The 72,089-nt window shown below is 42.9% G+C and overlaps 1 protein-coding gene across 3 annotated transcripts; it reads left to right on the forward strand.

Moving 5' to 3' along the window:
- The first annotated feature begins 10,100 nt into the window (after window positions 1-10,100).
- Window positions 10,101-54,521, forward strand: GNB1 (G protein subunit beta 1). Of its 3 annotated transcripts, none has more exons than XM_072155997.1 (11): window positions 10,101-10,557; window positions 36,378-36,478; window positions 40,629-40,667; window positions 40,796-40,902; window positions 42,358-42,421; window positions 47,216-47,378; window positions 47,691-47,757; window positions 47,963-48,164; window positions 49,106-49,322; window positions 50,490-50,601; window positions 51,842-54,521. In XM_072155997.1, the coding sequence occupies exons 2-10, from the start codon at window positions 36,422-36,424 to the stop codon at window positions 50,594-50,596; spliced, it is 1,023 nt and encodes a 340-aa protein (XP_072012098.1). In that variant the 5' UTR covers window positions 10,101-10,557; window positions 36,378-36,421; the 3' UTR covers window positions 50,597-50,601; window positions 51,842-54,521. The 3 variants fall into 3 exon arrangements, with proteins under 3 accessions (XP_072012098.1, XP_072012100.1, XP_072012099.1); XM_072155999.1 differs by lacking the exon at window positions 10,101-10,557 and adding an exon at window positions 35,117-35,237; XM_072155998.1 differs by lacking the exon at window positions 10,101-10,557 and adding an exon at window positions 35,813-35,943.
- The last annotated feature ends 17,568 nt before the right edge of the window (window positions 54,522-72,089 follow it).

Genomic DNA, 72,089 nt, shown 5'->3' on the forward strand with positions numbered 1-72,089 from the left:
ACAGTATATTACTAAGCTGGGGGCTGTATATGGGATACAGTATATCACTAAGCTGGGGGGCTGTATATAGGATACAGTATATAACTAAGCTGGGGTGCTGTATATCGTGTACAGTATATTACTTAGCTGCAGGGGCTGTATATGGGATACCGTATATTACTATATGTGTATATGTGGGGCAAGATTTTATTTAAGCTGTAGGGGATCTGTATATCGGAGCTGTATATAATTTAATTGGGGGTTGAATAACGAGGCCTTTAAATATATGAGAGCAGGGCTATATAAAAATAAATATATATATATATTCATTAGGGGGTGCTATATATTTGATCAGGGTTGCACTGTATGTAAAATCATGTAACATAATAACAGGGTAGGATATATTAGTTATAGGATACAATAGATTACTTTGCATCATGTAAACCAAATGTTGGGGGGGGGGTCTGTATTAATAAATTGGGGGTGTTGTATATTGATTGGTGATTAGCATGCTATAATTCCAGTAGAATATATATATATATATATATATATATATATATATATATATATATATATATATATATATATAATGAAGGGATGTTTTGTATGTGGGGAGAGTGTGGTCAGTTGTGTTGTGAGGGGTATATATTATTTAGGAGCACAGTGTTGTTATCCAGGAGACTTCATACTGTAAGTGACTGTGGTATTTTTAGGGACGCCGGGTGGAGATGCTGCACGGAGCTGAAGATATCTGGCCGTGAGTCCAGCAGTGATACCTCATGGATTGGAGAACCCGGAATAAAGTCCTCCTGATGGAAGAGATTGTCATCTATAAGGTACTAGATGCCACTAATGCCTCTCAGATCCTGTAGTCAGTCACACAGTGTCAGTGCGCTGTCTGTAGGGTTGTTAATTGTTAGTAAAGTTTAAGGATTTACTTAACAGGGAGCGTACAGGAGTGGGGGGGGGCAGAATTTTAATATTCGCCTCAGTCAGCAAATATGCTAGAATCGGCCCTGCATATATATATATATATATATATATATATATATATATATATATATATATATATACAGTTATATAGATGTTTGTACCTGCAAATCCAAACATTGGACTCCATCGAGGGCAGTGGTGCAACTTGAGGGGTGGTAGAACGTGTGGTCTCTCCTGGGCCTGGGAAGCTTAGGGGGCCCATAAGATATCACTTTAGTATAAGAAGAAACCTATAGAATAATTGATATATTAAAGTTGGGGATTCCACTACAGATTTCATATTAGAGCCCAGAAACTACAAGTTATGCCTCTGACCAAGGGGCATAGCAAGAGGGGTAAATAAGGTGCATTTGAATCAATTGGGAACAGGGGAGCACTTATTACATAATTTGCGCTAATTAGATTGCAATCTCTACTGGTGAGAGCACTCTGATCGGCACATTTAGGTCATTGACTTTGAAACGCAATTCAAAGGGTGCGGCCACAAGTACCAATTTGACTCAGTTTAGAAATGGAATCAAATCGCCAAATTGCTGAAACTAATGGGTTCGGTAACCAGTACGCGGTGTCTTGTATTTAAACAATACAAGAGACCCAATGATGGTTAATAATTACATGCGTTTACATATGCGATCCAGCCATGGCACACCCCTGTGCGCTTTGATTGTGTTTCTAAATGGGTTTAAAACGTGTCACCACACCCAAAGGCAGCAGGAAGGGCTTTGGCAACCAGACCATGACCCTCTCGCAGGTAATTAAAACGCTGTGTGTGAATGCGGCCTTAGAATATCTGTACAGTGCTATGGAATGTGTTGGTGCTATACAACGGAAGAAATAAATAATAGATTAATAGGTGATTATTCCCTCACTGAGATATCAGTCGATGCACTGAGACCCAACCCAAAATCCATAACAAGGCCCCTACCTGCTATGTGCCTATTTTAATATCAGTGTACGGGTTCATGACACCAGATGTGTGACTGCTGCCTCTGGACCCATGCGACCACACAGGAGATACAGTCCACAGCGTGATAACACATGGCTTACGTGATACGCGCTAGAATCCGGCAGGGTGATGCGTGGCGTTCACACTGACCACCTATTTGGCAAGCAATTCATGTAATGCAACTGATGTGAGGCTAATAATCAGATTCTGCATGGCAGAGTAACAAACCATATGGACCATTTACAGAATTTATAGCAAGCTGGCATAGATATAAAGCAATCCGATCTAAATCTAATTGGATTTTCATCAGATTTTCATGTTTGGCCAAAGAGGCCTGATCCTGACCTCTGGTAATCCACCATTTTGGCAACGAGAGTCGCTGAATAATTCACTCCTCTGTCTAATAAACAGTTGTTAGCTAATACAGTAATAATTACACCCTTACACATCTATGTCACTTACCTTACTCTTTGTTGTGGAAATAATAATAATAATAATCTTTATTTATATAGCGCCATCAAATTCCGTAGCGCTTTACAAATCATAGGGGACATATACAACTATATTACATTACAAAGAACAAACAGTCATATGGAACAATAGGAGTGAGGGCCCTGCTCACAAGAGCTTACAGTCTATGAGGATGAGGGGGTGACACAAGAGGTTGTATAATGGTCCAGCCATTCTTCATAAGGGACAAATATAAAATAATTTAATAAATAATTTACTAAACAACGATGTTGCTGCTTGAACCAGCCATCATCCGCCATCTTATTTACAGGGTCCTAGGTGAAAAAGACCGTAAAGAAGCCTGGAGCTTGGTATATATCAGCTGTTTGCCAGATAACAGATGGGAGATAGGACATAGGATGGATTAGTAAAGGGAGAGTTGACATTTCAAGCAGTTAGCGAGTGTGATAGGCTTGCCTAAAGAGATGGGTTTTAAGAGCACGTTTGAAGCTTTGGAGGGTGGGTATTAGTCTCAGAGTCTGGGGAAGGGCATTCCAGAGAATTGGAGTGACTCGGGAGAAGTCCTGGATACGTGCATGGGAGGTTCGAATTAAGGTAGAGATTAATCTAATGTCACTGGCAGATCGAAGAGCACGGGAAGGGCGATAGACTGAGATGAGAGAAGAGAGATAGGGAGGTGCAGCATTATTCAGAGCTTTGTGGATGAGGGTTATTATTTTAAAGTGAATACGGAAGGAGACGGGCAGCCAGTGCAGTGATTGGCACAAACTGGAGGCATCCGTGTAGCGTTTGGCCTGAAAGACGAACCTGGTTGCTGCATTAAGAATAGATTGAAGAGGAGAGAGTTTAGAGAGTGGAAGACCGATTAGTAGGGAGTTACAGTAGTCTAGTCGAGAGTGAATAAGTGCAACAATTAGCATTTTAGAAGTTTCAAATGTCAGAAGCGGCCGGATTCTGGAGATGTTTCTGAGATGCATACGGCAAGAGCGAGCAAGAGATTGAATATATGGTGAAAAGGAAAGGTCAGAGTCCAGCACAACCCCCAGACAGCGGGCCTGCTGCCTCGGTGCTATAGTGATCCCACAGACCGAGATGGAGAGGTCGGGGGTGGTTTGGTTAGTAGATGGTGGAAAGACAAGAAGTTCAGTCTTAGAAAGATTAAGTTTCAAGAAGAGAGAGGACATGATGTTAGAGACAGCAGAGAGACATTCACTAGTGTTCTGGATTAAGGCAGGGGTGATGTTACGTGCAGAAGTATATAGCTGGGTGTCATCAGCATAAAGATGATACTGGAAACCAAATCTGCTGATGGTTTGTCCAATGGGGGCAGTGTAGAGAGAGAAGAGAAGAGGACCTAGGACTGATCCCTGAGGAACCCCGACACTGAGAGGAAGATGAGAAGAGAAAGATCCAGAAAAGGAGACACTGAAAGTGCGGTCAGAGAGATAGGAAGAAAACCAAGAGAGTGCAGTGTCCTTTAGGCCAATGGAGTGAAGCATCCTAAGGAGGAGCTGGTGGTCCACAGTATCAAACGTTGCCGATAGATCCAGGAGAATGAGGAGAGAATAGTCACCAACGGAAGTGAGGAGAAGTTAACTCGGTTGCTTCTGTGTTACCATGTTAACCCTTGCAGTGCCGGAATAATGGACGTTTTGTTAGGGCTCTTTCATACTAGCATTTTTTATATCCATATTCTGTTGGATACTATGTTGCACACTGCATTCTATATGGCTTTTCACTCTCTAATTATATTGTTGTTACATTTGTGCCTACGTCTCCGAACGGAGGGGACTGCTGAGGATGTGCTCATAGTGTCAGTTTGTTTCATTTTGTCTCTCCTAGTCTGAGAACTGGTGTATTCATTTTCCTAACTGTCTTCATTGATTTGCACCACACCCGTCTATCTGCTGTAAACTCTACTCTGGTTTACTAATAGTTAACCTGCTGTAATTGACAGGATCTCTCCCCATTCTGTCTGATGTCAGAGAATTGATCCAATCCCCCTCCACACCATAGCTACGTTTCTCATATGTAGTTTTGTGGATCAGCATTTATCTCTGACTAACTGTTTGCCGTGTTATTTTGTACTGTATTGTCCTCTTAGTTTTAACATGTATTTGGCAAATATGCCTCCATGTTTGCACGTTGCAGGTGGGGAATATTGACTAAAACCTAGGACAGGTCTGGAAATTAGGCAGGGACAGTATCAGGGCCCTGGGAAGGGAGTCTAGTCTCAGGGCCCCTTGTCTTTGTGTCATGAGTCTGTACCGTGACCCTGCCCAACATCCTTGCAAAATAAATTTCAGCATGCACAATTTTTTCCTAGCATGCAAACCACAGACTTTCATAGGTGAAAAACTGCCCATTATAGCCAAGCACGGTGCAGCATTTATTTTTCCTGAGCAGTTTATGAAATCAAAGCTGAATGGTGATTGGTTGATACTTACGACAAGACATTATCTTTGGACAAATTGTGATAAATAAGGCCCAACAGTAGAGATTTAGAGCACATCACCAGAAAGTTGTGTTTTTAAAAGAATTACATTACATTTTTATGCCTGTGTGGATTCCGACAAATTTATTTCTATTCGGTCATACACACGGCAATGGTTATAATGGTCCTGTGTGTGAGCTGACTGCCCAAGCCTTAAATCTCATAGCCGGTCCTATTCCTGCCCTTGTTTGCGGCCCTGTCAGTCTTTTCTGATGTCTCGCCAATGACACACGGGCTGCAAGTAACAGACTATGGATCTGTTGTTTGTGACCCGTGGAAATGCAAATGTTTGTAAGCAAATAGCCGCTAAGACAGAGCAAATTAACCTGTGATGTGGCTTTCACAGCTGAACCATGACCTTTCAGGTTACAGATATTTACTGTAGCCGTCACCCTTTGTCATGAAAAGAGACAAGACACTAGATCCTAATAATAATTAATAATAATAATTCTTTATTTATATAGTGCACATAGATTACGCAGCGCTGCACAGGGCTCGACAATGGGGCTCACAATCTACTCAACCCACTAGTATACAGCAATAACGTTAAAAAATGTTGCAACAAAATTATCCAGAATATTACTGCTGTGAAATCTGGGAAAACCAACTGCTGATTTTCTGCAATGGAAAGAAAACAGTGAACATGTCCCCTAATGCCCCTACATTGTGTTATGTAAACACAATGTTAACAGACTGTAAATACAGCCAGGATTGCGCCAGAATCGGCAATTGAAACCATTCCGCTATGTGTGCAGATACCCTTTAAGTCAGAAACTGGTAAAATGGATAAAGAAGCAACATAAATGTAAAACAAACCACTCATGCATCCCAAGTGGTAAAAGTTCACACTAGGACTAATATGGACATTCTTGTGTGATCGCTATAGCAACCAATATAGAATAAGATTTAAAATAAGATGATAGGAAAAGGGGCTCTATAAGGAGCCACAAAAATGATACAATGATAAAAATGATAATTACTCCACCACCAACATTCCCCACCGCTGAGTAAGTCACCACCTCAAACGGTTGTCGTAGCTCATCTATAGCCATTATTGTACCTTTGCACTACAAAACCTGACAAATTGACCCCAACACCCTATTCTTCTTCTGCGTTTTTTTTAACTTCCAAAAGCTGTAAAGTTTGTACATTACTATTTATGGAACCATATGAGAGTCACAGTTGCACCATTTTCTTACTGGTTGGTTTCACTTTTCAAGTCATTCACTTTGCACTTAAAATGACAAATCCCCATTATTCTTTGGTTGGTATGATCACAGAGATAATAACTTATAAAAAAATCTCCCTATTTTTTTTTTCTTCACTGTATCCTGACACCCATTACTGTGTTATGTTTGGTGTACAGAGTAGGGTGTAATTTTTTATGGGACCCGTTTTCATTGATGCCATTTTGTGAACCGTACAATAAGCAGCGGATTATAATGTAGAAAGTTTGGCATCCCCCATTCCAGAAGAAGCTGGAATTCTAATACCATATGTAGGAAGTGACTCCAGACTTGTAGGGGCTATAATATTCATACATCCCAGGGCCCATGGCAGTCTTCATCCGCCCCTGTATACAATCTCATGGTCACATTTTGTTAAAATTTTAGTAGATTGTAAAATAGTAGTGGTTTGGACATTTTTTCCTTTGTGCTGTCGCTGTATGGGATATCACTTGTATATGTTGATCAGATACTTGGCGAAACAGGAATGCATGTTTATGATTTTGTTTATTTTATTTGTGTTTTATATACAGTATATGATGTACGCAGTCCTGTCCTCAGCACTGTGGTTGGTCCGTGAAATCCATCCAGCCTGCCCTAGATATAGAGCTAGAAGTTCCTTTGTATAGAGTCTTTCTGGTTGTCACTATTACAGTATTCTGGACTGTGGATTCTATGTGGCTCCTGTAAATTGTAGTGTGAAAATTTTTTCCCAAAATGGCAAAATAAAGCACAAAATAGGTTTTCCTGATAAAAATTCTATGTGTGAAAGTAACCAAGATAGACTCTGTCTGTATCTGCCTGTGTACCAAGAACTGGTTACAGCTGTGTTTGTCAGCTAAAGAAAGCACATTTGTTTAAATTTGCATACTCTTCAAAATGAAAATCTTGGATGCAGCTTGTTACAGTACAATGTAAATTCAGCTATGGAAATGAATCTTATGCTTTTTTTGTTTAAGAAGCTGTATGTATAGTTCCAGGGAAATACTGTGGTGTGCCTGCTGAAAAACAACTATTGCCATGGTATATAATATAGCGGAAGCCACACTCACTAGCTGGGTTTTTTTTTCCCAAATGGTGCGACTAAGATGGCAATTGAACCTGAGCCCTGACACTTCACCAAATTCAGTCTTCCACAAAGATCTACAGAAATATTTAAGGAAATCAACCACTGAAAAAAACAAAAAGCCCTATAAATAATCCCTCCGCTCCTCTTAATTTTGAACCCGGTGGTGTTCTCTGCTTGACATGCCGGGATCATCTAGAAAACAAACTTATAATTAGCAGCTCACAGTGTGGGGAGAAGGTGTCCGGTGCTCCAGGCTGCTAATTATCCACGCCTCAGAAAAGGCGTGACATCACAGAAAAGGCATGAATTCCCGCCTCTTGCGTCACATAATCTCTGGAGAGGGCGTGCATAATTAGAAGCCCGGAGCGCCGGACATCGTTTACCAGCTCTTCTAATTATAAGTTTGTTTTCTATGGGACTAGCGACGAACAGCTCCAGGATCAAGATGAAGAGGAGCGGAGGTGAGTATTTGTAGCCGTTTTTTTTTCAGTGGTTGATTTCCTTTAAAGAGGCGGTGTTTAAGTGATGGTGGCCACATTTCACAACTCACTGCTCCGGTGATGGGAGTCCAAGCATCATAGTTACAGCATATCTGTGGGACAACTACTCAGTATAGTGATATGCAACCAGCACATGGTCCGTGCTCCACAAACCAAACACTTTTGTGTGAATAAATCATAACTTTGCTGTTAAGGTTATGCTGGGTTCACAAGTTGTAGACTGCTCTAATTGGCCTTTGTAGAAATCCATTCTTCTGCCACACCAGGACACCAAAAACATTATTGTGCGCTGAAGCCTTTTATATAGATTCACACGTGGTATTTTGATTGAATTTTTAAATGTAATTGAAATGATCCCCCATCACATATTAAGTTAACATTGTGTTTCCTATGCGTTTCATAAATGTACAGGAAACCAAACTTTAACTCGGTGTCATGAAGGAAGATTTCTCTTTATGGAGATATTGCCAATAAGGGCTGCCTTATAGCCATTGATGGGGGATTCTGGGAAATATGCAAATATGTTTTCCAAGGAGGGAAATTAAAACAATGACTATTTTTGCTACCTTGAAAGGCAGTCCTTACTTCCTGATCCTACTCACAAGCCTCTCACTCAGCCAAACCAGTTCCCTACGCTGTACTGAAGACCCAATCAGGTCAAAACAGCGCTGTCTACAATTGGGAGTCTGTTCTTTGGAAAACATATTTGCATATTTAACTCAATGTGATTTGGGGATCCTTTCCATTGTGTTTCAAAACTCAACTGAAACACAACGTGTGAACACAGGCTTACGATTGGGAATGAGCAACACTCATCTTTGCATACCTCCCAACCATCCTGGATCCAGCGGGACAGTAATAGGTTTTGGGCTCTGTCCTGCGGGACATTACAGTGATACTGCAGAGTCAGCAGCTCCCTGCATTATCCTCTGCCTCTGCTGCATGGAGCGGTGCCGGCAGGCATGATGTCATCTCCCTGTCGGCTTCACTGCTACGTACAGTAGAGGCAGAGGAGCTGCTGCTGCGGGGGATGGTGAAAGGTAAGTGTGTTTATTATCTTACTGTGAAGGCACAATAAGAGGGGATCTGCTGGAGGGGGGGGGGGGGGCACAATAAGTGACTTTAAAAAAAAAACCCATTGGAGCTGCTTAAAAAAAATAGACATTTACTTACCTCAGTGGTCCCTGCCGGCGTTCCACAGTGCCATGTCTCAGGTCCGTGTCCCTTATGAACAAACAGGGGCATCAAAGCCGCGCTGTGCTCAGTTTTGGGCTGCCCAAGGAGGACGGCCATGCCCACCCGTCCTGAATATACAGTGCTAGGAATAGGGATGGGTGGGCATGGCCGGCCCAAAGCTGAGCACATCGCGGCTTACGTCCCCCTGTTTGTTTACAGCGCGGCCCCCAAGGTTTTTTTTATATAGTCTCTGACAACCTTTTTCATCTAAATGGGAGATAGAAATTATACTGAGGTTGGGTGGCAGAAGAGCAGGAGCAAAAGTCAAGGCTTAGGGCAAAAAAATTTCAAAACAGGGTAAAAAATAGGTATTGCTTGTTGCCAAATTGCAAGCTTTTAGGCAAGGGGCGTAACTAGGAGAGGCAGGGCCCCTTAGCAGACCTCTGAATGGGGCCCACTTAAACATTTATATAATACACTCGTATTTACATACCTATATGCATAAACATACAGTTCTCCACTCATACACACACATTTATACACTCACACACAAAACACCATATATACATACAGAATATACATATTACAGATAGACGCACATATACACATTACATATATGTTATATACATTTTATACTGTACAATGTGCAGGATAATATGTATATAATGTGTACATCCTCCATTCTTTAGTGTGGCAGGTCAGATGTCAGGGCCCCCTGATACTGCGGGCCCCATAGAGGCTGCTACCACTGTAGTCACACCCCTGCTTTTAGGTCTAAATGCATCTGTGATCAGGACAAGCTCCATCCCAATGGGAGTGACTTGTGTTTCAAAACGCAGCAAGTGAACACGTCAGAACTGTGTGCATTCACAAGTTGCGATGCATTGTGTACATTGACAACACCAGGCGCTCGTTACAGATCTCATGGGATGCTGCCAAGCCTTGTTTACTTGCATTGGCATTCTGTTTCTAAGCACAATGCAAACGCAACGTGTGAACACAGCTTGAGGAAGTTTTATCCCATTGTCCATGATGTGACAAGCTGTTGCTGTACACACTGTACATGTAACATATGATAGTGTCTGTGTGTCCCCTGAGCTCCCTTCCCTTTGCCATTGCCCTCATCTCCCAGTCGCTCCATGCAGCAGCGCGCTCCGGCCAGAGTGCAACGTCATGACGTCGCCGCCATAGCCCCGCCCCCATTTCTCCTTAGCCCCTCCTGCCCGTGCGTGGGGTTTCCCGGCGCTGTCCGCAGGGTTACCGCGCCCATCTCTTGCTCGATGGCTGAAGGGATCTGAGGGGGACGGCGGTTTTGTGCGCGTTGTTTTTTTTTCCGCTTCTAGTCTTCGGCGGCAGTGCGGGCTGTCAGGCGCTGACACTCCACATCCAGTCAGGAGGGGGATATATCACCGGCCAGGAACCTGAGAGAGAGAAAGGAGAAGCCGCCACCCGCCCGTCCGTCCTCCCTCCCGTCACCGCCCAGCACGTCTCCTGCTCCCCTCATCCTCCCCGTCCCCCCCTCCGGCCGCCCTTCACCTCCCAGACGCCCTCCTATAGTCTCGGAACACGCTGTGGGCCTCCGGGGGAAGGAAGGAAAGGAAGGAGGACTCGCTGATAGCGGATCGCAGCCCTTGGGGCACGGAGAGAGGCCGAGGAGGTGCGAGCACACAGCCGTGGATGGTCACACATTGGCTGGAGAGCAGGTAACACCCGTTCGATCATCGCCCGATAGGATTCGATGCAGATCGGCGACGCTTTTATGCCCTGAGCTTGATCAGCTGTGCCATTGTGCCCCCCACCAGGTGCCCCTCACGCTCCCGGGTGGGCTAGTGATCGGTGCAGACATTTCCTCTATTCCCCCCTCCCCCTCCTTTATTATATTAAAGATTTAAGATTTCTCCCACCCCCACCTCCCTTCCCCCTACAAGAGAGGAAGCCAGCTGTTTAAGGGGGGAGGAGTGGAGGAAGAATTTATTTTTATATATATATATTTAGTTTGTCTTTCCCTAGCACTGAGTAATATTGTCTAATACATTGTGATCTGTTACATTGTATCCCCCCCAGATGGCTCTGGACAGGTGGATACATTGTATCGATCGCCCCATAGATCATATCAACAACCCCTTACTAGGAATTGGGGGGTGATCCGTAAGATTTTGGGGGGCGGATGGAAGCCTAATGGAGGATTGTGGGTGCATAATTTAGTAATCCTTCTAGGTGGGGGTGTATTAGAGGGCACAAGCCTGAGAGGTGGGAGGAGGCGGTGGAGGAGGAGGAGGGTTCAGTGGAGACATTTTGTTAGAATCTGCTGTGTTCCTTATTTACATGGCTGTGGGATTCTGCTTAGGGCCAGGGTCTTATGGGTTTTTTGCTGTCAATTAGCTTGGCAATCTGTGTAATCCAGCCAGTTATTGTGAGTGTGTGATTGTGCAGAAGGGAGGGTGGGCGTGCATGGGTGCTGGGTGTCGTGCTGCATAATGCATCGGGGGACGATGGGTGCATAATGATGGTGGATTATCTTTTCTTTTACCCTTGAAAGGGTGCAAGGCAGGGATGTCAGTGTATACATGTATACAGTATATATGCTGCTGGGTGCTGCACTGTCCAGTAATGTGTTAGTGTAGCACCCTGGTAGAGGTGATCAGGGTAGGCCTATAGGATGTATAGCCTTTTGGGATGCAGCCTGTTAACCCCTTACCATCCTCCCCCCATTATATCCAGCTCCCTGTTATCTTCCCCTTTGCTCTATTTCTATTTGACAGGAAATGGTAAAATGGGGAAGCTGACAAGTAACGGTTAAGTCCTACCCCCCTGTCATTACATGGCCCAGCTGATAACCACTGCAACAAACAGCTGGATAATCCTTATCAAGATGTTACCCTCCTGGCACCAGAGGCGGAAAGAAGGGGCACCTATGATTTTTTTTTTTTTTTTCCATTTCTCCCGTGAGCATCTGGCGGCCCGGAGAAATGTAAGGAGGAATACTAGATGGTGTCTGAATGAATGGGAAGTGTCAGATCCTAGGCCCAGTTACTGCAACAAGATGGCGTCTGTGCCTTTCGTTTTGCATGTTGTGTGACAAGGCAGCCTCGCTTCCTGTCTTGGCCTTACATCTCCCTTAGTTACCATGTTCCTAGCGGCAGGTTTCGGCACACAGCAGGCTGGATTTCTTTTTTTTTTTTTTTTCCTTCTTCTCCTTAGTGTGTGTGTGCGCGGCTGTTGTAAAAAAAAAAAAAAATCCCCCCTCCCTTTGATTTCTATTTCTGGTCTCTCTTCTCCTCCTCACAATGCCGGTGGGAGGAGTACGTATCGGCGATGGTTCATGATGTGCTCCCAACAATTCTCACCTGACTTTTTTTTCCCTCATGTGGGTATTATGTAAATTTAGTCTTATAGCTGATTTGTGTCTGTTTAGAATAGATCGACATGCCCGGTGGTTGGGATCGGGGGCTCTATGTAAGTATAGATTATAATCTTATTAATGACTAGGGGCCTTTTTATTGTTATGTAAAGGGTTAAGTCTTTAGTTGTTTCCATCCAGGGGAACAGATGTGATGGCATAGGGGGCAAAATTGAATAAATCTAATATCTGCAAGATGGTTTGCTGGCAACGTTTTGGCTGTGCTTCTGCTGCAATGTGTGAACACGAAGTTGTCAGGTTTGGTCGAGGATCCCTTGTCTCCAGTTATGAAGGCCACAGTACACACATGTTATGTAATATCCATCATTCGTAGCCATGAGGAATCCCTGCACAGGGCATGGTTGGCATTTTCCAAGGTTTTGGATTGCTTAGTATTTTCCTTTTGCTTGGCCCTCTATAGAGGACCTGTCATCTCCTACAGACATTACCATTCCAAAGTATTTTCCAATTCCGTTTCTCTGTTATTCCTCCAAGTAGTTCATAAATGCATTTACCATGTGGGTGTCGCCATTACTGTTGTCAGAGATGTGTCCCACACTGGTGGGGTGCGCCGAACCATCCGATGCATGGAAATCTCTGCTAATCTAATAATAAATTTCCTGTAGGAATAACAGAGGAAATGCCCAATCTAGAGTTATAAGGAAAAATGAAACGTATTTATTTTATTTCATGGGGAACCAAAATATTTATTGAAACAGACATGGGAGGGGGGGGTCGTCGGTCCCTGTAAATCTATTTGGAAAGGCTTCATGTTGTCATTCTTGTTTTACCACAGCAGAAACACATCTGCTATAGACCTACTGTAGTAAACGGGCTGACCACAAGTGACACCCAAACCCATAGCCGGCCGCACTGTTGTCTGCACAGGGCTGTGCGCCGCCCTGTTACTATTGTGACAAATAGAAACAGATACAACCAATATTCTGTTTTTTCTTTTTAAAATAATGCTTCCAAAATTAAAAGTGCATTTATATATACATGCATACATATATACACATACAAAATCTGAAGTGAAGCGCCATGACCCTTGGAGCTCTGCATGTTGTTGGTATTAGTCAACTTTGGCTGGGATGGGCGAATGGTCAAGTTCCTCACTTAAGTTGCACGATGTTGGTATCATTTGTCCAAGCTTTGACATGTAAATTTTGTATACTGTAAATAAGTTTTGGTAGACAGTTGGAATAGTGCACGACCATTATATTGGTTTCCCAGGGAATGTCTGTATATGAGTTCACATATAACATAACATGTATGGAGCGTTCCTTATAGGCTCTGTCCATCGATTATACCTCCTAGAAGCTGCCAATGATATACTGAACTAATATGACAAGTCACATGGTGCACAGCCCCCCCCCCCTTTTTTTTTTTTGTGCTGTTCATGCAGAAACTACGGTAATCCATATATGACTTCTTGTATCACACTTTGCAAAATAAAGCCATTTTGTAAGATTTTTTATAGTTTTGAATACTGGGTAAGGTTATTTAGTAATTTTATCAAATTCATGTTTTTTCTTTAGTGAGTTTAGAAAGTCCCAATTTCCCTTATCCCAAGAAATGGAAAGACATTTGGTAGATTAGTTCAGAGTAGCTATGGTCCATGTTACAGACTCTTAGCTCACCATGTACATCTATCATTTGCCATGCAATGTGTATGGGTCCCTAGAAATCTCTGTGCGTCTTTTGGATCCATTATCTGGTCCTTTGCATGAGGCCCAACATCCCTTTAATGTAATATCTGCCATTGCCTTTACTTGCCCTGTTGAGAATAGAGGACTGCATTCTTCATGGCTTTTTTTTTGGGTGTCAAAGCATTTTTGCATGGGATGAGGTTTCTCTAGTCCCGGCTTCCTGTGCTCCAGGACAGGAAGCCTTATTGTAAAGTTAGGAAGTCTGTCTTTTCAGGAGTGAACTTTCTGAAAATTGTTCAGATTCTGTTATGTGCCGTTGGTCTCGTTCCATAGAAAACTAGGTGCCGGATGCTTGTAGCCCAACAGTGTTGTGGACTGGACTGTATTTTATCTGCAATCACCTGGAGAATGGGTGGGTACTGCTACTTTTAACCCTGAAAGTACTGTGGCCAACATCCATGTTGTAAACCAGCATGTATGTTTGAGGACCTGACTTCTATGCTTTCTAGAATAATGTCTTCTACCCCTGCAGTGTCCCATTCCTCAGGGGTTTCCTTCCACGGTCTGAGTGGTGAGCACTGATTTGTTATAGTAATGTAATATCAGAGGAATGACCCAGTAGAGAGTTCAAGTCTGTGCTGATCTGTCCAATCGGGTTCATCACCCACCTACGCATAGGCAGGTGCTTGGCCAAGTTTACATGTTTATTGCTATGTGGAGATGGGACCAAGTTACTACCTGGTAATGGCTTGTTTTTCTGTCCAGAGCAGGTCCTTGATACATTCTCTTTCTTTCCCCAATATTAGGGGAACATCTGCTGGCGTAGTCAGGTCTTATGTAACGTGTATGGACAGCCTTGTAGCCACCTGGTTCCATGATTTAACTGGTGCTCACGGATGTATAGCATGTGGGTTGGGGCGTGTTACCTGATGGGCTTAGTTTTGTGATAACCAAAGATGTAATGTGTGACACCACAACACTGTCATACACATCTGGCTGCTTTGCAGTGGTGTAGTACAATACAGGGGGCTATTTTCCCTTAACTCTCCTTTATGTGTGAACTTTAAGACGGATGAATGGTTCACGGATATGAAATCTCTGATATGGAAGACAAATGAACCAGCACTGCTCATATGACCCACCCTTTTGTGTCCCTTATATTTGGAGAGCAGGGGTTTGCATTAAGATTACTTGTTTTATATGGCGGTGCTATGATTTAAGGTGGACCAGATCAAGTGGGTACACTACAGCCTTATACTCCTATTTGACTCCTAGAAGATCCAGATACAGTTCCTCGCTAGAAACTTGACCTTCCATTGGTGCAGAGGTCTCTAGGGAGTGTGGTGCAACTATTCACAAAAGGTCAGGTAAACTGGGGGCTTTGTTTCGTGAAGTATAAAATGTCGTCCTAGTCTCTTGACAACTTCAGAACCTTAAAGGGTTTGTACTAAGCATTACTAAGCACTTGAAAGTTATCACTGTCCACAGTAAAGTGGGTAACAAGGTCATTTGTGAGGGCTCATTTTCTGGCATACCCAGTGACCCAGGTAACAGGGATCCTGTTCTCTGTAATTAATGTTGCTTTCAATTGCATTGTAGTATCGGAACTTGCTGAATACAGCGCTTGGCTATCTCCTGCACTTCCATTCACTTTGTATTGGAGTTCTGGAGATACCGGAGTACTGTGCTCATTAATTTCCTACACTACCGTGCAGCTGAATGGAGCAGCAGGACAACAACCACAGTTCTCCAGATTGCTGCGGTTAGTCATTGGGGCAGATTTATCAAGCTGTCTGAAAGTCAGAATTTTTCTAGTTGCCCATGGCAACCAATCACAGCTCAGCTTTCATTTTACCAGTGCTCATGAATATTTTAAAGGAGAGCTGTGATTGGTTGCCATGGGCAACTGGAAATATTCTGACTTTCAGACAGCTTGATAAATCTGCCCCATTGTGTTTAGAGGTGATCCCAGCGTTCAGACTTTCATGGATCAGCTTATTACCTCTACTGTGGATAGGGAACAACTTGGGCTGCATTCGGACTGCCGTAGGGTGGCGTATATATACGGACAACATATATATGCCGGTTAAATGTCCCTCATAGGCTGCCAATGGGCGTACTGTTCCATAGCCGGGAGAAAGATGGGACATGTCCTATCTTTCCGAGAAATATGGCACGGTGCTCCATGTTTCTCTATGGAGAGGGCCTCCTCCTGTCCCCCGCCAACCTTTGCCCGTCGTACTACGGTACAGCGGGCACACATTCTATTTTTCGGACCTCTTGTGCCTCCCCTTTCTCTGAAATTGCATTCAAGAAGCCAATATACTTTTGTAGCATAATCTACAACTGGGTAAAGTAAAAGTCACCCCCTTCACCACTACACTACTGCTGTGCCCTTTCCCTCAATGTAGTTTGTAATTGGGTTTTTCTCTTGCCCTTCCAGTCTTTTTCTGGTACTAAAATTTTAGCAACATGTCCCATAAATCTTCATACACACACTACCCAAAAATATAACTTATTCTTTAGCATATGATTTTTTTAGTCAATTTTGTACTTGCAATATATAGGTATACCCTGGGTGTGGTACACTAGAGGATTGCATTAGCTATAGCCCTATGTGCTCAGGTGTAGCCCCTCTTTTTTTTTTTTTTTTTTTTTCTTTTTTGCTCCTCTTTTGTTAGACAGGTGCATAGTCTATGTAAAAATAGATGCTTCACCTTAGGTCTGTCGTGTGGCTGCAGGGTCTGTCGCATTTGGGGGAGAGGGTTGTGTCCTATCTCTTGAATGAATGGGGTTTCCCACACGTTGGATATTGCAGTTAGTTGTGTCCCAGGTAAAGAATGGATTAGGCCGGTAGCAGTAAAGGCCTGGCATGATACAAGGACTACAATCCTTCCACACGCCGGTTGTTTGTTCCTAATGTAATTGCTAAGCTCTTTGTGCACATAAGGAAGGTCACACTGGAATATGGGTCCGGGCTGCTGATTTAGTCTCTGATTGGATTATATTCTTACTATCCTTGGATTTTGGCTTGTTGCACTGCTATCTTGATAATTAACATTCTCCCTTGTTACATCCACTTAAAACCATATGTCGAGCATAATATGAGTGTGAGGGCTTGGTGGTGAATGGACCGCAGATCTGTGCACGTGCCTCGTTTTTACACTGGGCATATGAGGTTACCCCCTAAATCTAAAAGCTCCCACACTTATCCTAAGTGATAATAGAGGTATATTAGTACAATAGGAATGAGGAGCACGAACTATGGTCGTGTAACTTGGTAGCCGTCCTACAATGCTCTATTCTGCTCACACGCAAGTCATGGGGATCCCCATTGTGAAGAGTGTTTGGCGTGTACCACGTAGCGCATGTTACATGTATACTGAGGAGGGATCTGCATTGTGCAGTCATTTAGCTGAGTGTTTCCTATCTGCTGTAAGCAGTCGCTACCAGCACTCATTGCATTACTAGCTTAGTCTCCGAACGCTGCAAAATGGAGATCTGTGTTCCTCTTGCTGACACGGCTGTTCTGCCTTGACAGGAAGCTGTCTCCTTATTAAGCCTACAGTATGCAGCTTGTAGGACACATGCAATGTATCGGCTTGTCATAGATTGCAGGTTGCGTTCTTGGTGTATATTAAGATATTCTGCGTTTTTGATTACTTTGACATTAGAGAGAAAAAGGCAAGAGAAAGCATTTACAGGTTCTTAAACATCACAGATTCTTCTACTCAAGTCTTAGGTCGACCCTCCCCCTTGCTCCCCTCCCCCCTTTACTTCCTTTTCTGGAATGTACTTGTTTATAGACAAGGATTGAACACAGGGCTGAATGCTAGTTGTACCCATAAGCTTGTACCTGTGGGCATTGTGACTTTAGGACTGTGGCATGCGGTTTCTCCTAGAAATGTATCATTATTAAATGTGGTCAAACACCTTGGCAAATGGGCGTGTCCATATATTGCCTTTTTGGACAACGTCAGATACCGTAGGCACACTTACCTGAGAAGCACCACCCAGCAGTCACTCTCTATATAATATTGTAAGGAGAATGGCCTAAAGCAGACACATAACATTCTCCCTGATTATTTAATAGGGAATTTCTTTTGTTTTAGGACTTCAAGAAAAATCTGCCTTCAAAATCGAGCATGAATAAACCAGGGACACTTAATTTTAGATGCAGACACTGGGAATCCTAGGCCTCCATCTTAAAAATCAACTTACAAAATTATACTAGAGAGCCTGAGGTGCTACCCTAACCCCTCTGTGATTAGGCTTTACAGACTGTTATCTCACCCCCTGCTCCCTCAGTACTGGTGCAGTGAGCCGTGTTTCTAGGTGAATTGGAACCGGAGATGTCCACTATTGGGCTACATTTACTGGAGAGGAGGAGGGATGAGTGCTCACCCCTCCCCCCTCCCCCCTCCATAGAAAACAGTGTTCAGAGACATCATTGCCGTCTATGGGTACATATATATCTGTCCTCGGCCGAATAGAAGTCCCTCAGACGGTCGTGTGATTGTGGACTTAAAGCTGCAGTAAAATATGTGATTTTTAAATGCAGATCTCAATTCGGACTGAAACTTTAACCGCAAATGTATCTGGTTGTGTTTCACCAGATATGCATAAATCTTGAGATTTTTGAAGAATTTTGTTTTCCATCACATAAATTATTGTTTTGTTTGGCTCAATTTGTGATGTCTATGTAATTTTATTTTAATTTTTTTTTTTTTACATGTATTATGTCTACAGTAATTGGTATTATCAATGTTTATTTTCCAGCAGTGACATTTTTTAGGCCCACTCATTTGATCGCTTATATAATACTGTAATACTTTTATACTACATTGCATTCTACACAGATGGGAAACCTTTTAGATTCCTCTTCTAAATGGGCAGCCTAATAGGCTTCCCTGCCTGACCGATATTTGCGAGGGGCAGAAGCACCTACATAAAGCAATATCTCTAGCACTCACATCCTTTGTACCAGAGTATCATAATGGCTGAACCCCATTCTCTGCAATTTCCGACACTCCCATACATACTCAACCTGCTGTCCCTTCAGTTATTGAGAACAAGGTTCCCATTCTCCGGATTTCTGGGGGACCCAATCTCGTGTTTGTTGGGAGTCCAAACAGTCCCACCAATCCCAATAACATTCGGACTTGGTACTCATAAAAGTCTGCCTCAGTACTAGATAAAACAATAGATAGTTGGGTGGCTTAGTGGTTTGCATTACAGCCTTGCAGCGCTGGGGACCTGGGTTCATGTCCCAGGGTTAACATCTACAAAGAGTTTATGTTCTCTCCATATTTGCGTGGGTTTCCTCCGGTTTCCTCTCACACTCCAAAAAACATACAGAACCAGGCAGAATTGGTTCTCAAGCCCCAGAAGGTGTGTCTATCCCTGCCATGGTTTACATGTGATTTGTAACTTGTGTTTTGGGTGTGGTGGTTGTGGATTAAGTACTAAACAACAGCAACCACTGCAAGTTCCCTATATGTCAGATAATGCCTTAAGCAGATGGGTTAGAATTTTATATTTTTTTTTTATTTTGCGCAAATCAATGTTGTATCAGATCGATGCATATTAAAGGAACAAATAAGGCAAAGAATGAAAAGATTGTGTACACGTACAGTTGTTCTAACTAATCGCCTATTGTTACTTATCAGTAAATGTGAGGCGACTTTGTATGACCTTAGACTATATTGTGCATAAGCTGAGAATGTAGCCTTAAAGCAGTATTGCAGCAAAGCAAACGTGTGCTGAAAAGTGGCCAGTGGTGCCATCCATTAACAGCTATGCAGATCTCTTTACCCATAGAGGCCTAGCTCAGCCTTAAATATTTATAGGAGTTATGTGGAGTTTATATGCAATCCTTTTAAAGTACCACAATATAATAGTAAACTTTATTCACCCATAGTAAAGATTCAAGTGACATTTCGGCATCTCCTTGGAGCCAATATGAAATCCTCTTGTAACTATGTTAGGAGGTGTACAATCAGGATCCACGTAGATGCAGTGTGAAATGAGCCAATTTTATGTATATGGTATTGGCTTGGAGGGACTAGTGCTTTGTACCTATTCTGGGTTTCGCTCTAGCGTCATCATGTACTTAGTGGGCCTGTGACAACTTTGCCAGATAGAGATTGATATAGATAATGATGAACTCCTACTATTTGATTACAGAAACATTGCTAATGAATTTACAGCGGCCCTATAGATTGGCCAGCCTGTTTTGTCAGATGTATGTGGTGTCACGAGAGAAGGTAGTAAGCTTAAGGCAATGTTTCCCACTTCAAGTTTTCAGATGCTGTTTTTGGTGTCCAGACCAAGAGTGGAGTGAAAGAATGAGGAGGAGCATATCCCAATTTTCCATTACGTCCCCCATGACGGCACCTGGAGGTTGCACCTTGACCTTTGGTAGGGACAGGAAGTTGCGAAAGATATAAGGCCCCTCCTCTGCCGCTGTTCCCCAGTGTATTCCTGTCCCTACCAAGGGTCAGGGTTGCGAGACCTCGTCTCTCCCCTTGGGGGGGGGGGGAGGGATGAAATTAGAAACCCCCCCAGGACGGGCCGCGAGCGGGGGCTGTACCTCCCTTCCTGGCTGGACGTCTTGCGGGACGTGTCCTGGCTCCCCTCCTCCTGCGGCCTGGAGCTGAAGCCGAGGGGAGCATGGGTCTCCGGACCCTGGATGAGGTGCCCCCCGGCTTCCGGGCGCTACCTCCCACAGCTACTGCCTCCTGTACGCCGGTGCGTACTGCGCGACGGCCGTGTATCGCCGGCCGATTCGCGCATGCGCAGTGCGCCCGACTTCCGGGTTGGGTCACGTGACTCTTAAAGAAGCCATCTGATTGGCTTAGAAGGTGGCGGGAAGTTTAAAAGTGCTTCCTGCTTTGTGTCAGCCTCTATACCACCAACGAGTTCACTACTGAAGCTGTGGAAAATATCCTTTACTATGGCGGACGACCTTGGTTCTTCCCCCATTGTCCCGGGTACCGTGAGTACAACCAAAAAACTTTACTTAAAAGGGAAAAAAATTTGGTGTGCATTATTGTTTAGATTCTAATATAGTCTGTCTCCTTGTCCTAGGACGACTCTTCTAGACCTAAGGACAAGGAGAAGAAAGACAAGGACCCCAAAAAAGGAAAATGTGTTACTAAATCAAAAAGATGTCTTTCCTGTAACATAAGATTATCAGATTTGTATCCAAAATCACTATGCTCTGAATGCCTAGCCAGGGCCCTACAACAGGAAAAGGAATCAATGTTAAATGAGCTTAAAGCGGCCATGCGGGAGGAATTCCAATCCTCTCTTATGATGTTTACCAATTTAAACCGACCGATACCGGGACTGGGCCCTGAGCCAAATCCCGAACCTGAACTGGTCCAGGATCCGGATTTATATCAAGAGCCAGCTCCTAAAAAACTTAGATCCCAGGACACTGATTCGGACTATGATAAATACTCTGCGGCTCCTACCTATTCTTGGAAGGACTCGCTTGATGATGTCTCCTCGGTGTCCGAGGATAAAGGAACCTCAAAATACCTTTTTTCTAATGAGGAACTGGATAACCTCCTTAAAGCTGTACGTAATACGCTTAACGTAGAAGAGGTGGTAGAGCCAAAATCCATCCAAGACGAATTGTTTGGGGGGTTAAAATCCAAAAGGAAAAGGGTTTTCCCCATAAATCAGACCCTAAAAGATATTGTCCAGGAGGAATGGAAGAATCCTGAGGGGCGGGCAAACATCACTAAAGAGTTCAGGAACAGGTTACTCTTTGACCCCAAAGAGACAGAAACCTGGGACAGCCCCCCCAAGGTAGACATCCAAGTGTCTAAGGTGGTGAAAAAAACGGACCTGCCATTTGAGGACTCTTCCCAATTAAGAGACCCCATGGACAGAAAGGCTGATGCCCTACTCCGTAGAGTTTGGGAATCTTCCATGCTCGGCCTCAAGTCTAACATAGCTGCTACCTCGGTAGCAAGAACTCTGTTCTTTTGGTTAGGTGAATTGGAAGACCACCTTAAAACAGATGCAGACAAGGATCTCCTTCTACAAACAATACCGCTGCTGCGTTCAGCGACAGGCTTTCTTGCTGATGCTTCAGCTGAAAACATCAGACTGTCAGCAAAAGAAGGGGCTCTATCTAATTCAGTCCGTAGGGCTATTTGGCTTAGACAGTGGGGAGGGGATGTAAAATCCAAGACAAAGCTCTGCAACATCCCATTCACAGGAGACTTCATGTTCGGCGCTGAACTGGATACTCTTCTGGAAAAAGCCTCTGATAAAAAGAAAGGGTTCCCGGAAATTAAGAAACCCCAGAAAAACTATTCCTTTCGGAATCCCAAGGATTCTAAAGACTCCAGAGGCAGAGGAAAACAGGGCCGCTGGTCCTTCAACAAAGGTGGAAGAGGCCGAGGATATCTATTCTCCAACCTTCCACATCAATCAAAAAAACAGTGACTACCAGGTAGGGGGGCGTCTTCTTTTCTTTTTCCACAGATGGGAAACGATCACATCAAACAAGTGGATCCTGAGTATCATCAAATCAGGTTACCAGATAGAATTCAGCTCCCCTCCACAACAAAAATTTCTTATCTCCAACCTAACATCTCGGAGAATGACAATACAGCTATGGAAGAATCTTCAAGAATTGTTAACAATGAAGGTAATTGTTACAGTTCCCAAAGAAGAAGAAAAGAAGGGCTTCTACTCCCCCTTATTTCTTGTGAAAAAGCCAAATGGGACCCTTCGACTTATTATAAACCTCAGGCGGCTAAACAAGAACATAAAATACAAATATTTCAAGATGGAATCAGTAAGGACAGCCACCCCACTAATTCCTCCAGGCGCACAAATGTGCACTATCGACCTAAAGGACGCCTACTATCATGTCCCCATACACAAGAATCATCAGAAATTCCTAAGATTCGCAGTGGAATCACCTCAAGGGAAGGTCTGCCACTTCCAATTCAGAGCCCTGCCCTTCGGAATTTCATCAGCCCCCAGGACCTTCACAAAGGTCATGGCAGAAGTGACGGCATTTTTGAGGAAAGAAGGAATCTCAATTATTCCATATCTGGACGACCTCCTCATAGTGGCAGACTCGACCCCGACTCTTCTCAATCACAGAGATCGGACGATACGAACCCTGCAGAATCTGGGCTGGATTATAAATTTCCAAAAGTCCCATCTAGACCCCCAGAGGGAGACAAGATTTTTAGGAGTAATGTTAGATTCCAGACGCCAAACTTCTTTTCTTCCACAAGACAAGAGAGAATCCCTTACCTCCTTCATAGACAAATTCCAGAGGAAAAAATCATGCAGCGTCCGTTCAGCCATGAGACTGCTAGGTCACTTAACAGCTTGCATAAACTGTGTATCATGGAGCCAGTTCCATGTAAGAACACTACAGGCGTGGACACTAAAAATTTGGGACAAGAACCTGGATCATTTAGACTTCAAGAAGGTCATTCCCCTGGAAGTCAAAAATTCTCTAAACTGGTGGAAATACCAACAGCATCTAGAAAAGGGAATACCATGGAATCCAACTCCAGTCCTGATCATCCAAACAGACGCCAGTTCCTCAGGATGGGGAGCTGTTCTTCCAGACCGTTACCTTCAGGGGTCATGGTCCCCTTGGATGAGAAGACAATCCTCAAACCTAAGGGAATTATCGGCAGTATGGGAAACACTAAAAAGACTTCCCAAAACCCAGGTAAAGAATATCAGGATCCTCTCAGACAATGTGACCACTGTGGCCTATCTACGTCGTCAAGGGGGCACAAGATCCTCGGACCTGATGGAGGTCACCAAGAAGATCTTCTCCTGGGCAGAAAATCACCTAGATTCCTTAACAGCGGTATTCCTAAAAGGGTCAGAGAATCAGTCAGCGGACTTCTTGAGCAGAGAAAAGATAGACCCACACGAATGGTCCCTGAACAGGGAAGTTTTTCTTTCTCTAACCCAGAAATGGGGCTCTCCATTGGTAGATCTGTTTGCCTCAAAAAAGAATACTCAAACAGAGGTATTTTTTTCCATCTCACCCAAGGACAACCCTATGGGACTGGATGCCCTAAGCCAATCATGGGGGACAAATCTAGCATATGCTTTTCCTCCATTTCCCCTAATCTCCAGAACCTTACAAAAAATTCTATCGAGTCGGACAACAGTGATCCTAGTAGCACCATTCTGGCCGAAGAAACCTTGGTTCCCACTTCTCTTGAAACTAGCAATCTCAGGACCCATCTTCCTTCCCTACAGAAGGGACCTGCTACACCAGGGCCCTCTTCTTTACCCAGACCCGAAGTTTCTGAACCTAGCGGCCTGGCTCCTGAAAGGGAATTGCTCCTAGCTAAGGGAATTTCTCACCAGGTCATACAGACCCTAATAGCAAGCAGGAAACCAATCACCAACAAAATATACTACAAGATCTGGAAAAAGTATATATCCTGGTGCGGGGACCTTTCCCCGATTCCGGGCAAACCGGATATCATTAAAATTCTGGATTTTTTACAGGATGGGTTTTCTAAAGGATTAAGACCTAACACCCTTAAGGTCCAAATTTCGGCCTTAAGCGCCTGTTTTGACTTCCCATTAGCAGAGCACAAGTGGGTGAAGATGTTCATGAAAGCAGTCTTAAGACTGCGACCTACAATCCGATCAGAGATACCAAAATGGAACTTATCACTAGTCCTAGACTCCCTTATGAAGCCTCCGTTCGAACCACTCTCGGAATGCAGCCTGAAAGACCTATCTCTCAAAACCTCCTTCCTTGTGGCCATAACATCCGCCAGGAGAATTGGAGAACTGCAGGCCCTATCCTCCAAGGAACCCTTCCTGATCATCTCGGAAGACAAGATAGTACTAAAATTAGATACGTCTTTCCTCCCAAAAGTAGTCTCAGACTTCCATAGAAGTCAGGAAATCGTTTTACCATCTTTCTGTAACAACCCAAAGAATGAGAAGGAAGCACTCTGGCATACCCTTGATGTCAGAAGAGCTGTCATAATCTATCTAGACAGAACCAAATCTTTCAGAAAGTGCAGAAACCTCTTTATTCAGTTTGGGGGAAAAAATAAAGGAGAGAGATCATCAAGTTCCACCATTGCTAGGTGGATAAAACAAACCATCTCTAAATCCTACCAGCTACAAGATGTGAGTCTCTCAAAAAACATAACAGCCCACTCTACCAGAGCTATGGCTACTTCCTGGGCAGAGAAACGGGGAGCATCCATCTCCCAGATCTGCAAGGCAGCTACGTGGTCAAGTACATCGACATTCCCAAAACATTACCGCCTGGATCTACCTTCTAGCCATGATTTGAGTTTTGGACGGAAAGTTCTCCAGGCTGTGGTCCCTCCCTAATCTATTTATCTGGTAAGTCTCCAGGTGCCGTCATGGGGGACGTAATGGAAAAAGTGAATTAGTCTCACCGGTAATTCTGTTTCCATAAGTCCACCATGACGGCTATATTTACCCTGCCCTGTGTTATTAATGATGTCTGGCTAATATCTTCTAGCTCTCTACTGGAACCCCGGTGGTTATTTGGAAGACACTGGGGAACAGCGGCAGAGGAGGGGCCTTATATCTTTCGCAACTTCCTGTCCCTACCAAAGGTCAAGGTGCAACCTCCAGGTGCCGTCATGGTGGACTTATGGAAACAGAATTACCGGTGAGACTAATTCACTTTATTTGTTCTCATCCATAATGATCCATTCCAGATCCAGAAAACCTGCACACGCGAATGCGACATTAACACATAATGGCAACTTCTCTCCCCTCAGTACTGATAGGGCTGCCCTTGTATCCATGGACATCTTTTATTTCAGGTGGAGATTTTCAAGGGTTCCTACAAAGTTAAAAATTTTCCCAAGTTGTAGGACTGTTATATCAAGTGTGGGTGAGTATCGTCTTGCATGCAGCTAATTGATTATGTTACATGAGAGGAAGAAAGCTCCATTAGTTGGTGTGCCCGGTGGCTGGTCCACATTATTAAAGGACCTTTTACCACCAGGATGAAGGATTGTAAACCAAGCACACTAACATACTTGTATGTGCCCCCTCTGACAGGATCTGCTCTTTTTATGTCGTTGTTTTAAGAAAAAAACATAGACATAAGATAAAAGAAAGTAGATCCTACCAAAGGGGGCACACACACCAGGAGGTCAGTGTGCTTGGTTTACAATCCTACATTCCGGTGGTAGATGTCCTTTAACCAATATAGAATTTGATTTTAACTATAATAATATTGAATACATGGACCATATCATTCTGTAAGCATAGGTTGGGTCATGGTCCTCCCCATAATGCTTTACTTACATTCGTGTAGCAAGATATAAGTCCATAGCATTCATACTATAGAACTATTGGCAAATATGACCATGAATCTTGTCAAATAAATGTAAGAAAAATCATTAAAGTGGACAGAATTTTTTTTTTTTTTGCTATTGCTTTTTTTGGATTTAGTCCATTATTGACACTGTTTGTAGTTCACATGGAAAATATGGCTGTTTGCATTTTTGTGGAAATGGTGGAAGTCAGAAGTACAATATTGATTATAGGAAGTGCATGGTGCTGGGTTGCATTTGCCTCAAGAATTTGTTGATCACTTTGTATGGACACTTGAGCTTTTGGTTGATGCATATGTATATGGGACGTATATAAGGAGCTGCTGTGGCTTATCTAAGCAGCCTGTGTTCTTTAATAGCTAGTGTCACCTATCGTACATTTTAGAATGAAGGGCATCTATAGCTTTTGAGTCTTTGCATATAAATTCTTTCCATATAATTTCATTTATCAATAACAATACTTACAATAGTATCTTTAGTCATCATGTATCATATTTCTGTCCCAAGGATCTGCCTTATCTATTCTCAAGCTGAAGATAATCGAGGTTTCTGCTTGATCATCCTTTTTTCAAAGCATTTCAGTCTGGCAGATAAGTACCTGCTGCCTTCCCCTTATTCCTAGGATTCATGTCCCTGTAAGCTGTAGGCCAGGTGGGCGCATTGCGGCCCATTGCATCTGCCGTAGTAATTGCCGGTTACTAGAAACGCTGAGCGCCATAAATGAGACTGCGTCCAGTATCCAGATTTCCATCTCCGGGTTGGAATTTCTAAAGGAATGTGTTAACTGTTGAATCCACGTTTCATTCAGTAAAGCTCCGCTGGTGTCCTAGATTCCTTTTTGTTGTAATCGCCCCAAGGGAAGACTGTGAACTACTTTTCAGAATAAGGTTATTTTATGGAAGCCACATACACAGCAAAATGTCAAGAGCGTTGCCTTGGATGATCGTCTGCTCTGCAACATGGCCCAATGACATGACCTCACTATGATGGAAACGTTGGATGACGTATCATGCGTATTACACGTCATAAGCTGTGACAACATTACCTCTGGGGGCAGGATTAGGTGTTTATATATGGATTTGGGCATTAGGTGCTCAGGGAGACTACCATCCTGACACAAGTCACGTGTGGCTATACCTTCATCACTATGGATTGAAAGGGATTGTCTGAAGTTTAAAAAAAACCCATTGCTTGTCCATAAAAATAGCTCCACAGCTGACCACTATGTAGAAGTAGTCTGTTGTATTGCAACTAAGATCCATTCATCGCTATCCACCTAAGGTAAAATTCACACTGCCGCTGCCCGCCGTACCGTAGCACGGCGGGCACACGACAGCGCGTGGTGAGAGGAGGAGGGGGTGAGCGCTGCTCACCCCTGCCCCTCTCCATAAGGATGTATGGTGCACGGCACCGTAATACGGGAAAAGATAGGACATGTCCTATCATTTTTCCCGGGTACGAAGCGGTACGGTGCACCACGTGCGCTGCACCGTACTGCCCCTGTCTATGGGGGACGTTTATCGGACGTATATACATCCCCCTTGCGGCAGTGTAAATGTAGCCTAAGTTGCAATCCCAATACAAACCATGGTCAGGTGTGGCTCTGTATTTGGAGGAAAGCTGACATGTTTTCCAACCTCCGGGGGTTGTATTTTGAGCCGATGTCTTGTCTGTAAAGACAGCTCTTGTAGCTTAGTGTAACCCTGTGACTTGTCTACGTTTTCATTGGCTTTCATCCTTTCCAAGGAGTTTGTGGACTTAACCTTAAACGTTCCATCTGATCTGTGTAGAATTAGGAAGTTGTGATGTTTGTGTACAGCCTGTGTTGTCCAATGTTTGCCAACGTCAGATCCCCATCAAAGTTTCTGTACAATCCCTGCGTTGGCACGGATGAGACCTGGGTGATGGGCTTCTCTACCCGGAGTTACCAGGTGTTTGCTTTCTGATTAATTGGCGCGTCTACCCTGGAGTTTACCCAGCGGAGGGACCTGTTTGTTTGGCAATTCTCCTGAGGTGATGTACTTGGCAGAAGGAATCAGCACCTGAAAAACATGAAAAGGTTAGAAGATGTTGTGAGCGCATAAAATAGAGCTAATGCCATGTTGTCAATGAGTACAGTGTGTGCACTTTCTATTTTGCCTATAGTGAATAAGGAACAGGCACAACGTGTTTTGGGCGGATTGTTGTCCCTGTGGTCACATTGGAAAAAAGCGCTTTTTAAATGTCAACGTTCCGGTGAACTTCTATGTCTGATTCTTCCTTAATTCTGCTTCTTTCTTTGCACTGAAGGAAATGTCCCCATTCCTAGATGTGGAATGTAACGGCAAAACGGGGATCACCGAACTCCCAATGTGGTCCTGATCCCCGGGAACCAGCACCAGTCACCAGAAAGGAAATCCCACGTCTCTAGTTTTTCCAGTGGTGCCCATACAAGCAGGCTACATCTTCATTCAACTTTGTGGAGATGCTCAAAAACTTTGGCTAGTCGAGAGGACAGGGTGTTTACGTTTTCAGGAAATAAATTTAGTTTTGTATGATGAAGTTATAGAATCTGCCACTGTTACTTCATTTATTTTCAATTCTTCCTGGTTTTCTAGATCTCTGCTTGCTGCTGTTGTATAGGAAGCTTTTCTCACTTCCTGTGGATACATATTGTCCCTGGTCATGTGATGTCACACAGGTGCATGGCTTGTTATAATCAGTGTACTTAGAGCTGTCATACTAACGAGCTCTGCACCTGTGTGACATCACATGATCAGGGACAGTAAACAATGAAGCTTCCTATAGACTGACAGCCAACAGAGCATTAGAAAAACATGAGGAATTGATATAGAAAGCACATAGGAAAATTGGAAATCTTTCCATCATAAAAACCAAAAGATATATTGGCAGAAGTCAGACAACCCCCATTAAAAAGTTAGTCTGGTGGTTGAAAAACATGGCTGCTTTCTCCCTTAAATAGCACAACACCTATCAACGGAAAAAAACGGATGTGTTTTCAAAAACTTATCCATTTTTAAAATGCATGCATTATTTAACGGACTTCTTAAAAATGGCCCAAAAACTGGTTCAAAATGCCAGGTGTGCCACTACCTTTAACTGAGAAATGACCCCTTTAGTACATTGGACAAGCACACCAGGTGTAAATGTTAAAGGCACGGGGTGGCTATAAATGCTGACACATTGTGATATGGCTGAATATTTGTGGGTAAAGCTCTCTTAGATGAACTTTTCATTGCTTACATTTTACCTTCCTTCTCGAGAGCTATTCCCATTGAGAGAACTAATCCATTGTAAAATGAATTTTAGTTCTGCATGATGGATGTGGCCTGGAGCACCTCTGCTGTGAAATGGCTTTCTCTGTAGGAATACTATATAGGACGTCGGCCTGTAATGGAAGAGGGAGGCGCTCAGAGTAGAGACCGGCAGTGCTTGTGGCCTGAATATCATTGCCTTGTTACAGCATGGAGTGCACTGTATGGTCACTGACCCGTATTTCAACAGACAGATAACATGTGGTTTCTCCTGCTCTTTGACCACCGGTCCTAATATGTAACCGAAAACTTTTTTTTTTTTTTTTCCACCTGATCTCAAAGTTCAGTAGTTGCATGGACCTTTGAGATGTGTTCAGATGATAACTCTTTAACGATTTCCCAAACCAAACTGCTACTTTACATAGCGCTTTGCCAACAATAGCATTGTTTTTATTGTCCGACTGCTCCTTCCATGGCATAACTTCACTTAAGCAATATGTAAATGAGGCTGAAGTGCTTCAATGAGAGCACCTCCGGCTCCACATATCGCTGGGCCCAGAAGTGACGTAGCTGAAGGGGGAAGAATGAGGAAGGTGATGGAAGTGCAGCAGGGGACGTTGTTGTTGCTGTGGTGACGGTGCTCTGCTAACGCCCCCAAAGCACTTTTCCACATTTGCATAAGTTACATTTTTGCTCAGAAGGAGTAGCTGGAAAATAAAAACCGATTTGGGTGGAGTGTGGGGTACATTATATAGCTGTTAATATGGGTAGGTGAATACTGGTGACTGATTTCCTTTAATGGCAGCCTATTGCATGTACTTTTTTTTGTATTGTGGAATTGTTACTGTAACCTTACGTGGCAATTCTGGAGCTTAATGACACATCAAGGTTCTTGCTATAGATTTTGCTTAAAAAAAAAATCCTCTGTTGCGAAACTGCAGCCAAGGTTCACCCCGTCACCTGGATGTTTGTAGACCTGCAGATTGCTGAGAGATGATGCAGCCATCATTCTAGTTCACACAGACTCTTGTGGGGGTCTTTTTTTAATAGAAATTATGAACTCATCCAAGAAAAGAGAACCTGGGGATCTGTTCTGATTTTGCATCCAGTCCATGGACTGCCTTGGATCAGGCTGACACATGTATAATGACTGGATAACTTGTTAGTTTTCTGGGCTTGTCACACATTTCTTTGTACTTTGTGTCATGATGGTAAGGCTGGAGCTACAGCTCTGTAATGGTTACATTATGCGCATACATGTATAATAAGTTTTGGCCTTAATTGCCTAATATTTGCTCCTTTTGTTAACCAGGAGGTTGCTATAGTCCTTTTTGGCTCGTCCTTTAAAGGAATTATACCATCAAAATTGATCCAGGCACTGTGCTAATGATTTGCAAACTCTTAGGTTTGTTTCCAGAGCCCCTCAGTGCTGCAGCTTCACAGGATGGGGCAGTGCTGAGCAAGAAGGGCACTTGAGCGTGGAGGAGCTCTGGTAACACCACCCAGATCCCTTCAGGATATGCATGAGCATAATTTTAAAAGGAAAGTGGCCATGGATAACACATAACATTATCATAGCCGCAGTGCCTGGATCTATGAGTAAGTGTCCATGTTCTTTCTTGCTGGATGAATTATGGTGATAGATTTCCTTTAACAGTTCTAATGGCCAAGATCTGAGGTTACTTTGATCACAAAGAGCACAAGTTCCATGCCTTCATGTAGGTAGCATTAAAGGGGTTTTCAAGCCAGAGACATGAGAAGTCAAGTTTTCACTATCCTCAGGGCATAACTTGCTGATAGTGAGTGTCCAGTGATGGGGCATGAGAATGGGACCATTGTGTCCCAAATGAACAGAGCAGCCGGTCATCCTTGCACCCTGCTGCTCTTTTTCTCTGAAGCGGGTGTGCGTCCGTCTGAACTGCCACTCAATTTGCTTGTGGTGATTGGTGGGGGTCCCAGCATTTGGACCCTCACCGATCAGAAATGTATCCCCTGTATTGTAGATAGGGGATAACTTGATGTGCCTGGACAAGCCCTTTAATACTAGAGTAACATGCAATTGTGAATGTACCTTAAGTGACCCAAATGAAAAGGCTAAAGGGATGATCTGAAATTTTGGGTTTTAGTTACACAAGTGCTTGTGGGATCTTTCACAACCATTGCAGAAATACAGCTTTTTTGTTTTTTTTCTTAATGTTTTTCCCTGTGAAACAAAAGTTGCAGCAGTAGAATGTTACCTGTGTCACTACACTCTGCCCTAACATTTGTTTCACTGACCTGTTGTATTTGTAGTGGCATTAGTGTCCCCAGGTGTTATAGTGCCATCACCTTGCCACTTTCCCTCTGTGGGGTGATTGGAGCTAATGTAACCACTGGGTGCTCCTATAATATGACTTGTATCCTGCTTTTTAGCTCTGCTAGTAAACATGTAGCAGGTAGCGGCGTTGTACTTGCATAGAAAATACCTTGTTGTGTTCTTCCAGAAGCTCTGCTACTTGTGTGTATTTTCATGAATGGCAGGAGTAGCTTTGGAGAAACCTCCAGCCATCCTGGACGCTTGGGGAAGTGGCCACAGTTGCTTTACACCGCACTTGTAGTCTGGATAGTGTTTTGCTGTTTGTCGTGGTGATTACTTGAGGAACCCACACCCAAGACTGACTTGCCACACCTTTTCCTCTCCGAGCCGCGGCAGAAACCTCATGGAGTGTATGGAGTATGAGCCCCGCCATGTGCAGACAGCATCCTGCGCTCCCGCTTTATGAGGCTTCATTCAGGCAAAGGTTTTACTGGAGTAGATGAATGGCTACAGATGCGTTTTCACCAGGACATTTGGTGTTTAAGCGGTGACCCTTTTATCTCAACACAAAATGTCTTGTAAGAAAATGTATGGCAAGGCTTTAGGCAGGGATGGGATCAGTTCATATCTTGATTATTTGATCAGGTTTTTAAAAAAAGAGAAAAAAATTCTATAAACCAACATTATTGGGGATTCAAAAGCCTGATACAATATCAGAATACATTAGGAAATATATTATAGATGCAATACAAATATAATGTTGAGGGTGTATTCACACGTTTTAGTTTTTCGGATGCAGTTTTTTAAGCCAAAAGCAGGTGTGGCTGGTAATGAGTGAGAACATATCATTGTTACTACTTATCTATTTTCACTCCACTCCTGGTTTGGTCATCAAAAACTGCATCTGAAAAACTGAACATGTGGATGCACCCTTAAAGAGGACCTGTCACCAAAAATTTCGGCACTAGGCGCTGCCTCTTCCTCGGACTGCCCACTCGCTCCATAGGGTGACGGTGACTGTCGTACGTCATGCGTCAGTCACCGGCCCCAACCCCGCCCCCTCATGAATATGTCGGACAGCTTTGAGAGTGGTCTGACGATTACATTGTACCCCGCCGCAGTGTTTGATAGCGTTACCGAAGGTTTCCAGCAACTCTATCCTTCTAACACTGCGGCGTTTGTTCAAGCACTAGGAGCTGCTTACTTTAGTAAGCAGCTCCTAGTGCCAAAATTTTGGGTAACAGGTCCTCTTTAAGTATTCAACTCGCCTCTCCCCCACCCCCTGCCCCTGAAATTTGATACTCTTTCCCAACAGTTTTTTTTCCTATACAGTTGAGGCTAGAATAAAACAATTGGTGACAAATCTAGTGCAACACAAAGAAGTTTGAAGGAAGGATTTTCTTTTTTTGCCCATGAGCAAGTTCGGCCTGAGTTTTTTTTTTTTTTTTTGGTGCTTTTGCAGGATTTCTCAGTCCAAACCCGGAATCTATAATGTCCATCGTACCGGTTTCTCAGGCCAAACTCTCAGGCAGCAGGCTTTAGTTTCACAATAAATGATGGCATGAACTAGTCCTAGGGCTGTTATTTTACCTGTAAGAAGACACATGGCAAAAGGCATTACAGAAACCCAAAAAAAAAAATCTGTCTTTTGATGCTCGTGGCTTAAGACCAGCAGCACATGTGAATACAGCCTTGGCAGAGATCACACTGCAGTCATTGATGATGTAAACTATAAAAGTTTTTGGGGAGTTTTTGATGAGTTTCTTGTACTTTGTTGTTGGACTGTACCAGTTTTTTTGGGTCTATATAGTAAAATATGTATAATTCTTGGACATTCCTATAACTAATGAGCGAGAGACCCTGTAAAAGCTTGTTTGATCATCTAGTCAGACGGCTCTGGTGGTTTCATGAACACTTGCTCCCCCCCCCCCCCCCCTCCCCAGTTCACTGAAAGTATAATCTCCCATTGTCCTAACGCAGCATTTTCTTCAGATCCTCATTATCACATCCTAATCCGTGGCGCGCTTAATGTTGGGGTTGAAGAAGCTGCATTGCAGTTCAGTGGGTCTTCTCCATACTGTCATCACTTCCTCGGATGCTCCTCCCCGGGGAGGGGGGGGGGGTCTTTCTAGGAATTTCTTATCCAATGTCCTGGAAACAGAAAATCCTGTCTAAAGGCTGTGGGTTTTTTTTTTACTGTTTTGAAAGGAATAGTTGTGCTCCCTTGTATTAGCTAGTAAAGTGAGCTGATAAAATGCTGAAATCGGTTAGTTGTCTCCTGTAATAGTGTGAGAGGCGCCTGGGGTCCATAAATTTGGTAGCTCTCAACCTTTGTGTAAGCTTTTTGTTACACAAAGGGTTTATATGGTTCTTTTGTTGCATAGTTGGGATTATATTTTCTGCACCAGTAGCATCACACACACGGTAAAAAAAAAAATGACTATAAATGCCTTTTGGGAGCGAAAAAAATAAATGATATAGTCCTCTCTGCATATATTGGAGGGATGAGGTCCAGATGAGTCGGATTCCACTTGCTTATCCTTCTTTTCTCATATGTTGCTAAACGACTCCAGCAGCGTCCCTCTATTCACTACATACATAATAGTAATAATGCATGTGGGAGTCAGAAGAGAAGGCTCTCAGTGAGTACGGGCCCTCAGAAATCCAGTATGAGAGCACCTTGAAGGTTTGACGGTCATCAATCACAAGAACAGGTGTCCTGTCCCCAATAGGGGACTTCTGAAGCAGGACTCCTGCCCGGCCTGATGCTCCATGTCTATGGCGATGCCAATCTCTGCACACTACTAGAATATAGAAGTGCTAGAGATAGCCGCACTATACTCGGTAGGGCAGACCCACTCTCCATCAATAAGGGAAAAAATACAATTTGGTGCTGTGGCTCTGCAGGGAAGCAGGGACTCCTATTGTATGTCACTATGATGCTTGGAGTCCTGCCCGAGCATATGATCCATGATTCCTTTTAATGCGTTTCTAGCCTAAGGGTAAATTGCCCCTAGCCCCCCCCCCCCCCTGTGATTATATCCCACCAATCAGATTGTTATCCCTCATTCTGTTGATGTTCTGTTGAGGGGATACCACTTACATTTAGGACAAGTTCGTTCTTAATTCCTCCTTGTAAATTTGGCCCTTTTCTTTAACCTGCTATTCGGGTGTCCACATTTTCACAATTAGCACCCTATTCCGGTTATTCCTTTCCCCGACTCGGTTGCAAACTCTGCAAGATGATTGACACAATGTACGCATCCCTTGTGCGTGTAGGGCACTTTAAGCAAGCTACCACCCCGCCAAGAGGAGTATTAACCAGGGAGGAATATTTTCGTCAACCAGATTAAGGGGGATTTACACTCGGGTGCATTTTACTAATTGTGTCAGCGGTTCATCCTTGCATTGCGAGGTGGGACCGGCGCACGGAGGTGAGCTGGGGCGCTCGTAGACCTGACTGGTGGGCTTCAGCTCTTGTTCTGTAATGTAGTTCTGTCTGGGTTGTGCTAGATAGTCTCTTGTGTGTGTTTGGTCGGGCTCAGGCGGGGAGCGGTAAGCTTTAACAGTATAGACCTCCATGATGAGGGGATTGTCATTAGTATTAGGACTTATCGGGCTGTTTTTAATGATTTAAGTGTATTAGTCTAGAAGCATTTAGCCATCTGGCATATTATCACACATCTCCCTCATTCTAGTGGATATCACATCTTCTTCAGTATACACCTATATAATGTAGTGGTGGTCGAAAGGCTTTGTATGATTTTAGGCATGTTGTATCTGTAAGCATTAATATCTGTATTAAATGGCCACATTTATATATCCATTAATCCTAACCCTAGTAATGGAAAGTGGACCGATAACAATGTGATCATCTTTCTGGGTCCAAAATGCTTATTTTTTAACAAATTTTTGCCCTTGAGTGGCCATAAAGAAAAGCAAACATTGGATTAGGGTCAGAAGGATAGTGGACAATTTAAGACTCTCAGCCGGTTTTGTGTTAACCGGATTTGAATGAGTAACGCAGATCTATTCGGGCTTAAAGATGACATTGTATGGAGGACAGGTGAAAGGCTGTGCAGCACATAAGCGCACCTTGTGGGACTATACAGCCGCCCAGTCCTGTATTTCAGGGGAACTGTAAGTATTATATGGGGAAGCAGAAATGGAGGAGAAATATAAGGCCTTAGATGATAGACTCTACAATGTGCCAATGCTACAATGAGGTCTATAAAAATCATTCTTGATTTCTGGGCACACAGTTTAATCTGCCTCCTGGAATGGTGTGTATCACTCTACCTAATTCAACCCATCCCTTGGGTACCCATGGGGCTTTTATTAAATCTGTACCTGGGGGGTTTCTGGCTCTTTACAGGTATAGATTGTAAGGATGGTTTGCTGGATTGCACAGCGTCAGCAAGTCAATGCAATTTGCAGTTTTGGGGTTAATCTTTAATACTTTGGGGTGACTGCACTTGATAGTGATCTCCACAGCTCATCGCATTTGCCTACATTCATGTTCTGTTCATACTTCACGAGGCTGAATCCTTCTGTTTTTTTTTTTCTCCTTGCAGAACTGAGTGTTGGTGGTAGAGAAGCTTCATCTTAGAGAAGAACCATGAGTGAACTTGATCAGCTACGCCAGGAGGCTGAGCAACTCAAGAACCAAATCAGAGTAAGTCAAGAATTTCATGGATTTTTATTTTTTTTTTTATTTTTTTAAATTTAACGTCTTAGGCAGCGTTAAATACACTTGGAAGGTTCCCCATTTGCTTCTATTTCCCCTCTTTTGCTGATCTGGGATGGATCTATTTACTTAGCTCCTCGCTGTTTGAACATGAAGCAATAGCCGAAACTTTAGCAATGTAAATAAGATCCATCCTTCATGTGCGGCGCCGGCTCTGGCTGCGTCCAGATATACGCCTCGCCTTCCTTTCTCTTTTGCAGACTGCGTGGCAGTAGAAAGATAAACTTTATTCTTTTTGTTTTGGCTGATCGGATGCCTTAAATGCGTAAGATTTCTTATCAGAGTTGTAATGAATAACTTGCACTGGGCGTGTAGCCATCAGGTTACCTGCTCGCTGAGAAGTGTTTTTGTTTCTTTGTGTGTGTTTTTTTTTTTTTTTAATTAAAAGCACAAGGTGGATAATTCCAGCAATGTATTCATATCAATGAGGCACCACCTTGGAAGTTTGGTGCTGTAATTCTTGTCTTGTGTTACTCATTGCTACTTTCTCTAGATCAGTGGTGGCGAAGGGCACCTATGGCACTGGTGTCAGAGGCGGCACTCGGAGCCCTTTCTGTGGGCACCCGGGCCATTGCCCCAGCACACCAGACAGGACACAAAGAATCTTCCTGCAGTTCCAAGCAACTTAAAAAATGCTGCTTTCAGTCATATATTAAAGTGATACTTACTTTGCTACTTGGGACTGTAGGAAGAGGGAGAACGTGTAGACAGGACCAAATTATCTCTCAAGGACCTTCTGCTTGCCCCACAATTCTCTGTGTACAGAGGGACACTAGAAAGAAGCTAAAATGATGCAAATTTTCCATCTTGTCCTCAGGTTAATATGATTGAAAGTGGTCGGCATCTCAGGATAAATATGCGGGTTTTTGCGTTGCAGTTTGGGCACTCGGCCGCTAAAAGGTTCGCCATCGCTGCTCTAGATGGCTTATGGCAACTCCTTGTTCGGTTTCTTGGAAAAGCTTGGGACCTCCATTTGCTGAGAAGCCGTTGTCCCTAAAACTCAGTTCAGTTGAGGCCCTAGCCCTGAAACCCCCCGTTGGTCATGAGCAGGGCTTCAGATACCCATCATTTGGCAACAACAGCAGCGCACAATCGACTGTTACATGGGGCTGGTAAATTATAGCCCTACAAAGCAGAGGGGAGAAGGCTTTGCTTGTGGTTTGGCTCTCATAAGTTCTATATAATCCTAATAAGAATACATTCTTACTTAGCACCGTCATATTGCACAGTGCTTTGTGTGTGTACATATTATATAACACACACACACGCAATAACATGGTCAGAACAATTGAAGCAAGGGCACTGCTCGCAAGAGCTTGCGATCTATTCAGGAGAATATAATCTCAAACATGTATGTGCAAGGCCCTGTTTACATTCGGATGTTGGAGGTATCTGTCACCACTAGTTAACTATTTACTAGTCGCTATTTTTAGGATGCTATTCCATGCCTCATTAAAAAAAAAAAAACTTTACATAATAAAACAAATTCTTTTTTGGTGTTAGTCTTGTAAATGGAGTGTTATGAATTTTGGGATTATTTCCTTGCAAGTGCACTGCTTGGCAATTTCTGACCCCCTCTTATACTATTGAATGGACCTGCAGGGCGCTTTCTCCACCAAAAGTACCCAGTGAATGGGGGGTGGGGTTGTTCTTGTGATCGCTCAGGTCCCGGCAGCTGGACCCTCACTGATATACTTGCTATCTACTTGGATGAGTTTCTAGCTTGGTACAACCCCCTTTAAGGCGACCTAGTTCCAACTCCATGTTTCTTAGGTTTGTGAACTATTCCTGGCGTCCTATAGAGTGAGATGACTTCTATAGATGGTGAAATACCTGATGGGGAATAAATCACGGGCTGTTTGCTTTATCTCGGTACACATCAGAACGTGAATGGTCCTGGGCCTTCATTAATCCTCGGCTCCTCTAAACAGTTATTAGAAGCTTGGCTCCAGCCAGGACCAGACTTCCTGCAGCTCCTCGGATCAGTGTATCCGCTAAAAGGTCTGGAGCCGTGACATGTATCGGCTATGTACATTTTTCTCTTTCACATAGTTTATTTTCCTTTTTGGTTTGACTCCCCACTAATATTTTATGTTCCTGCTTACCTCAATTGCTGGGATTACAAAATATACATTTTTAGTTTTTTGTGTCTAGAACTGTGTCACTTAGTTTCTAAGCCTATGAAGGAAAGGCTTTATGACCCATGTCCTTGTAGTTGCACATCCACTCTAGGATTAGTTCAGCCTATTGTTGTGTTATTGCAGCGGAAGCCAAAAAAGTAAACTCTCCTGACCTGGACAATAGCAGAAAACTAACCTTGGGTCGCAGACATAATTTTTATATTTCTAATATTTTTGAGCGATATAATGTGTTGCTGTGCACCTTTTGAGATGATCGAGCTGATGCACATTGTTCAATGTCTCAAACAAAGAGAGAAGCAGTCACACCCCGTACACTTTGTTGTTGCTTCAATGGCTACTAGAGATTTTCTACAGGGTTTCACATCACATGCAGCTCCTGCTCAAAGGGCTTTTTCAGAAACGCTGCTCCAGTTCCTACCAGTCTATCCAACCTGACTTAAATATCAAGAAGACTTGGCACTCCTATTAGTGTGGCAATCCAATTAAACATGCAACGTTTCGGTCTATACACAGACCTTCGTCAGGCACGGATTGCATGGTATACGTGGGAATGAAAGTGGATAGACATGCGGCGCTATGGCCGCTATGGCGCTGGAGAGGAGATGGCGGAGGAGATCTCCTCTCCAGCGCCATAGCGCCGCATGTCTATCCACTTTCATTCCCACGTATACCATGCAATCCTTGCCTGACGAAGGTCTGTGTATAGACCGAAACGTTGCATGTTTAATTGGATTGCCACACTAATTTACTTGTGAAATAAAACTCACTGATTTTCAAAACGCAACTAATAGGAGTGCCAAGTCTTCTTGATATTTATCGATGGTTCTGTAACCTATTTGAGCACCCTGACAAATCGATAAAACAAAGAGTGACGTGTATCAACTACAAAAAATATCCAACCTGACTGACTGTGGTCTTCATTCATCCAAGTCTGGACTGAGCGCCTTCTATTTTTGATTGAAATGTTTATACAAAAAAAAATTGCCTAAACACTTTTGGAAACATCTTGGTATAAATGCCAATTAATACACTCGTGTAGGGGGGGAAAAATTGGTTGTTTCAGGGAGATGTATAAATGTGGCTATTAGACCAGTGCAGAGGAGAACTAGGCAATTCTCTGCTGTATAAAATGACTAACCTGGTGCAGTATTAGACAAGTGAGTTGTGCTTTGCACCTCCTATGAGTTGGTCTAGCTCTCTGTGCCACAATATGGAAGTTTCTGGTGCACTGGCTTATTTCTGACGCAGCCTTCTGTCACCAAGTCGGAAAACTTTCTAAATATGGTCTAAAACCATCAAGAAATGTGGTCCACTGCGTTTCTGGTGCTCATTGCTCCAGTATTCTGGTGTAGACAGATTGATACATCTTCCCTTATGTATAGTCTACTTGGCTCCACCAACTCTATAACATGCTACCTATGGATAGGACACTCTTTACACACTGCTCAGCTACTCCTGGTCTATACAATTTTTGCTGTAAAGCATGTAATGTGCAGACTTTCATGTAATGAAGAGCCACATTATAAAAATCCAGTCCCTTGCCTTTGAAGTAGTTACATTTGGAAGATACTAGGGTTTTCTGAAACAATATGGAGCAATGTGAATTCCCCCGTCAGAGGGTGATGGCAGGACTGGTATCCAAGTGCCAAGCACCCGCTGTTCTGGATACTTGCTGGCAAGTTATTTGAGCAGAGCTGGAGCTGTAGGAGGCGAGAGGTTTCCAGATATACACCTGCATCCACCCTTATCCTGAGAATATGATAAAATTCATTTTTATAGAACATTCCTAGTCCAGTATTGAATTGTAATCCGCTATGGAAAACGGAGGTCCATAATAGACCAGACTAGAAAGGATTAAGATCCGGTGATACCTTTTTTAGATGGTTTCTTACTTGCTGTACCTTGTGTTCACACTTATTTTCCTTTGTCCTTTTTAGGATGCCAGGAAAGCATGTGCAGATGCCACTCTGGCTCAGGTAAGATTTCCACTTTGGTTATATTGCATCCATTTTCATCAGATTTTTGATATCTCCCACTTAAAAAAAAAATTCAAATATACTAATAATTTGCATTATTTTTTATTCCCTCCCCCCTTCCCATTTAGATCACAGCCAATATTGATCCAGTAGGTCGAATTCAGATGCGCACTAGGCGTACCCTGAGGGGCCACCTTGCGAAAATCTATGCTATGCACTGGGGCACAGATTCCAGGTAGGTTTGAGCCAATTCCACTTTCACACAGGTATGTGAAGGGTGGCCAGTCTTATTTATCACCTGAATAAGGGGGGGCTATATGTCTGGCTTCCAGGGCGGCCTAGAAGTCTTATCACTTTAGGGCTTGCAGTCCCTTTCTCTGCCAGCTTTTACTGAAATAATTATGAGAACACCACACACACTAAGGTAAAACTGAGAAGAAATTGCCTACAAAGCGGTGGACAAATATGACCATAACTTGCAGCTGGATGGGTGTTGAGTATCCTCAATCAGTGTGCTGAAAGCTAGATCTTGTATGGGGCTAGTTAGACATGTATTTTTTTTTTAACCAGTTCCTTTTTTTTAACTCTTATTTGGTCATTAGTTTACATACAGAAACTGTTAGAAAAAAACTGATCAGCAGATCAAACATTTTTTTTTTCCTTTTATAGAATTTATTCAAATCTCACCTGTTAATCTATAAAAAGAAAATCTACTCCAATGTGCTTCTGTGATCTATAGAACCAAAGATGAGGACAGTAAAAGGAATAGTAGTAAATTGGATTGTTATCTGCAGCTTACATTTCCATCAGTGTGCTTAACTGCAATCTGAAAGATTAGATTCTTTAATGACGCCAAAACCACAGTTCTAGGTACTATAGAACCAAAAATTGTCCGTGCATCCTCCAAACTCCAAATATGACTCTTCTCTGCTCATTTTCACATGACTTTGGTTGAGATTTTCTGCACATAAACGGGTGAGATTTAGAAAGGATTTTCATATCCTACCTGGGGGCGAGGTAAAATCTGGTGACTCTTCCCTTGAAAGCATATTTTTTTTTTTTTTTAATTGATCACCTGTTATTGAAGCAACCCAGCTCTGCGGTTCACAGACCAGTGATATTATGGTGTTTGGTCTACAGGCCTCTCTTTTTGTACGATCTCCAGGCCCTGACACCTGAATGCCACTGAAAGGGCAGATACCTGGGGGCATCATTGCATTGGGCATGCAAGGAGCCCATTTCCTGGAACATAGTGTCTGACTTGGTTTTGCTTCCAGGTTGAAAATTATATTTTTAATTCAGATAATCTTTTCGGTCATGGGGACAATTTTACAAACACAACAGATGGGTTAAGGATTGTGTTATTGTATGAGAACTCCAGTGTAACAAGTTGGAGATTTGGGCAGCCCTGCGTTTCTTGTGGAACACTCTCTTCTTTATTCTATTGAGGAGACCGCTCCTTGTTGACATCCATAGGCACTTATGTATATGGTCTGATAGGAGAACCTCTTCAAGAGTCGTATGTGAATTGCCTATGCATCTATATATGCTGTTTCCTCATTCCTACTATATGTTATGTCTTTCTGGAAATGATTTTCATAATTGATGAACTATGTGAATAGACCATCTCCTGCACGGCTTGCACTTCTTGGCTGATGTTCTTGTGTTTTTGTCCCCTTTTTCCCTGCAGGCTGCTAGTTAGTGCCTCCCAGGATGGCAAGCTTATCATCTGGGACAGCTACACCACAAACAAGGTGCGTGAGCGAGTCATGGAAAGCTCTAGAGTTTACCCTGTGTATAGGAAAAGCACAAACCTTTCAAAGCCATATACACAACTGTTGGGTCTGTAGACTGCATGTAATTCTTATAGGGTGCTTATCTCTGATAAAAATGACATTCATGCCTATGTTTGCCCAGAAGAACACTTTGCCCTTACCATCAAAATCAAGCCTGGATAAATCAGAGGCATTTGCTCACAATTACAGGCACCATGACTGTGCAAATCATATTTATCCAGTGTGTTTTTTCTTCTAAAATCAACTTGTAAGGACGAATCTGGGGCGCATGGTGTGACTCGGGTGAGACACACTATTCACCGCAATACTTGCGGAAGAACATTCTGCATGTCGATCCCTTCACTGATAAGTTACTTGGGCATGGAGGGAAAGGTGTGGGCCCGCTACACCCCGGACCCAGAAGCAGTTTAAAAAAAAAAAAAAACAACTTGTAAAATTATGCTTATGGGTCTGAAGAGCTGTGTTGTAGCTTTACAAGCTGATAGGTCTCCCCTCCCAGTGCTCCCTTATCATACCTCTTCCCACTGCCTGCTGTAATCTCATACAGTAGGACGGTGAGATGTGCTCCTGCACAGTGTAACAGACTGTGAAGCTGTAGCACCGAGCAGCTTTTGTTAGACTCCCAGCCACCCATCAGGCTCTTCATTAGCACAATTGTCAAAGTTGATTTTAGAAGGAAAGAGGCCATGGATAACACACATATGATGATAGGGGAATAGTAAGGCAGCAATCCAAATCCTGCATGGTAGCTTGAAGAGGGTGGTGCTCGCAGCTGGAGGTTCTGATGCTCAAACCCAAATGGGTACTATCGATGGAGGAAGCCACAGCACCAAGAAGTTTAAATTCCGAAAGATCTTATTCAGATGTCATCCAGGCATATGAAGACTCAACGTTCCGATTCACACTGAATCTTTATCGAGCTTTATTATGCTTGATAAAGATTCCGTGTGAATCAAAGCGTCATGTCTTCATATGCCTGGATGCCATGTGAATAAAGTCTTTCAGAATTTAAACTTCTGGGTGCTGTGGCTTCCTCCATTGATAACACAAGAAAAGCACAGTGCCTGGATCTATGAGTAAGTGCCCCTGGTTTAAGTACAAGATTAAGTACAAGACCCTAATGGGGTCATCCAAATAGTGCTTCCCCTGGTAAAGTTTGTGTAAAGCTATAGTGGCAAAATTATGACGGCCTACATATCAGAACTAGCCAAAACCAACGTGTGCATGTGCCCCAAGTGTGTGTTCAGCCATTCCTGTAGTAAAGCTGTTGAGCCCAGTGTTTCCTGGACCGGTGAACTGAACTTTGAACTGAACATACAAGTTTTACAATCCTGCAATGACATGGATGCTCTAAGGGAACGCAGCCAACACTTGTACTGTTCTCTGGCCTGGACACGTCTGTGTGAATAACATCATGATATCTATAATTCTTTATTGACAGTAGTCAGTCTGCATGTATCAGTAAGGCTACATTGTCACCTCTGCTAGACTATTCTGTAATGGAATAGAATACGGGACATCCTAAATGGATGGAAAAGGGAAGCCTCTCATTTACTTTGTTACATGTCCGTTCTAACAGCAGATGTAGCGCTGCAACTCTAGTCTTTGCCATAGCGGAGCGGACCTCTAATGTTCTTGTGAACTTGGCCTAACTCATTTTAGGGTGTGTGATGCCTATGGAGATGGGGAGAATGTGGGGGCTACAGGTTCTATTCAGCACTCTATCCCGCTCTCCTTGAAAGTCTCCATTTAGATGAGGATTGAGAAAGACCACCATAAATACATAGCAGTCATCGGGGGTCCGCTGAGTATGGATTTGTACAGCTTTCATTCAGTGCAAAGTATATTATCATTAAGGTTTCCAAAAGCACCTTTCCAGTTTCTCAGCTTTATGCAAATGAGGCGCCAGGTGCGCCAGGGATGAGACCACAACCTTTGTATACAGGACATGACTTGCTTGGGTCTTGTGACATTTAGTTCACTGGGTGGACATGGGGACCTAGAGTATCATATAAATGTAAATTTTGCCATGTAACTAGACTATTCTATTTATTTGCTGTCTATCCAGATATCCTTGTTATTAAAGTGAAAGAAAGATTGTATTTGAGACTTGTATTCCATTCTAACCTCTGTAAGAGTGTCTGGATGCCTTCCCCTTTAAGCGTGCATGCTATACGTTGGCTTGTGATGTCACCGGCAGCCTTCTGGCAGCTTCTCCGGGGCCTGGCTTACATCAGCTCTTCCTGCAGCAGATCTCTCATGATTTATGGTGGAGGGATACAGGAAGCGAATGGTGTGCTAAAGTAAACCTGCGCTTGTGTAAACTCTTCCTAGAAGTATGAATATACCTGCCTTCTACATGGGATATATTTCTATATAGAATCTATCTATACTCCCGGGGAAGGTTGTATTCTCTGGTAAATTGCAGACCTGATTTATATAGAAAGGGGTAGAAAATGGCTGCAGCTGTAACCCGAAGCCTCGTCGTAGTCTTGTCTAATGTAGTATTTCTAGATTAGCAACTTTTCTTCCCTTCCTGGCATCAGTGGTTGGGTTACTTGATGTTTGAGGGCCTGACCTCTTTCATCTGCGGTTTGCAGCTTCTTCCTGTCTCAGTCAACACTTCTCAGCTCTCGGGAGCCGCTCGCAGCGGGTTAGATTTCATGCCTGGCATACAGCACGCTCCCAAGGATGGAATGCCTCCCTATTAAGAAAATTTTTCATTAAAAAAAAAAGCTAGTATATAATTATAAGGGAATGTGTCTTTTTTATGCTTAAGAAATAATAAAACTTATTTTATAATATATTTGTAGTCCCAAATACTTTGCTTATACAGTGATGACTCTAATCCCGGTGGTTCGGTCCTTTGACACCATGGTTAGTAGTGACCACTGTATCCTTAGGACCCAGAAACCGTGTTGTGACTTGCAATAGGCCCCAATACTCCCCCCGTTATAAAGTCAGGGGCTATATACCGGTCACCCACAGAAATGGAAAATTATTTGAATCCTAAACATGGTGCTATTGGAAAGTAAAGCTAATCCTGCTGAAAAAAGCCCATATTGACATAAAGAAAGTTACTACATGAGGACTACAAGAGGCTTGACTTTTTTTTTTTAAGGTTTACAGGGTTAAATTCTGGTTTCCCGCACTAGGGGGAGATTATGGGTGGTAGGTTGTATATAGCATATGCAGTTAGCTCTTGTACTCCCTCTAGTGGCAGCTGCAGGTAGTGACTTAAATGATGCTTTGATGTAGATTTTAGTGTCCATCTATACCTCTTGGCCTAAATCTATTAGTATAAAACTGAAAACGCCTTGTACCATAATTCTGCAAAACTGGAATTCAGGCGTCTCTGTTCCCTCCTATTGAGTAGGGTAAGGTTCTAATAGGAATGCAGGGGCTTCAGCACCATGGTGGGGAGATCTACACAATAAAGTGTCTGTTTTTAACACATTAAACGTGTACAAATAAAAGTCCATGAAAGTACTCCATGCCTTGACACTACAGTCCCAAAAATGGGGTCCTTCATAAAGGCCAATGGCGCAAGGGTCGATACTTGCCAAAAATCCACCCCTTTTAATGTAACCCTGCAGAGCTGACGCACTTAGCGCTGTGCTCAGCATTATCATGGCAATGTCCCTAGAATATCTGTTGTGTGAACATGCATGGAGTTAATAAAATCCGACTCTTGTGAGGAGTGCAGACTTCTTATTCCAAGTAACTGACACTACCTGTTTGTTACTAAAAGGATCAAACGGCCAATGTGCGGAGACTTGACAGTGAGAAGTACATATAACATGTGCCTTCCCCTTCCTCGCTGTGTGAGGAGTTTACTAACATCTTGACTTGTTATAGACGATCCGTCTCCTCTCCTGACATGTCCGTTTTAGTAAATGCCAGCATGGTGTTGTGATGTCCTTCTGTTATTCCTCAGATTAGTTATGTAACCTGGGATAAGTGACTGATCTACACATAGACCACTATTCCATTCTGTGAGTGTAGTCCTATAGAAGTCAGTGGAGCATAGCTACACATACATTGCCCTCTGAGACATACGGCATCAGTAGGGAAACCCCTTTATCACACCTCATATAGAAAGTTATGGTTAGCACATATAAGGACGCACGTGGGAGGTGAAAAGTGGCAATTACTGCCAATTGTGCAGTCGCCAGCAGCCGACTCGCTCATTTGTTACTCATACGGCACGTGTTTATACCATAACAAGTATTGTCTGTACTAGGGACACTATTGTTTGAATAGCAGACATATCCATGTGATACATGGACATTGCTGTGGATTACATGGCTTTCCCATTGCTTAAAGCTGCATTTGGTTGCAGAATTTATTTGCTGTGTATACAGTGCTTGCATCTCTGTAACATTGCCTGTAACCAGGTGTGTATGGGGGAGGTGGGATGTAGTATTATGTCTGCCATAGCCTTTAGCTACAGATGGTGCTGTTTTTGTTCCAATCTTGTACAACCCCTTTAAGACCTCATGCACACATACGCATGTTATTTGTAAGTGGTGAAAGCAGACCCATGGTCCCTTGTTTTGGGGCCTTGTGTTATCGGTACACTCAAAAGCAGGAGTCCAGTTTTAAGTGATTTACAGCAGGAATTCTGGGTAAATGCTGCCAGGACTCCTTAGAGGGGTCATAAGAGTCCTGCATACCCCATGCACACACAGGGATTGATTTCTCCTTGCATGCTGAATTTTTATATTGATCTTTTTTTTTCTTCTCTCCTAGGTTCATGCAATTCCCTTGCGTTCCTCTTGGGTAATGACATGTGCTTATGCTCCCTCTGGAAACTATGTGGCTTGCGGTGGTCTCGATAACATTTGTTCAATTTACAACCTGAAAACCCGTGAAGGAAACGTGAGAGTGAGCCGTGAGTTGGCCGGTCACACAGGTGAGTGAAGTCGCAGCCACTAGTGGAAGTCAGAAATTGCTGGTAATTGATAAAAACCTAAAAAAACGAGCAACAACTTGCTGTATAACTTAATAACTTTACTGTGTAACACTGACATTGATCTGATCGGTTTCCATGTGTAAATGGCGCAGCTTTTTTGCAGCAAAGTCATGTATTTTGCAGTTATGCAAACACTGAACATTTAGGATAATTTTTGCATACAAGAGGAGTACATTACTAGTAAGAGGCTGCAGACCACTTGGATGTTGAATTGGGAGCTCCAGTATTAAAGTATTCCCTTCTCTTTTGTAGGCTATCTGTCCTGCTGTCGTTTTCTGGATGATAACCAAATAATTACCAGCTCCGGTGATACCACTTGGTTTGTACCTGATATTTTCTCTATTTAGTGGGGGTTGGGTGGTCTTACTGCTTTATCTGCTCTATAACAACCTTATCCTTCCAGAGATTCATCTGCATGTAAATGGGACACTTGTTGTGTTTTCAGTCTGTGTTGCCTCTGTACATATTTAGTTGTTGTAGGTCCGTTGATTGTGATATGATGTCTCTGCTTCTCTTGGGTGCAGCGCTCTTTGGGACATTGAGACTGGTCAGCAGACAACCACCTTCACTGGACACACTGGGGATGTAATGAGCCTGTCCCTCGCTCCAGATTCCAGGTGCTTTGTGTCTGGGGCCTGCGACGCCTCAGCCAAACTTTGGGACATCAGAGAAGGCATGTGCCGACAGACCTTCACCGGCCATGAATCTGACATTAATGCTATCTGTGTAAGTATATGGCTTCTCTTGATAGCGCTTTTTTTCATAAAAGGGAGTGAGGGGGGGGGGTACACTAAAAGGAGCACAGGTGTTCTGACTGTATGTATATAGATTTATTTTCTGACTTTTTCACACAGGCAGAGAATTGGGGGGATGTTGAAGAATTCCCATACTTCTGATGTGTTTATAAATACTTCTGTTCAATAATCTTTCAGCATCCTTTCTCCCTGCACTGTACCATTCCTCAATTCCTTCATAAAATTGTATAAAGAATAACAGGGGAATGGAACATTGCGGATGAGATGATCCGGGCTCGTTTCGGGAAGCCTACAAGTATTTCACCACGGGGCATATTCTGTTTTTGTGTTTTTTGTCTTTTTTTTTTTTTCCTGTAGCACATGCTACCAACAGGTTCCCTTTAGCACCTTAACAACACATGATGGATCCATACATCCAGGTGTCATTAAGGATGTATGAGGGCTCACAGGCTGCATAATGCAGCTAACGCCTGTGATCTGGGCTGGCTCTATTGGCTCTGATCTTTGCCCCAGGTTGAAATAGATGAGAAGTAAATTTGCCATATACTCTAATGCAGTAGTATTGCAGTATACGATTTAAGCAATTGGACCACCTACAGGAAAAGTAATGTAGGGCAGTGGTGAAATCACCAATTTTGTAACGAATAAAACTTTTTTATAAAAATACTTTTTTCTTTTTTGTACTAAAAGATATATATTTTTTTAATGCATTAAAGGGAGGTGTCATTGGGACAATAGTCTTTATAAATGTATGAAACCGTTTCAAACAAGGCTGAAGGAGCCTTTGATTTTCTCCTCCATCCCGATTCTTCTGTAAGAAATCTCCGCATGGAATAGCTGTCACAATCGCATACAGGTGATTTTTGTTTTTCCAGGTATATATATAATTTTTTTTTTCTTCCCCTCTTCCAGTTCTTCCCCAATGGCAATGCTTTTGCCACTGGCTCAGATGATGCCACATGTAGGCTTTTCGACCTTCGCGCAGACCAGGAGCTGATGGTTTACTCTCATGACAATATCATCTGCGGCATCACCTCTGTAGCATTCTCAAAGAGCGGACGCCTCCTCTTAGCCGGTTATGACGATTTCAATTGCAATGTCTGGGACACGCTTAAGGCTGACAGAGCAGGTATGATCCACACCTGAGCTGTGCTGCTTATATAGTGCCAGTGTCGCCTGTATACCAATACTGCTTAACGTATGTCCCACAACCTGCACTCCATATACCCTGTTAGACTGGCCTAGAGAATGAGTGCCATGCAGTATGTTTTTAATACTCGTGTGGTCGCTTATTGTAGTAACACTGTTCTAGTGCACCTCAGTATAGGTACATGTAGTACACTCGCCATGATTTTTTATATATAACCTATATACAGGCGGTCCCCTACTTAAGGACACCCAACTTACAGACAACCCATAGTTAGACAGACCCCTCGGACCTCTTTTGAAGCTTTCTGAATGCTTTACTATAGTCCCAGATTGCAGTAATTAGCTGTAAGGTGTCTGTAATGAAGCTTTATTGATAATATTTGGTCCCATTACAGCAAAAAATGTTTAAACCACAATTGTCAATAGGACCAAAATTTTTGTGTCTGGATCTATAATTATAAAATATACAGTTTCGACTTGCATACAAATTCAAGAACAAATCTCTGGAACCTATCATGTACGTAACTCGGGGACTGCCTGTACTTGTGCCTGACGCCATAGTGTATGTTAGCTCTTGGGGTCCTAGAATTTTTGGCCACCAAGATCCTTTGTCATGTCAATGAATTGTTACCATCCAGGCAGTAATGCTACTGAGATCTGGGATTCTGACCTTGTTATAGGTCTTGATGTAGCAATGCTGCAGTGGATCTGTTTGCTCTCAGGAAGGGGTTATTGATCCTCGGACAGTGTTACTGCCTGCAGAAAGCATAATGTTGTTTCCATGGGAGAAGTGCTGGGGCAGGTTGTGTAGCTGATCTGGCGCTTTGCGGTGAAGCTTTCATTGGCTGCTCCCAGGAGACCATCCAGTATACGATTGCTTGGTCTATAGGTGTAGATGCTCTGCGTAATGACTGCTGGTTTATAGGGAGGGGACGGGGGCTTTTTGTCTACGTAAATGTGGTCTGAAAAAGCTTCCAGCAGTTTGACCAGCTGTTAGTGCAGCAAGCTTTCTGATGGCATTGTGAATTATTTAGGCCATGGGGGCTACTCATGCATTTCTAATGTCGTCTGCTGCAGAGATCAGCAGACAGTTTGTTAATGTCTTAACCTTGCTGAGCTCTCACGCTTTCCAATGTTTCATTTCTAGGTGTCCTGGCCGGTCATGATAACCGTGTAAGTTGCTTGGGAGTGACAGATGATGGCATGGCAGTGGCAACAGGGTCATGGGACAGCTTCCTCAAGATTTGGAACTAAAGTCTGTGAGTATCAACAAGCGTGTTCTCAGCGGTATCCATCGCCCTGACATGTTTACTTTCCTCCAACAAGTGTATCCGAATGTTTAGTAAACAGAACCGAGCTTTTTAAACTATTCTGATTCCTGGTAAATGTCATTTACCGAGAAAACCCTCCTTTGTCAGCGTTTATAAATAGAGATAAGGAGAAGTGCCAGCATTTCCTCTAAAATATTCATCTGAACTGAGGTTATTTAGTAACACAATGAAGGCACGAACAGTAAAGGGGTCTTCTTTCAATAAACCCCACCCCCACCCCACCACACGATAAATGTCCGATCACAGGTGGCCTAAGGGGATTGTATGTTAGTGCCGTGATCAAACATTGATAGATAAGCGATAACTGTATATTATAGGCAGGTTTATTAAGTGCAGGCTGACTTCTGTCACCCTGTATTGGGAAGCACATCCAGGAAAAAAAGGGATTCTTGGATATGTTGAACCATTCTCTAAATCATGATCTTGATAACAGAACCGGAGAACTTTCCCCTATAAACCTCGCCCACCTCCATGTTGCCTGAAAAGATGGCTACACAGTGCTGCAGCCTAGAAGGGCCCACATCTCCTGGTCATGTGAAAGAGGCCTAAGATGTCAACCAAAGGCTGCATAAAATATGGCGCTTGTGTGGTGCAGCTCACACAGTTATATTTAGTGTGTGTACAACTGTCCCAACACATGCACAGACCAGTAATGATACTGCACAACTTTGCTATGTTGTCTACCAGCAGGGTAACAAAGCTCCATCCTGTTCACTTGAATAGAATAAAGATGTGATGATGTAAACCTAGTACAAGCACTGTAGCCCTTCCACTGTAGCACAGCTGATGTGCCCATAGTCGGCCCTCCATTATTGATAGCCTATCCTATCAATCAGTCAAATCAATGCATAGTCTGCTACAGACATAACACAGTGGTTCTCACCGTGGTATGAAACTATATGAATTTGTACCCTTAGGCCAGAGACAGGCAACTGAGGTCAGTCCGTGAATCCTGGATCCGTGCGCTAGTGATATGATGCTCGGAGTCCCTTCTTTCCTGCAGATGATTCATGAATACATTTTGTTGCTTCCGTTCTGTGATGAATAATGGACTCCAGAAAAGTGATATGATACAAGAAGTTCCTTTTACAGGACTATGAAATCCGTCCCAGAGTAGTTGTTTCTTTAGCACGGTTTGTAAAGATGTGTTTTTGTCTTTCCTTCCTAGACACCCAGCGGACTTCTCCATGACTGGAAGAGCATTCCAACCTTCGAAAATTTTAAATCATAGCATATCCGATCCAACCATACTAACGTGGACACCCACTCTCCCTACTCCCATACATCAAAGGGCAGAACCTCTCCTCTCATTTTTGCTGAAAACAAGAGCACAATTATTTGCTATAGGAAGAATTGTTTTGTGGTTCTGAAACCGAGAATTGTGCATTCCTATTGGGACCATTTCTTATTATTTTATCTTTTTTTTTTTTTTTTTCTCTTCATCCCCTTTTGTTCACCTTTTTTGTCTCGAGTAATGATACAAAACACTATGCGCCGTAAGAGATAACCAAGAAATAGCTATACCGAGCATAAAAGTCCATTTCATGATTGTTAATCTGAAGGTTCTAGAGCAGCGAGTCGTTTTTTTTCCTTTTCTTTCTACATTATCCATAAGCCGGATGTTAATGTGAGACCTGCAGTACAGGATTGTAAAGTAACAGTTAACAGGTTTTCTTTTGTCTCTTTTTTTGTAATTTTAATTTTGTGCCCCCTCCTTCCCCTCTTTACGGTCCAATAATTGAAGGTGGGATGTGATAGACCTGTAAGCAAGGCAGGGCCTCTTTAAAGACAAAGCTGTAATCTGTCCCTGTATTGTCTATTGTAAAAAATCTATTGCACAGGTACAGAACCCTATGAACATTAAAGAACATATTAGACATCCACGTGCCCTCCATGTAATGGTCGTATGTGAAGTCGGTCAACCCTCCCCCGGGTAGGTTGCTCCAGTAATTGAGTTACTTTTGAGCACCAACTGCTTGGGAAAACGTAGTAACCCAATACCTGGAGTGCCTTGAGAATCTCGTGTCATCTAAGAATACTGACCGTCCATGTTGGGACTCTGGAGTGTTGGAAGGACTCGGTTAACCATGTACAGTTCTTTATACCACCGATGATGCCAATGAACTGTGTTCTGTTCTATGAATGCATCTACACCACCACTCCACCTTCTCCTCTCGCACCCCCCTCCCCCCAAACACACACTATTAGAAACTCCTTCAGGGATGGAGAGCATGCACGATTGCAGAGCAATGTTCAGCTCACCCTTTGCTATTGAGGTTAACCCATAGTTCTTGTTTATATATATGTATATTTTTTTTTGGGTGGGGGACAAGATTAATTTCCCTTGTTAGAGCCGAGCTGGCAGCAGCGTCCTCTAGTCTATTGTAAGCACCTACTACATCAAGCACTAGTCACGTGGTTTGTTTAGTGTGCTCCTTTTTGAGCAGAGACTTGTACTCCTAGATGGGCATCTAGTAGTCTTGTTGGTGCTGTACGCGACGGCCAGCATTTTTTTTTTCATCTTTTAATTTTGTCCTTCACAGTTTTAACACATGTCAAAACCTTTATTCACCAAAAAACAAAACAAAAAGCTGAACCGTTCAGCCCCAAGTTCCCTCCGAACACCCGTTCTGTTAACACTGGGATAATGAGACGTACAAGGGTATATTTCACGAACACTACCCTGGTCCCGTATTGATAGATTAGGAGCCGCAGCCGTGGACAGAAGTACATGTCTGTACTCTCTTTGGATATAGATGTGTATGAAATGATGTACAAATTTAATGTTTTTTGAAAATAATGATCTTGAACTTTCTAAGTTAAAACTTCAGAAAGCTTTTATTCTTCTGTTGGCGGGGGGTGGGGGTGTGTTTGCCATAGGGATGGGTTTTCCTCTTAAGATTGCATGCTGTAGAGTTGCTTAATAATGTGCAAATAGAAAGTCCTTAGATGTTTTTTTTTCCAATTTTTTTTTTTCATTTAAATAACCTGTTTAAAAAGAATGAAATAACTATTGCGGTTGTGCTCATTTTTTTTTCTTGTTTTTTTTCTTTTTTTTTTTTTTATAATCGCGGCTACTCTATGTATACATTTTCAAGAAAAACAAAAAGTTCGGTGCAAAATAAAAAAAAAAAAATGAGCACTTTGACGAGTAGCTTAATTCAATTTTTTTTAAGCAAATTTAAAAAAAACACATCCTGTTCAAACGATTGCATAAAATCAATAAAAACTTTTTTTTTTTTTCTTTCCAGAAAGGGTTGGGAAATGTGAAATTTAAACTTTACCCTGGTTAAAGTTTTTGATGCTTCTCGGCCTGTTCTTGTAGAAAGAGGATCTTGCATCTGATTTGTTTTTGTTCTTCCAAGAACAGCTCCCCCCTCCCCATCCGTCCCCCCTACGACTTCCCTCCCTGTTCTGTTCAAGTCTATTTGTTACTGTAGAGATCTGGACACCAATACACAGGAACTGCACCTCTGTTCCACGGTCTGTGCAGTAAGAAAGTAGCACATTTTTTTTTTTTAAAGAAATTTCATTAGCTTCTTCCTAATTGTATATGATCGATACTCAAACCTTTAGCAGTAGAGGCTTTTTATTATTTTTTTTTCTCCTCTTTCTGTACAAAAAAAAGTGCTGTAATTGTGCGTTAGGCCGGGAACTGGCAAAGAAAGATGCCCCGCCCACTTCTTGCATAAATTACTATGTAGAGCTCTCTTGCACCCCCTACTCCCTTTCACCTTTTGTATTTAATTTTAAAGTCAGTGTACTACAAGAACGCTGGATGCAAGATAGATACTATATTAAAATGTACTGTTATTTAAGATGTAATAAAGCAGTTTGACATGAGTTTATCCCTTGTAACAAGTCTCTTATTCAGTGGTGAGAGCCTAAGTCATGGGGGTGGAGACTTCCTATCCAAGGGCGTGGGGTTAGTAATGGGTCCATGAGTGGATTCAGAAACTGGAAGTGTAACTAAAGCCATTAGGCATGTGTGTTATTGGAGATATGGAGACAAATGGTAAACTTTGAAATGTATTTCATTATGTAAAGCAGCTTCTCTTTTTCTGCTCTTTCTTTCTCCTGTAGTGAGCAGTGTATCTGAAGTTGCGTACACAGCAGAGATGAGGAAAAAAGGCCAAAGATTAATTCTTTCTATACCTAGAGAATATTTCCATTTATGCTCCAGCTCTCTGAGGAGATTGGACCATCCAGGGGTCTGTAAAAACTCAAGTGATAAGACACTTTATCAGGTTCCTTTATCTTTCAACTGTTAGTGATGTACAGGACAGAAAACTGATTCACACAAAATGCATAAATAAGAAAAACGGGGGGGAAGGACATGTGGACAGATTTCTTTCTTAAAAAAACCTCCCAGAGAATTTTCAAACATGGAAAAAAATTTGACCCAAAACCCCACCATGTATTCTGCTTGTGTTATCTTTATTAAATAATAGGGACCATTTAAAACTCCATTTTTTTTCCCATCAGTTATTGTGATGCAAAACCAGAATGGAGATTACACAGATTATCATTTATGATTATTAAGGATGAGTTGCCCTCTAATGATCATAAGGTGTTATCTAGTGCAATGAGGGAGAAAAAAAAGTTCCACCCTGGGTTTGCAGTATCTTTGTATTCTCATTGATGTGAAGGGACTGTACTCTATAACAGATGTCATATTAATATTTATTTATATGGCAGCATCCTATTCTGCAGCACTGTACAGATCATGTGGTACACGTACAGACAAAATAAGACCTAACAGAGCAATAACATAGTCCGTCCCCCCCCCCCTTCCTTGGCCACTGCTCTGTCCCTACATAGGAATCTATCCAAGCATACCAACCATCTCACTGTTCACATTGGGCAATTGCAGAGCCCAATCTCCTCATCGCTATACATGGAGCACCTAGTATTTTAACTACTCTGCAAGTCATACATTTACATCGCTTGTGTACTTATGGAAAAATCGTACTCAAAAAGAATGGCGCAAAGTGCCCCAGTGTGAAAAAAAAGTATTTGTCTTGATTATACGCAATCTGAATAAGGGATAAATGTAAGTCTCTAATGTCTGGAATCTGCCTGTGATAAACAAGGGAGATTCACATTGTCCTGTTCATCAAGCACTCCTATTCCTTACTGCCTCAGCTTAGTTGGCCCAATGGAGCTAGCTAGAGTGTTATTCAACACTACAAAGGCTGCAGAGGAACTCTGGCTCTTTAGGGGGGGCAAATACATTTTTGGATTTTGTATTGTCAGGGGATCACAGTGCCCCAATTCCCAAGGCTCTAGCACCCTTAGGTCCAGAGTTATAAATATCTCAGGATGAGACCATAGCAAATGGGTCAGGTTTGGTATCCATGCATTCACCGGGATCCATTGATACCAGAACCCGGACCCTATGACTTCCCCTTGAGAAGCTATAAGTTCTCCAAGGTGGAGGTACCTATGAGCCTTTGTGGGGGCGTGCAGAGGTGTGCCTGCACCTAATATAATCAGAGCACCCCTGATGCTTTTGTCTTTCGCCTGGGGGAAATCTTACAATCCCTAAGTGCAGGGGAGATCTTAAAGTGTGGAATATCCATCCCCATTAGGCTCACACACAAGGTAACTAGCTCACTGAACTGCTGATACTTGTAGTCCTACCCTTGTATTTTGTACTCTGTTTAACTAATATATATTTTGTCTAGTGTGCCCTTAAGGCAATTAAACAAACATAAAAGAGCCACACAGGTTAAATTTTATCTCGATCCATGAACCCCAACGTCCGTGTCTCTGTTATATACATGCTACTGGGTTGGTTCCTCACCCTACTGTATATAATGTGGAGCGGGCTTATATTAAAAGAGAACTGGTGGCAGCTTAATTGGGTTGATAAGGTTCTAGATTGAGGCTAGTGAAAGGGTTCTAGTCATTTAGGGTTTATATTTGTTGTGCCATATCCGGAAGTTGTGTGGACCGATAAAAAAATTGTCCATCGATCTTCACGGAAGAAGAAAAGAAGTCTATGGGGCCACAAATATAACGGATGAGGGGTCAGATTTTTTTTCACTGATGAGAAACCAGGCGTTATGTTTCCAATGTTAACTCATGGTGTTAACACATTGTTAACACTTATGTTAACATTTTGTTTACAATGCGTTTTGGAAATCATCCGGAATCATCCGAATTGACATTGGCTCTGCAGCCTCTAATCTTGACTCATCTGAGACAATTATGACTCTTCTTTGCTCATTTTCAGTGTCCCTTTGAGTGTCAATGGAGCTTAAGTGAAGTTTGTGCCACACACACCATTAACTTTTTTTTTGTGCACCGATAAGGAAACCGCAACATTTCGGACCCCTAAAGGGTATGCAAGGTCACTTAGATCACATACAGAAGGCGCAGGAAGTTATTTAAAGTTGTTAAACTTTCAGGGCGCATTCACACGTTGCGCTTTGGTTGCGTTTTCATTAGTTGAGGAGAGGTGATTTGTCGAATTACATTACTGGTAACGTTTCCATTTCCAAAACGCATTGTAAACAAAATGTTAACATAAGTGTTAATGTGTTACCACATGCGTTTTGTTAACACCTGAGTTAACATTGCGGTAACAAATGTAAACAGTAATGTAATTGGGCAAATCACCTCTCCTCAGCTGTTATGCGTTTTAAACGCAATGAAAACGCAGGACAAAACGCAACGTGTGAACGCGCCCTCAGGGTTTATTTTGCGGATGCGGCTACAAAACAGAAGCAAAAAAAAAACGGATGCACAGCACCAACGCCAATGAGAAAACCATCGGTCTCATACGTTGCGTGCTAGGTGTGCGGATTATGAAGTCAGACTGTCTTAAAGGGGTTGTCTGAGGGTTATGAAAAAAAACAAGAAGGTAGCCAGGTGGGGGCTGCTTAAAAAAAATAAGATGCACTTACCTTCCGGCGCCCTCCTCGTTCTGCTCTCGCTCTGGTCCGTGCAGCATGTAAACAAACATGGCCGCCGGAGTAGTGCTGGATTCAGTTCCCAGTCGGCCACATCCACCCGTCCCTATTCACAGCACTGTGTATGCTGGCCGAATGGTTGTCGGGTCCAGCCGGAAGCTGAATCCAGCACTGCTCCGGTGGCCATGTTTGTTTACATGCTGCACGGACCGGAGCGACAGCAGAACGGGACACGAGGAGGGCGTCGAAAGGTAAGTACATCTTTATTTATTTTAAGCAGCCCCCTCCCGGTCACTTTTTGTTTTTTTCCTAACTCTCGGACAGCCCCTTTAATACGTCGTCCCCCATGTCTTTTAGTAGGTTTCGTACATGTTAGACGATTGATCAGTTCTGCCGAAATCCATTGGTTCTCACCGGTCTATTCATTTTAATGCAGCTCTGATGTACCAATTATCCACCACATCGCTGGCCTCAGCGGTCTATTGCCATACGGCCAAGAGCCACCAGTTGAGCCAGTTATTGGCTGTAGAAGCCACGTAGGCGAATATCAGAAGAATCCAGGAGAGACCTCCAGTCATTGTCAGACACTAGAGGAGAGTAATAATTCTTTATTTATACTATGACATGTCGTCAGGGTAGCCTTATTTTGCAGATCCTAGAAAATTCCTTGGAGGTAAATCCTACACATGGGATGCAATGCCTGGGCGATTCAGACAGGAAGGAGGAGCAGGCGCCATTTATGTATCGTGATAATTTGCATATAGGAAAAATCAGTCCTTCAGCTGTGGAAGAGACAGAATTGACCCATAAATGAGTTATCTCCAGGTGAGGGCATGTCCTATCTTTCACCGTGGATCACTATGGAGTCAGCCTTCCTCCTCTCCATCGCAGCTGACTTATGCTCGTCCAGCCGTAGCTGCGTAGGCATACATCAATGTAAATGCGGCCCAAGAATGAGGCCATGTTTTGAAACGCAATAAGGAGGGGCCTGGCCCAAACCACTGAAATGCATGCGATCGGTGCTTTGTATGGTTTACTTGCAAGCCCCTCCCAGATGGGTTGAAAAATGCAATTCAAACACCATAGGTGAATGTGGCATCCTTCCTTCTAAAATCAACTTTTAAAATAATGCTTATGAAATGCTATGTGCATGTCATCAGAGCCCATACGTGTTTGAAGCTTCACAGGCTGTTACAAGGAGCACCACGCCCTCCCACTGTGTGCTCACTGCTGCTGAGATTACAGGAAATGCATGGGAAGAAGGAGACAGAGACGTGCTGCTGCAATGTAACATCCAGACCACAAAGGGCTTCTGCAACACGCCCATAAACCTTCACGGTTCATTATCAAAATTTTAAAAGTTGATTTTAGAAGGAAGGTGGCCATGGATAGCAAATACCACAGGTGACGGTGTCTGGATCTATGAGCAAGTGCCCTGGTTTACCATGATGGATTTTAATGGTAGATTTCCTTTAAAGGGAACCGTTCAGTAGGTTATGGGCACTTAAACCTCAAGCCCACTTCTATGTAGCTATCGTTTAGGGTCCCAAACAGTTCTACATTCCCAAGATTCCAGGTGTCTTGAGCCACCCAATGAACACAGCATATAGTAAACTTAATGTACAGAGCATGCACAGAACTTGGCATAAAGGCCACCTGACACTTTAGGGGGCCCAACCCTAGCAACAGATTGCCTTTAAAGGAAATCAACCACTAATCTAAAAGTAAAATGAAACTAAACATACTCACCTATCCACCCTCTTCTCATCGATCCCAGCGCTGGTCTTCAAGCTTGAGAAGCAGGGATTACTGAAAAAAAGTGTTCTAAAAAGCAACCTGGAGCAAGGGAACGCGATGTCCGGTGCTCCGGGATGTTAATTATTCACGGTTTCTGTGTGAGGTCACCTCATGTTCTGCAGCTGATAGCGCCAAAAGTCAGATGCAAACTGAAAGACTAGATTCTTATCTTTAGTATGACACCTAAAGCATGTTAGATGCTATAGAACCGAAGATATAATCATCCGAATTGACATTGGCTCTGCAGCCTCTAATCTTGACTCATCTCAGACAATTGTGACTCTTCTTTGCTCATTTTCAGTGTCCCTTTGAGTGTCAATGGAGCTTAAGTGAAGTTTGTGCCACACACACCATTAACTTTTTTTTTGTGCACCGATAAGGAAACCGCAACATTTCGGACCCCTAAAGGGTATGCAAGGTCACTTAGATCACATACAGAAGGCGCAGGAAGTGATTTAAAGTTGTTAAACCTTCAGGGCGCGTTCACACGTTGCGCTTTGGTTGCGTTTTCATTAGTTGAGGAGAGGTGATTTGCCTAATTACATTACTGGTAACGTTTCCATTTCCAAAACGCATTGTAAACAAAATGTTAACATAAGTGTTAACAATGTGTTACCACATGCGTTTTGTTAACACCTGAGTTAACATTGGAAACATAACGCCTGGTTTCTCATCAGTGAAAAAAAATCTGACCCCTCATCCGTTATTTTTGTGGCCCCATAGACTTCTTTTCTTCTTCTGTGAAGATCGATGGACAATTTTTTTCCCACTGGCAACAGATCAGTAAAAAAAAAATCCTCACGTGTGAAAACGCCCATAGAAAGTCCATGGCTTTGTGAGGCATCCATAGACATCGATGAACCACAGATTTGATAAACGACACCAATGTGAAAGCCCTCAGTGATCCCGTAGAATTTAGCTATATAGTAAATTTGGCTGACAAAGCTGTCCTCATTCTGACCCGTCTTGTTCCACTTCCAACTTTATTTAAAAAGTGCAACTTTTTTCATCCAAACATTGACACACAATCGACCCCACAATAGTTACATGCCTGATCTTGGTAGTCTTGTGAGATCACTTTTGTCTTGGAGTCCATTAGCTGCTTAGTTCTGTATTACAGTAAAACTTAATGAGCCAAAGTTTTAGATTGTATTTTACAAAAGGTTTTCAAGCTAAATTTCATAATACAAGCATTAGGTGAGCCCTCCCCACCCTCCCTCTCACAAAATTGTAGAACACAATATTGAAGAAGTAGATGAAATAACAGGGCTAGATGTTGTACTACACTTGACTAGATACTTTCAGGATGTGGAACAATTCATCTCCATTTTAATGATTTCTTATGGGGAAAACTTTCATTCATATACAAGTGTTTGGATTACAAGACCAAATTCTTATTATGATCCAATGTATTCAGTGGGTTTCAATGATTTGGGAAAACTTTCTTTATAACTAAGCGAGTTGGATTACTGACACAAATTCCGGTTATAATCCAAGTTATTCAGTCATTGTGGAACCAATTGTCTGGGTTTCAATGATTTCATATGGGAAAACTTGCTTTGAAATACAAGTGATTTGGATTACAAGTATTTTCTCGGATCAAATTATGCTTTTGATGCAAGGTTTGACTGTACAGGCAGCCCCCAGGTTACGTACAAGATTGGTTCTTCAGGTTTATTCTTAAGTTGAATTTGCATGTAAGTCGGTACAGGTATATTTTATAATTGTAGCCCCGGACAAAAAAATTTTTTGTCCCAGTGACAATTGGAGTTTCATGAGAACCTGAATTAACAATATAATCTAAATTACAGACCAGCTTCACCAGAGGTCACAGTGGGAAGAGAGGTTTGTCTTTAAGTCGGGGACTGCCTGTATATGGTAATATCTTATGCACTGAGCCCCTCCATTACCCTCTCGCAGTTCTCCTCCGGTATTGACGGCGTATACAACTCTTGTGGACTGGCCTTTCCACCGGCAGCGCACACACCTTCAGCTCTTCATGTGAAATGCTTATTTCCTGTGCTTCCAGCAGTTTTGCTTCTTAATATAGTTTACTGTTCCTGCTAATAATAACTGGTTTAGTGCGAGTCTAGCAGACCGCTGTGACAGAGACAAGTTGCAGCTGCCCCCTTCTGATGAGGTTCTAAGCCTCGCAAAGGGCAGGCAGCAGCAGGGGCCCGGCCCAGATGAACAGACAGTCAGGGAAGACAGACAAAGGTTCTGCCTTCCATTATTAATGGATGTGACTTGCCCTCCAGCTCGCCATTAGCGCCTTTTTATGGAGCATTTGTATTCTGTGAGTGATTGTGAAGCTGCGTTGCTTTTTGATGCGCTGATTTGCAGCAGTCGCTTGCCTTGAGTTTTTGAAATGTTCTATCATTTTATTTTACATGACTCGTGTTGGCTCATTCACAAACTCAACTCCACCTTCATTAAGGGTGTTTCCACACGTTCAGCTTTTCAGATGCAGTCTTTGATGTCCGTACCAGGAGTAGAGTGAAAATAGAGTTAATCTTGAGGAGATTTGTCTGATAGCATTGGTGTTAACATTTTTGTTTACAAAGCACAATGTTCACAATGTGTTAACATCATATCGACAAAACACATACATTAACAAGATATTAACATGTTAACAGCAATGTAATTCGGCAAGTCCCCTCTCCTTATCTCCTGTTTTGCGTTTCATAACGCAGTGTAAACACCACGTGTGAACGCAACCTCAGAGTCTATATACAGGGGATCTGTTTAAGGGATGATTGATGGTCTATTGTAAGGATAAGTCATCAATCAAAATTACTGAACAAACCCTTTAATGTACGCTTAGGGCTGTTTTAGACGTTGTGTAGGGGCTGAGCAGAAGACTATATGTACGGGCTGTGTCAGATGACCATAAATCACAGGCCGTCCACAGTGTCGGGGATGGGACTCCAAGCAACATAGTGATTTAATGATACAAGCAGAGCACCAAACTGTAACCATGATTATAACTTTGCGCTGCTGATATTTTGTTAAAATTAGACTGCATTTAGGTCAATTTGAAGGAGGCCTTAAAGGGAACCTGTCAGCAGAAACTTGTCTAACAAACTACCACCAGTATGTGGTCAAGCAGACTAACACCTTACAGATCATGTTTCTTTCATGGGTCAACAATGTGGCATTATCCGGAAAATATACTTTGAAATGAGATCTAAACTGATTGTATAACGTCACAGCGGCGGAGAGTTTAGTATTACAGGAAAGTTCTCTTGCAGAACATTCCCTGCAATGTAACTGACGGTCTTTTAGCCGGGGACACCACTTACCAGCTCTCCAGAAGTCTGGTGCATGACATTAATCACAGCAGATGGGACATCTTGAGGTGAGGAGAGCTTGACTTCAGTGCTAAACTCTCTACTTCCTTGATTTTATGCAATCAATTTTCATTTCACTTCAAAGCTAATTTTCTTAGTGATTTGGCCACACTGGGACATAAAACAAACATGATCTAGAAGGTGTAAAGCTGCTAGACAACATACTGGTAGTGGTTTATTAGGCAAATTTTTGCTGATGGGTTCCCTTTAAGGTTTAGAATTCATGTCTTGCAACTATCCTTCCTATATTTCATATGTTGCTCTAGGCCGCCCCCTGCTGACTGTAAACTACAATGCAGGGACTTGCTGATTTGTCACACACAAATATACAATCGATAAGATTTATTAAAACCAGTGCTAGGAAAAGTGACGCTTACATTTTCAAAAGGGTTTATGGAAGATTAATATGAGCAACTGCTCCATTTTTCCTTTGCAGTGTTTGGAAATGGAGGCGGCATCAGTGACACAAGTTTTCTCTCCATTGATACCCTCTAGGTGTGAGATAAATTCACACTCAATTTAATCTCTCAAAGTCAGTCTAGAAAATGTGACACAAAAATGTGTCTTGGGATGGACATGATTAATTTAAAACCAGCCTTAAAGGGGTTGTCCAAAGATTTTAAGTTATCCGCTATCCACAGGATAGGACATAACTAGATGATCACGACAATGGGAGTCCTGTTCTCACTTATGTGTGTCCAGTCTATGGGAGTTACAGCTGAGCTCTCTGCTCTTATATATATATATACACACACACTCACCGGCCACTTTATTAGGTACACCTGTCCAACTGCTCGTTAACACTTAATTTCTAATCAGCCAATCATATGGCGGCAACTCAGTGCATTTAGGCATGTAGACATGGCATGGTGTTGGTGCCAGAAGGGCTGGTCTGAGTATTTCAGAAACTGCTGATCTACTGGGATTTTCACGCACAACCATCTCTAGGGTTTACAGAGAATGGTCCGAAAAAGAAAAAACATCCAGTGAGCGGCAGTTCTGTGGGCGGAAATGTCTTGTTGATGCCAGAGGTCAGAGGAGAATGGGCAGGCTGGTTCGAGCTGATAGAAAGGCAACAGTGACTCAAATCGCCACCCGTTACAACCAAGGTAGGCAGAAGAGCATCTCTGAACGCACAGTACGTCGAACTTTGAGGCAGATGGGCTACAGCAGCAGAAGACCACACCGGTGGTCTTTTCTTGGCACTCTTGGGGCCCCTTGGTACCAATTGAGCATCGTTGCAATGCCACGGCCTACCTGAGTATTGTTGCTGACCATGTCCATCCCTTTATGACCACAATGTACCCAACATCTGATGGCTACTTTCAGCAGGATAATGCGCCATGTCATAAAGCTGGAATCATCTCAGACTGGTTTCTTGAACATGACAAGGAGTTCACTGTACTCAAATGGCCTCCACAGTCACCAGATCTCAATCCAATAGAGCATCTTTGGGATGTGGTGGAACGGGAGATTTGCATCATGGATGTGCAGCCGACAAATCTGCGGCAACTGTGTGATGCCATCATGTCAATATGGACCAAAATCTCTGAGGAATGCTTCCAGCACCTTGTTGAATCTATGCCACGAAGAATTGAGGCAGTTCTGAAGGCAAAAGGGGGTCCAAACCGTTACTAGCATGGTGTACCTAATAAAGTGGCCGGTGAGTGCGTTTTTATATATATGTGGAGATCTAACCAGGTTACCTCAGTGTAATGACATCATTACGAGCAGCCATTGCTCTCTCCCATCTGCGTGCTCCTGGGGGCCTCATCCATTAATACAAAGGAGCGGAGGTGACTTACAGCTGATGAGACAGATGGTGGAGCAGCAGACCACAGCGTTATGAGGTGTGAGGCATTACACCAGCTGAGGTCTCCCAGTCATATTCAGCCTCAAATGCAAATATTTTTCTCCATGGAGATCATAGTTTATTCACTTGGTGATTGGGGGGAGTTGGGTACATAATGTTGGGACCCTCCTTTCTGCTATTAAATGCATATTCATCATTGGCTTGTGAAACGGGTCATGTTGTTGAAGCAATGAAGCGCACAATCCAGCCGCACATACACGCAACATTAACAATGAACAATGCAAGACAGGTCATTACTATAGAGAGAAGGACTCTGAACACGACTGCCCAATGCTAATTCACCGCCATTAGTCTATCTGATCTTTAGGTCATTCTAGGATGTGGCATATAAGGACAGGCTAAAAAAATCTGTTTCACAAAACCCTACCACAACGAAAGGACAGACTACACATGACCAGGAGTAGCAGCGCAGCGGTCGCCTTGAGACCGGGCCCATCAGACCGGGGATGGGGTGTTATCACTAATGCCTCTGTCTGTCATGGCCCAGGCACCCCTGTGTATTGGCTGGCCTGGCAGGCTATGATTTAATGATTCCCGGCCGGGGTGGGGTGAGTTGTTCGGTGGGTGCTTGTGACGGTTGCGGCAGGTACGTGCTTGTGCCGATCGCATGTGTTTCCCTGGAAACGCAGGTGCGTTCGGGCCACGTTATGAACGGACGCCTAGCGGTACGTGTGACCGCGGCAGGAACACCATGCGCAGGCACACTCAGCTGCTGGAATGAGCCCCTTCACATCCCTCCATGCACACTTTGTTGTGAATCTGGATATAATCACCATTACTGGTGGATTGCTAGTAATTGTAATTATTTCAGGGCTAATACGCCGAAAAAAAAGGGCATACAAGTCCTGATAAAACTCCCCCCATCTTTTTGGGATAGATGATGTTTTATATTTAATTCAAATGCAAAAGGGAGGGACTTGGTCTGATCGCATACGTGATTTCACTAAAAAAACATGTTGTCCGGAATTAGCACCACATTCTTTTATGACAATGGATGACGAAAATCCAGAGGCAAACCACTTCACCACTGCATTTCATAACGCAATTCAAACACATTGGTTGAGTGCGGCCTGAGGCTTTGATCACATGCTGCATTTTTATTGCGTTTAGAAACGCACTTCAAACCCAGAATGGAAGGGTTTTTCCCGATCGCAGATGCATTTAGACATGTTGTGATTGGGGATGAGCAACACGTGTTTTGTATTGTTTGCTGACAAAAAGCATGTTCCCGATCTCAAGTGTTTAGATCTAAATGCATCTGCGATCAGGTGAAGCAGTGTAAATAAGGCCTAAACATAAGGCCTGTTTTTAAAGGGAACCTACCACCACAAATCTACCTATAAAGGTAGATCGGGTGGTAGGTGGATCAATGGGACGTGAGGATAGCCCTTTTAAGGGCTAATCCTCACGTCCCCACACTTTTTTAGTAACTTTTATTAGACTTTTATGCAAATTTTATAATGCGGCTACTGGGGCGTGGAGTAGCCGCATCTGAGGTTACATGGCGCGGCTACTCCACGCCCCGGTAGCCTCTTTTCTCCTCCTACTCACCATCTTCGGCGCGCAGCTGCTCGTAGCTGCGCGCCCTCGTCCGACGAACAGCAGGCCCGTGCCTGTGCAGCCCCGGCTTTGGAGCAGTGACCGCGCAGGCGCGGGTCTGCTGTTCTGCGCATGCGCAAACTGCAGGATCGTCGGACGAGGGCGTGCAGATCGGGAGTAGGAGGAGAAAAGAGGCTATCGGGGCGTGGAGTAGCCGCGCCACGTAACCTCAGATGCGGCTACTCCACGCCCCAGTAGCCGCATAATAAAATTTGCATAAAAGTCTAATAAAACTTACTAAAAAAGTTAATAGGGCGATCCTCACGTCCCATTGATCCACCTACCACCCGATCTACCTTTATAGGTAGATTTGTGGTGGTAGGTTCCCTTTAAACATGATTTATTAAGCACTGGCGCTTTGTACGCTTCATATTGGTCCTGTCCCTCAGGTCGCATCAAATATCTCAAGGTTTAGGCCAGCGGCACACGTGGCGTTTTGAACCCGTTTTTGGGCCATTTTTAAGCTGTCTGCTAAAAAACGCATGTGTTTTTGACCAGTTTTAATTAAGATAATTGGTAAAACCTGTCAAAAACTGATGCATTTTTTAACAAACTGCTTAAAACGGCGCAAAAACAGGTTCAAAACGCCATGTGTGCCACCACTCTTAGGCCTTTTGGTAGTGGGTGCACTATAGCCCAGCTCAGTTCTACACCAGGTCCTGTCTGACATAGAAATGCGCTACAGCCCGCACCTGGCCCTGGCGCAGGTGCTATAGCCAGTAAGCAGGCCTGGCATAAGCCTCTCCCAGCTAAAGTGGTGTAGAGGGGGAATTAGTCATGAATTGTACGCTGGTACTCAGGGGTATCTCCTGTATAGTAAACGCCCTCATGAGTAATAACCTGAATATAATAAAAAAGTTGTGCTTGTTAAAAACGCAAAGGCCAAAATATGTGCATCTATTAATGGGTTAATAGAGTGAGACCACCCTGCCCTGTGAGCACACTGCAATAGTTGTCAGCTATCCTGAATCCTTGGAAACAAAGAAACAAACCCACGAAAATACAGAATTTACAGCCTTTAAAATATGTGGTGTGGGGACAGGACTGTAAGTACGTGTGGTGATCTGTTCTATAAACTGCCAGACATTTCCCCAGCTGAAATCATCATGGTGGAACAAAGCACTCTGGTCTGACATCTGAACCTGTCACCACATTTGCACATATACAGCCAGTGACGGGTTCAGATAGAGCTCATTTAACTGACTGAGACCCTTCTTTTAGCTAAAAGTTTTTTACTTACATCCACAGAAATTGCCTTTTATCTTATATTACCCCGCATTAGAGGGGGCGTGTCCTGCTCAGCCAGCCCCTCCCATCAAATCCTCCCAATGCCTTATGCCTACTTACTGGTCACAGTTCATGTCATGTGACCAGCGTGACATCATCACAGGTCCTTTAGCCTATTAATAATGGCAAACTGTACCCCATGCATGTATCTGACCACATGAAGTCACAGCTGCCTCCATGTAGGCTGCTGTCATTTAATGTGATCACATACATGGTGTACAGTTTGCTATTCTTAGAGACATGCGATAATGTCACTAGTCACATGTCATGAATGTAACACAAGGCACCGTGTAAAAAAATTGGCACAATATTTCTTGTCTGTACATAGAGCTTTATATATCTGTAGTTGAATATTAGCAGACAGGCCCTAAGTACAAGGAGGCAGCGCAGTGATATTAAGAGACACAGAGCTGTGAGTCACAATAATGGGGCGTGGCTCTCTTCCAGCCTGAGAGGAGTCACAAACACAAGACACAAGTCAGAAAAGCTAAATTGTATATCAGAAAAACGTACAGTGCCCCATTGGTATGAGGAGGACCTGTAAACCTTTATCAGCAGCCATTATAACTCAAGGTAGTCAAAATCTGGTGATAGGTCCTCTTTAAAGGACATCCTGTGACGTCAGCTGCTTTGTAAGAAATCTCACACAGGTGCAAGAGACAGCCCGTGCAGTCACCAGTGAGGCTGTGCATGAGATAAGTTCTTGCGCCTGACATCAGTCGGCTGACATCACGGGAGGCCGAGGAACTGCGACGGAGAGGAGTGATGCTTATTAATTACCCGGGGAGCGTGCATAAATTACTGAGCGGAGGAGCTCCAGTACTATTTGCTACATTTATAAAGCCGTTTTATCTGCGATTCTGGTGCCTGTAAACTAGCTGAAAGAAGCAAGATCCTCTCCTATAGGTAACAAGCATGAGTTATAAGACAGTCTAACACTCCTAAAGTGGTGATAGATGTCCTTTAAGAACAACCCTAAACAACCTATCTTGTACGTAACTTTCGCCTGTATAGCAAAAGCATATTCTACATCAAAATACTTTTTTTTTTGACACTATAAAAGAAAGAATATACTTATTTACATTGTGGAATTACATCACTACTGACAGATGATGTCACAGCTTATCTCCTCCTTTTACAATGACCTCTATATAGATAACAATAACCCATCATTACAGACAATAGATGATGTCACAGCTTATCTCCTCCCCCTTCATGTACAATGACCTCTATATAGATAACACTGACCCATCATTACATCACTACTGACAATAGATGATGTCACAGCTTATCTCCTCCCCCTCCCTGTACAATGGCCTCTATATAGATAACACTGACCCATCATTACATCACTACTGACAATAGATGATCTCACAGTTTATCTCCTCCTCCTCCCTGTACAATGACCTCTATATAGATGACACTGACCCATCATTACATCACTACTGACAATAGATGATGTCACAGCTTATCTCCTCCCCCTTCATGTACAATGACCTCTATATAGATAACACTGACCCATCATTACATCACTACTGACAATAGATGATGTCACAGCTTATCTCCTCCCCCTCCCTGTACAATGGCCTCTATATAGATAACACTGACCCATCATTACATCACTACTGACAATAGATGATGTCACAGCTTATCTCCTCCCCCTCCCTGTACAATGACCTCTATATAGATGACACTGACCCATCATTACATCACTACTGACAATAGATGATGTCACAGCTTATCTCCTCCTCCCTGTACAATGACTTCTATATAGATAACACTGACCCATCATTACATCACTACTGACAATAGATGATGTCACAGCTTATCTCCTCCTCCCTGTACTATGTTCTCTATATAGATAACACTGACCCATCATTACATCACTACTGACAATAGATGATGTCACAGCTTATCTCCTCCTCCCTGTCCAATGACCTCTATATAGATAACACTGACCCATCATTACATCACTACTGACAATAGATGATGTCACAGATTATCTCCTCCCCCTAATCGACAATGACCTCTATATAGATAACACTGAACCATCATTACATCACTACTGACCATAGATGATATCACAGCTTGTCTCCTCCCCCTGTACAATTACATCTATATAGATAACACTGACCTATCATTACATCACTACTGACAATAGATGATGTCACAGATTATCTCCTCCCCCTCCATGTACAATGACCTCTATATAGATAACACTGACCCATCATTACATCACTACTGACAATAGATGATGTCACAGCTTATCTCCTCCTCCCTGTACAATGACTTCTATATAGATAACACTGACCCATCATTACATCACTACTGACAATAGATGATGTCACAGCTTATCTCCTCCTCCCTGTACTATGTTCTCTATATAGATAACACTGACCCATCATTACATCACTACTGACAATAGATGATGTCACAGCTTATCTCCTCCTCCCTGTCCAATGACCTCTATATAGATAACACTGACCCATCATTACATCACTACTGACAATAGATGATGTCACAGATTATCTCCTCCCCCTAATCGACAATGACCTCTATATAGATAACACTGAACCATCATTACATCACTACTGACCATAGATGATATCACAGCTTGTCTCCTCCCCCTGTACAATTACATCTATATAGATAACACTGACCTATCATTACATCACTACTGACAATAGATGATGTCACAGATTATCTCCTCCCCCTCCCTGTACAATGTCCTCTATATAGATAACACTGACCCATCATTACATCACTACTGACAATAGATGATGTCACAGCTTATCTCCTCCTCCCTTTACTATGTTCTCTATATAGATAACACTGACCCATCATTACATCACTACTGACAATAGATGATGTCACAGCTTATCTCCTCCTCCCTGTACAATGACCTCTATATAGATAACACTGACCCATCATTACATCACTACTGACAATAGATGATGTCACAGCTTATCTCCTCCCCTCCCTGTACAATGTCCTCTATATAGATAACACTGACCCATCATTATATCACTACTGACAATAGATGATGTCACAGCTTATCTCCTCCCTCTCCATGTACAATGACCTCTATATAGATAACACTGACCTATCATTACATCACTACTGACAATAGATGATGTCACAGCTTATCTCCTCCCCTCCCTGTACAATGTCCTCTATATAGATAACACTGACCCATCATTACATCACTACTGACAATAGATGATGTCACAGCTTATCTCCTCCCCTCCCTGTACAATGTCCTCTATATAGATAACACTGACCCATCATTACATCACTACTGACAATAGATGATGTCACAGCTTATCTCATCCCGCTGTACAATTACCTCTATATAGATAACACTGACCTATCATGACATCACTACTGACAATAGATGATGTCACAGCTTATCTCCTCCCCTCCCTGTACAATGTTCTCTATATAGATAACACTGACCCATCATTACATCACTACTGACAATAGATGATGTCACAGCTTATCTCCTCCCCCTCCATGTACAATGACCTGTATATAGATAACACTGACCTATCATTACATCATTACTGACAATAGATGATGTCACAGCTTATCTCCTCCCGCTGTACAATTACCTCTATACAGATAACACTGACCTATTATTACATCACTACTGACAATGGATGATGTCACAGCTTATCTCCTCCTCCATGTACAATGACCTGTATATAGATAACACTGACCCATCATTACATCACTACTGACAATAGATGATGTCACAGCTTATCTCCTCCCCCTTCATGTACAATGACCTCTATATAGATAACACTGACCCACCATTACATCACTACTGACAATACATGATGTCACAGCTTATCTCCTCCCCCTCCTCGACAATGATCTCTATATAGATAACACTGACCCATCATTACATCACTACTGACCATAGATGATATCACAGCTTGTCTCCTCCCCCTGTACAATTACATCTATATAGATAACACTGACCCATCATTACATCACTAAGACAATAGATGATGTCACAGCTTATATACTCCCCCTCCATGTACAATGACCTCTATATAGATAACACTGACCCATCATTACATCACTAAGACAATAGATGATGTCACAGCTTATATACTCCCCCTCCATGTACAATGACCTCTATATAGATAACACTGACCCATCATTACATCACTACTGACAATAGATGATGTCACAGCTTATCTCCTCCCCCTTCATTTACAATGACCTCTATATAGATAACACTGACCCATCATTACATCACTACTGACAATAGATGATGTCACAGCTTATCTCCTCCCCCTTCTCGACAATGATCTCTATATAGATAACACTGACCCATCATTACATCACTACTGACAATAGATGATGTCACAGCTTATCTCATCCCCTCCCTGTACAATATCCTCTATATAGATAACACTGACCCATCATTACATCACTACTGACAATAGATGATGTCACAGCTTATCTCATCCCGCTGTACAATTACCTCTATATAGATAACACTGACCTCTCATTACATCACTACTGACAATAGATGATGTCACAGCTTATCTCCTCCCCCTCCATGTACAATGACCTCTATAT

Source organism: Engystomops pustulosus, chromosome 6 (genome assembly GCF_040894005.1).
Source record: "Engystomops pustulosus chromosome 6, aEngPut4.maternal, whole genome shotgun sequence".
NCBI lineage: Eukaryota > Metazoa > Chordata > Amphibia > Anura > Leptodactylidae > Engystomops > Engystomops pustulosus.

What these genes read in the sequence shown, in the direction of transcription:
- GNB1 (XM_072155997.1), top strand. Translation starts at nt 36,422, where the DNA reads ATGAGTGAACTTGATCAGCTACGCCAGGAGGCTGAGCAACTCAAGAAC. An exon ending in ACAGCTACACCACAAACAAG is followed by an intron (nt 42,422 to 47,215) that starts GTGCGTGAGCGA and finishes CTTCTCTCCTAG; the next exon opens with GTTCATGCAATTCCCTTGCG. An exon ending in GCTTAAGGCTGACAGAGCAG is followed by an intron (nt 49,323 to 50,489) that starts GTATGATCCACA and finishes TTTCATTTCTAG; the next exon opens with GTGTCCTGGCCGGTCATGAT.